The sequence below is a fragment of the Zalophus californianus genome, chromosome 5 (genome assembly GCF_009762305.2).
Source record: "Zalophus californianus isolate mZalCal1 chromosome 5, mZalCal1.pri.v2, whole genome shotgun sequence".
NCBI lineage: Eukaryota > Metazoa > Chordata > Mammalia > Carnivora > Otariidae > Zalophus > Zalophus californianus.
Window position 1 is genome coordinate 147,550,354 of NC_045599.1, and position 72,089 is coordinate 147,622,442.

Genomic DNA, 72,089 nt, shown 5'->3' on the forward strand with positions numbered 1-72,089 from the left:
CTGTGTTTTATGGCTGAATATTTCATTGTGTGTATAAACCACCTTTTTTTATCCATTTATCAATTGAGGGGCACTTGGGTTGTTCCTGTTTTAAGCTATGATGAGTACTGCTGCTATGAACATTTGTGCACCTGTGTAGAGCTAGGCTTTCAGTTATCTTGCATATGTAACTAAGAGTGGCATTGCTCTGTCTCATGGTAACTATATGCATGTTCTCTATGTATGTATGTATGTAGACGGTTTACTCAAGGCTCTGGCGGCTGTCGGCATTCATTGGCTTGTGTCCACACCACTCCTGCCTCTGTCTTCATATGACCTTCTTCTCTTTATGTGTGTGTATCTCTGCCTTATTAAGATATTTGTAATGGAAATTAAGGTTCATACTGATGATTAAGGATAATCTTCTTGTCTTAAAACCATTACCTTAATCACATCTGCATGAATTTTACTGAATAAGTTAGCACTTAATAGGTTGCAGGGATGAGACTTTAGACACATCTTTGGGTGCTGTACTCAGTACACCATAGTGTCTGTCAAGGAATTTGTCCAATTTATCTAGGTTATGCAATTTGTTGGAACACAGTTATTCAAAGTACTTCCTTATAATCTTTTTCGAAATTATTGGTCAGTAGCAATGTCTCTTCTTTTATTCTTGAATTTAGAAATTTGAGTCTTTTTTTCTTCATCAATCTAGCAAAAGATTTGTCCATTTTGTTGATCCTTTCAAAAATGAGCTTTTGTTTTTATTGATTTTTTTCTATTTCCCATCATCTAGTTCATTCCCTTCTATTTTTATCCTTATTATTGCTTGCATTATTCATGCTTACTTCAATTTACTTTGTTGAGTTTTAGTTTGTGTACTTTCAACTCTGGAATTCCATTTGGTTCTTCGACTACTGTCCCTCCCCCCGACTTCTAATATTTCATTGATACTCTCTCTTTGGGAAGACATTGTTCCTACCTTCTTTCCATTCCTTAGACAGAGCTTCATCTAGTTCTCTCAGCACAAAAATAGCTAATTAAAAGTCTTTAGTAAGTGCAACATCTTGGCTTCCTCAGGGACAATTTCTAGTTTCTTTTCATATTTCATAATTTATTGTTGAAAATTGGGCATTTTATTCATTCATTCATTTATTTGAGAGGGAGAGAGTGAGAGCGAGAGTATGAGAGGGTGAGGAGAGGGAAAGGGGCAGAGAGACAGGGAGAGAAAGAATCTGAAGCAGGTTCCACACTGAGCGCAGAGCCCCACCCAGGGCTCCATCTCATGTCCAGGAGATCATGACCCGAGCTGAAATGAAGAGTTGGATGCTTAACCTCCTGAGCCACCCACCAGCACCTGAAAATTGGACATTTTAAATAACATAATGTAGCAACTGTGAGGATCAGATCCTTCCCCTTCCCAAGGATGGGTTTTGGGTATTGCTTTTTGCCTGTTTACTGACTTTCCCAAACTAATAGAAAAGTCCATATCCTTTGTTGTGTAGTAACAACTGAAGTCTCTGCCTAGTAAGTTTGGTGGCCACCAAATTATCCAACAGAAATTTCCTTATATGCCTTGAACCAGTGAGTCTCCCAACGTTTTCTGAAAAGCTCTGTGCACATGGTGGGGGAAGCTGCTCTAACTCCTCCAAAAGACAGCTTACAGCTCTGTCTTGCCCTTCATTCCGGCTTGTGCAGAGCCCCAAGGCAGCCACAGGGAGGAGTTCGTGGCCTTCTGGTTCTTTCATATGCAGGCAGATAGCTGCTCCCATGTACATGGACTTTTGGGTCCCCAGGGATACGTGAGACCTTTTCAGAGTCCCCATGGGCATCTCACTCCACAATTTTTCCTTTTAAATTTTTGGTCATTTTCTTGTTTGCTCCAACTAGATCATCTCAGGCAGCTGCAATGTTTAACAACTATCGCTGATTGTTGTAAAGAGAAAAAAAATCCCAGGGGAAAAGCTGTTCGTACTAATGGAACCCCCGGTCAGGAGTAGGTCAATGAGATGGGGGGATCCAGGGAAATGATAGATCAAATAGTAATAGTTCTATGGGATAGGGTTTGGGGGAACTCCCAGCCTGATCTGCCCTTTTGAGTGGCTTCCAGAAGGCTGTTTTTCATTGCGACCATGCTTGCCAGGCTGTTGGTTTTCAAGGCTGTCATGAAGTTTCATGAAGCTAAGAAGAGGGTGGTAGGGATGCAGCAAGCTAAATCATTATGAATATCACTGCTGTTACTGATATTCGGCTATTTTCCTGACTAAATGCTCCTTGAATTTTTTAAAGAGTTTGCTTAACGTCCAGGGATTTGAAAGTGTTGGCTTCGGCAATTATTGCTCTTGTTGTTTATATGGAGGAGCGGATTTTGAAGAGCCATTGATTGCCATTACAGAAGTGGATCTGACAACTGATTTTTAAAATGCAGGATGCATTAAATTGTTTGAATACCACCTTCCTAATGGATCTCCAGCCCCAGATGAAGAGTAAAGAAGAATCATAGCGGTACAATTGTACATAATGTTTACCTTCTGAACAGTAGCAGGTGAAAAATCTATGGCCTGTATTAGCAGAGGTGCTATCATTTTTTAAAAACCTTGAAAATTTGCAAAAACATACAGCTCAATATTTTTCTTCAGTTCTCACTGTCAAAATAAAAGTTTCTGTGATCATTTCTCCAATGCCTGTTTTCTTTTCTCCTTAGCTGTGAAAAGAATTTTGTCAAAAATATTGTGAAATGTCTGAAATCTGGAGAAAGGAAGCTGACTTGTAATATTTTTATAAAATTTACAGAAAGTAGAAGGAGGCTTTATATCTACAGAGACACCACTGCATTCTCATAGGGGAAATTTTTAAATCACACAAGCCATTATTCTTCTTAAATTCAGTAGTTAGATACTGAAGATATATGCTTTTTGTACTACAAAATATAGGCTTTGTTTAGAAAGCTTTATATATTTGTTTTTGATCAAAATGATAGGTATTTATTTTATTTTTCTTACATGTAACGCATGAAAATCCTTTGTGAGTAAAGCTCTTTCTGAAATAAATTATTATAGGACTGTCAGAAAGATCAACACTAAAGCCAACTTAGGAAAAACTCAGCTAATTTCAGATTTGAATCTAAAGTTAAAACTTGGTTTTATCTCACTCCATTCACTGATCAACCTAAAGAATGTCAGTCATTGCGGGTGCGGGGGCGGGGAGGGGGCGTATTTTACCTTCTCATCTAGATAAATGCACATGATTTCAGTTTTCCTACCAAAATTTACAGGAAAGTGTTACAAGCCCTTCTAAGGCAAAGTGTAGCTCATCTTCTTCCTGGGAACTTAGTATCTCCCATCTTTTTCCAGGAAGTCCAAAAGACTTGCCTCCAAGGCTTTGAAACACAAAAAATGTTAAATACATTGATGTTTGCTATTTTATATTTTTATCTATTTATTTTTTGCTTAATTTTTATTATGTTCAGTTAGCCACCACAGAGTACATCATTAGTTTCCGATGTAGTGTTCAACGATTCATTAGTGGTGTATCACACCCACTGCTCATCACATCACATGCCCTTCTTAATACCCATCACCCGGATGTTTGTTATTTTAACTCATTCTCCAGGGCAGGCTAGAACATCTGGCTTTTTCTCATGTATCTACCTGTCAGAGTGGCTGTGAAGGAGCTCTCCATAAAGCAGAACCTCAGATGGGCAAAATTCTCAGCCACGTACACCCTGGAAGTGAGTGGCAATGAGATGTTTTGTTGTTTGTTTTTGCTTCTTTTGTTTCTTTTTACTTTTTTGAGAGAAAGGATGAACTGGAGGGGGTGGGGGGTGAAAAATGCCCAGTTGAGAGTGAAGGTCAATGGGCATGAGGGAGGAAAGGGCTTTGGACACTGTGAGAAAGTTCTCGAAAGTAAATTTGATTCCACAGAGTGAAGCTTTCCCTGGCTGTGCAGCCACCCATGATGCTGCATCCAGACCTTAAAACCATCTGCACTTGTTATAGGGCTTCACTGCAAAGTGAACTGTGAGGCAGGACATACCGTTTTCTACTTCACACAGGAAATCTTAGAAGCCACGGTGCCTGCAATGGCAGGAGAGCTTTGAAGGTAAGAGGTCTCCTGCTCCTAATGCAATACCTTGATTTGGTCTGCAAAGGGCAGGGTAAGCACATTTTCCAGCAGAGAACTGACGTTGACAACATCTCTCGTGCTGAAAACTTGTCAGTTCACATCACATCAACTCTTGTTTTTTCCTGCTGCTTGTCACATACAATGTCCCAGATTGCTATGTTTGGACACTTAATGTGTAACAGTATGCCAGTGTTGTGTCTTTGTTAGTCCTGCTGAAAGAAGTAGGTTCTAATTCACACAGAGTTTAGTGCTATTTTTGCTGTAGTCATCTTAACTTGGGTCCACTGCGTACTCTGCATGATTTATGGACGACATCTATCATGTCTTGGACGACACTGATAGATCTCAGAGAGGTTAGTAGTTGGTAAAGTAGGGGAGAATATTCCAGAAGGAAGGCTTATATTGGCAGGAGAGGGAAGGGGAGATCTGATAACATAGATGGCTTGATGAAGAGAAAGAACATTGTGCTCAATGTCATTTACATTACTTTTTACCCAAATTAAGGAGTCTCCTGCCGTCTTCCTGAATCAAGGTCTCATAAAATAACACTTTCCTGTACGCAGAATAAAAGTGCACACGAAGACACGTTCTCTCCTTTGCCTGAGGCATCTCTCTCTGGCTCCTGAGCTGTGTGCCCCCTGCTGCTTGCCCCTGAGACCCTCCTGGCTGCCCCTCTGGCCCCAACCAGCCTGTGTCTTTGTGCTAAATCATGGTTGTCTCTGATCTGGCCTGCCACACCATGACAGGGGTGACAAATCTATGTCTTTAGGAAGAACAAACTCTACTAAGACAAAAGGGCAGCTCTCTGAACAGGTCTCCCTGGGAAAGTGTAAGTTATAGAGAAGTGGGAAGTATTGATGCTAAAGATAGAAGATTCTCCAGTACACATGTTTTCCGGTCTTTGGAAGAACAGTAATTCAGCCCTACATGAAAAAAGACTTCAGAAAGACTGTTTTAAACACAAGGGGAATCATTGGTACTTAACAGATGCTCTTTTAAAGTCTGGGATGAAATAAAAGAAAGAACTCTCTAGAAGGAAAGAAGATGCAATGACAGTTGAGGTCCTCCCATGATCCTGTACTAACAAAGGGAAGCATCTTCTCCCTCTCCAGCAGACATCCTGTCGTTCTCAGCCTTGGCTCAAACTAACCCAAACGTAATTTGTATTTACCTTTTTACAAGGTACTGGCAACCCCTGCTGTGTATGCAGTTAGGGAAGATGACGAAAGACAGGCTGTGTGTCCAGTGACCTATCATAACTGAGAGTTCCCCTCGAAGGCAAAATACCACAGAGGTGCCGTTCTGCCCCATGGATCCCCTGGGGAACAGGCCACCTTCCAAGGGGGAGCAAGTGAGGAGCTCCTGTCCCCTCCTGGTGACAACATGTCTGCAGTGTTTACAAATCTCAGGATGTTCCCACGTCTCAGCTGCCAATTGTCCCCAGAGTAGAGAAAACCAGGGATTACCGTCACATGTCCCTGGTTTCCAGCAGGAATTCCAAACTCCAATTTAGCTAACATTTCATTCATGATAATATTCTATTTAATGACACTCCACTTTCAAAAGATTCTTGCTGTGTAGACAAACTATGTTCTCAAGTGTTTCCCTACCTCAGACTCCCATAACATAAAAAGACACCTTGAAATCCAGTCAAAGGGATGCTCACAGTGTAAGTGACTCCTAGCGGAGTTCCACAGAGCAGATGCTCCGTTTCAACTCCCACTTTTATTACTAAAATCCGCATGAGACATGACTGAAAGTTGAGTAACCACATACAGAAATGTCTTCTCATAAATACCTGCAATATTGTTTAGCCAGTTTTGATCTTGATTTTGCTGAACCAAGAGTTATACAGCTGTCTAGTTCCTGAGAGGAATATCCTGGCTAGAATGAAAACGTGGTCAAGCTAATAGAAACAGCCACCATAGAGAGCAGTTTTTAAAAAGAATGTGTCCCAAAGTGATTGAATGCTACTCTTTCTCTGGAAGCCAATAGGATACTGTATTGTGCGGAGTTTATATTTATGGAGTTGTTAAAACATATACTGGCCTTTAAACATTAGGCTTAGGTCCAATTTATGGCCCAAACAAGAAAACACATTCTGTGGTGTGGTTGATCCTGGAAACTCTTTAACCCTGTAGTTCAGGGTTAGGGTTATAGGTTACCAACAGGATTTGGGACACAAAAGACTATGAAATTTAGATAACGGTAACCCATAGGTTCTTCCTAAAAAAAAAAAGTTTCAACTTTTGTGATTAGAGAATCAAGGGGTATCTAAAAATGCAAGTGCTTTTCCAGCCAGAAGTTCTTGGGCATGGAGTGGCAGCTCTAGTGTTGCCTACATCCGAGGTAGCCCTGGCCACCAGGCTGCTCCCTTGGGGGGTGTCCTTCCAATGGACACAGCCTGCCTCTGACTGCCATGCTCCTTCCTGAGCCACACTTCCTTGGGCAAGGAGCTTTGTCTTCATAATTCTTCAGTTCACATCTGCCACAGCGAGATGACAAATTCCCATATGTGGTATGTCATGAGGACTAAACAGGATAACTCAGGGGCTTCCCTTTGGAAAGCCCCAAATTCTCCCCTGGACCATCAGGCCCCATTTTTGCCCCTCTGACTCAGCACCCATTCTCTGGACCAATTTCATGTCTCTCAGTGGAAATGTCTGCCTTTTTAACCGTCCTCTGACCTCTTCCTGACCCATGGGTCTCCTTCCTCCACCAGAAATGTACGTAGCCCTTCAGGAATTGTAGGTATTGCAGAAGGAAATACCAAGATACTTGGTGAAAAACAATTTTCATCTTTCCAACAGTTTTGAATTTCAATTCTTCTAAAACAACACACTAGAAACAAAAGAGGGAATATTGGTTGGAAAATTCAGCACCTACTCTGATAACTTTTTTTTTAACGTCTTCCTCAAAGAATTGGCATTGACCTCTGCTCTAGGATATATGGCCATAAAATGGTCCAGTTGCTTTATCAGTACCTCTCAAACTTCAGTGTAGAATCAAAAGCCTCCATATAAACATTAAATTTCTGTAGTTTACCTGAAATTTACTATCTAATGAAATAACGAACACAGTAGGCTCTGGTGTCTACTGGGTATATGCGCATGTCATGTTCTGTCTACACTGCTGATGGGCTGTGTGAATCTGGACAGGATGCCCGGCCTCTCTGTGCTGTTTTGTTATCTGTAAACTGAGGGCAACAAGGGTATTTGCCCCAGGGCCCATGTGCAGATTAAACTTTTCATTGGACATGGAGGGAGCAGGGGAGACAAGGCAGCCCACATGATGCACGGGGCACTTCTTTAGTCTTGTCAAGATGAGCCCATCCCAGAACTCTGGGCTTCTATTCATGTCCCCTTATTGACCTCTAACTCACAAAACTTTGATGATTTGTTCACCTTCCTGTCTCCTTTCCGTGGCTCAGTTTCAAGAGAGCGGGAACTATGACTTTCTCCCCTTTGTTCAAATGCATGTTGCTGGAGAAATGTTCCCCAAATGGTCATCAAATCTTGAATGAATGGATAGATGGAAAAGTGTCTCCCAATAAAAACTCTCAGTGCTTCCATAACTGACAACAAACTCAGGGACCTAACATGTAAAATCTTCCCCAATCTGCCTTGCAGCCCCGTCAAAAGGCCAGCTTCCTCTAGCAATACCTAGTAGTGCTTAGTCTTGAGCCCAACTGAACTGCTTTGGGCTCCCCAAACATGCTTTGAGTTCTTCTGTTTTTGATGATTCTTTCCCCTCCACGATCACGTAGCTTCATCTAAAGCAGTCACTTAGATTTAGTAAAATACATGTGGACATTTCCCTTAGGAGTGATTATATTTTCAAGATTAAAAAAAGTCTAGATGCAATTTTTAAGATGTTGATTGTTTCCTTTGCTGTGCAGAAGCTTTTTAAGTTTCACCTAGTCCCGGTCGTCTATTTTTGCTTTTGTTGCCTGTGTTTTGGTCTCACATCCATGAAATCATTACTGAGACCAATGTCATGAATGTTTTCCCTTACGTTTTCTTTAAGAGCTTTACAGTTTAATGTCTTGAACAATCAAAATTACAATGACATATCACCTCACAAAGTTAGGATGGCTATTATCAAAAAAACAGAAGACACCAATGTTGGCAAGGATGTGGAGAAGCTGGAACCCTTGTGCACTCTGGGTGGGAATGCAAATGGTGCAACCATTTTGGTAAATCGTATGGAGGTTCCTCAAAAAATTAGAAAGAGAACTACAACACGATCCTGCAACCCTACATCAAAGTACTTATCCAAAAAAATTAAAATCAGGATCTTGAAAAGATGTTAGCACTCCCATGTTCATTACAGCACTACGCATAATAGCCAAGAAGTGGAAACAGCCTAAGTGTCCTTAGATAGATGAGTGGATAAAGAAAATGCAGTTTGTGCGTATGTGAGATAATAGAAAATACACATATTGGTCTCTGCCCCCAGTTCCTGGCACAGAGCTCCTAAAACCCCTGTGAATTCTTCTTTGTTTAGAAGATTTATTTATTTATGTATTTATTTATTTGAGAGAGAGCACGTGCAAGTGGGGGGAGCGGGCAGATGGTATCCTTTATCATATCCCTTAATAAACTGGCAAGAGTAAGCAAGGGAATTCCATGAATTCTGTGAGTGGCTCTGGCAAATTAATTACACCTGAGAGGGGGTCATGGGAACCTCCTATTTGTAGCCAAAACGTACAGAAGCTGTGTGCAACCCAGGGATCTGCTTCTTGCACATCTGAAAGAAGGTGAGGGCAGTCTCTAGGGATCGAGCCCTTAACCTATGGGATCCGACACTATCTTGACAGAGATAGTGTTAAGATTGAGTGAAATTGTGACACCCTGGTGGTGTCACAGAAAATTGCCTGTTGTGAGGGAAAAAAACCTCCATATATTTGGTGACCAGAAGTGAAGTATCTTGGGTGAGCAGTAAAGGAGACACACAGAAAGGAAAGACAGGAGGAAAGAACTGGGTTTCTCCTACTCAGATGGAAAGAAGGTCGTTTTTTTCTAATACAACATACAGTGGATTTTATTCAGCCTTTACAAAAAGAAATTCTGCATGATGTGCTAACATGGATGAACCTTGAGGACATTATGCTAAGTGGAATAAACTAGTTATAGAAAGAGAAATACTGCATGATTCCACTTATATAAGGTATCTAACACAGTCAAATTCATGGAATCAAAGAGGGGAATGGCAGCTGGTAGAGACGGAAGGAGAACAAAGGAGCAGTTAGCAATTAACAGGCATAAAATTTCAGTTAAGTGAGATGAATGTACTGTGGGGTTCTGCCTTACAGCATTGCATCTATAGTCAACAATACCGTATTATACACTTGAAAATTTGTTAAGAGGATAGACCGTATGTTAGAGTTCTTACCACAGTAAAACAAAATAAAAAATAAGATAAAATGTGATTTAAAAAAAGTGATTTGGAAGTCCACCCCAAATGTGAAGATGTTTTAAGAATGTCTACATCAATTTATTTTATTTTACTTGTATTTTCCTTTTTAATTACTGATAAGAACAATATATGACAATGATGTATAAATAAATCAAATGTGTTTTTTTTTTAATTTATTTATTTGAGAGAGAGAGAGAGAGCATGGGGAAGGGCAGAGGGAGAAAGAATCTCCAGTAGACTCCCTGTTGAGTGCGGGGCTCAATCTCAGGACCCTGAGATTATGACCTGAGCCAAAATCAAAAGCCAGTCACTCAACCGACTGAGCCACCCAGGCGCCCCTAAGACATTCTTTTAGTAAAATTAAGATTTAAGCAAAAACAAACAAACAAACAAAGTTGTTGTGATCAAATGCTTGCTCAGATTTCTTTTTTTCCTCCTTGGACCTTGAACAGGACCCTGTATTTAAGTGCAGGCACTGAGGAGTCCATCTTGGTCGTTCCACTGGCATGCCAGAATAGGACTAGAAATGGCAATAGAGGAGAATAAATAAACACCAGAAATTAAAGAATATCTTTACTCTCAAAACAGAACAAATCTCTATTTCCATCCCTACTTTCTCTGTCCAGCTCTTCCTAATCTAATTACTCACCTTCCTGTTTGGAAATAAAATCTGTTTCTCCGATGCTCTTGTCTGGTTGCTATTGTCCAGTCCTGAAAAGTTCACATATATTTGGGTCTAAAAAGTCTCTTTCATCCCCTAAGTCTTTATGGGATCCTGAAAAAAAAAAAAAAAAGAAAAAAGAAAACCCTTCACATCAGGCACTGATTGAGACACTTTGCCATATCCTTACTGAATTAGAGTCCCTTCCTGTAATCCGAGATATTAATCTATAATCAATACCGGAGCTATTCCATGGCTGTATCAAAAGTAAAACAGAGGCAAATTGGCGAAGACATCAGTGAACCCATCAGGACACTTTAGAGAATCTAATAAATTTAGACTGATGATCAGATATTCCTTTTACTTCAATTTAAATAGTTTCCATCAGGAACTGGTACATTTTAAGTAAACTGTTAGAACTTAGAAGACATCCTGCTGCATAGTAGGTGTTCAAAACAAATTATTGAATGAACGAATGAATGAATACGAGTTGAGAGAAAAATTCCCACTCAAAATTTTAAAAGACAACTTTTAGTGACAAATAAAGAACTTTCCAAACATCCTATGTCACCCTTCAGAGTTAAATACATAGAATTTCTTTTTGTTCACTGGAAAATTAAAATAAATAAAATCCTTTATTTCACTTCAGATATTCACCTATAACTTGATTATTTTCATCAGAATTGCCCACTTTCCCAATGCCAGGGCCTGTGGTAACAGAAGCTCTTCATAATATCAAAGAAACTACAGAATTAATTATTGTTTGTCCAAAAAAGACAGCTATTGGGAAAGAAAGGGCTTGTGGCGGCCTTTCTCACTTTAGAAACTCCTGGAACCATTTTAAAGGGAAAACAGCTCATGCTCACAGGCTTGATGAACAAACCTGAGTAACATTTTTTTTTTTTTTAACAATTCATTTATCCACAGGTCAGGTTAAAATGGTTAATTGACTCTGAACAGTGAAGTTATTATACACTAAATACCCAGGATTTTTAAAAGTTCTGAGTAGTTATTGATTACAAATTACTCTAAAGGTCAGAGAGTATAACTCAGACGTGATTAAATTTAAAAAACCAAAAGAAAGTAGTCTATAACACATGTATCACTTACTCCTTTTCTTTCCCAGGCCCCAAAGCAAGCAAACAAAGGATCAACGAATCACAACCCAACAGTGAGGCTGTTTTCAATGTTTGTAGCGTGTGTTATTTAAAATTCAGTTTTGCTTCTATTTATTTATTTTTTTACCTAAAAACATCTGTGTGATTTAAAAAACTGGTTGTTTTTGAGACAATGAACAACTGTTTAGAGAATCTTTCCAAATGTGTAAAAATAGCTACATGACCAAAATGTTATAGGAATTTGAAAAAATAAAAGATCCTGGGCTGCCATTCCTCCCACCTGCAATAAGGAAGCAACTTTGAGCATTATTGCCCATTATTGCCTTTGTTTTGAAGTGCATATGTCAAAGTGCCTTTTCTGCATGCTACTTTCGCCATTTTCCAATTTATTCCTTTCCCTCCTTAATTTTCCAGTGATTTTTTTGCTTTCTGTGGCTAATCTTTTATTTTTTTTTTAAGATTTTATTTACTTATTTGAGAGAGAGCGAGCACACGCAGGAGGGGCAGCAGGCAGAGGGAAAAGGAGAAGCAGACTCCCCAGTGAGCAGGGAGCCCAATGTGAGGCTCCATCCCAGGACCCTGAGATCATGACTTGAGCTAAAAGCAGACACTTAACGACTGAGCCACCCCGGTGCCCCTCTCTGGCTAATCTTAATTGTCTATATTTAGGAAATGTAGAAAACATAGTTGAAGAAAAAAACAGGTGTGGGGACTCTCCTCAATTCTGTTACTTTATTTTTAAAAAAATTTTTAAAGATTTATCTATCTATTTATTTATTTAGAGTCTGTGCACGTGAGCAGGGGAGGGGCAGAGAGAGGGAGAGAGAATCTCAAGTAGACTCCCTGATGAGCATGGAGCCTGACACAAGGTTCGATCTCACAAACCTGAGATCATGACTTGAGTCAAAACTGAGAGTCAGAAGCTCAACACACTCAGCCACCCAGGCACCCCATCATCTCTGTTACTTAAAATTAAAACACCAGGGCGCCTGGGTGGCACAGTGGTTTAAGTGTCCGCCTTCGGCTCAGGTCATGATCCCAGGGTCCCAGGATCGAGCCCCACATCGGGCTCCCTGCTCCGCGGGAAGCCTGCTTCTCCCTCTCCTTCTCCCGCTCGCCCTGCTTGTGTTCCCTCTCTCGCTGTGTCTCTCTCTGTCAAATAAATAAATAAAATCTTAAAAAGAAAAAGAAATGAAAACGCCATAAACAAGCATATAGCGATTGCAAACGTAGAGCCAATTGTGATTCTTGTTTCTCCAGCTTATTCTTGCTCAAGCATTTCTGAGCTCCAAAGGTTGGACAAAAAATGTAAACTTGAAATCCAGAAGATAAAGAAGAGATCAGCCAGATTGGGAAAACGTAGAGAAGTATTAGACGAATATGATGGTAAGCGACATTCATATCAAATGTATCCATCTTTAAATTCTAATTAGTTCTGAATGTATTTCAAGGGTATATTAATCAAAATCTGAACAGATAAGATGTTCTAAAATGTTTTGTGTCACACAATTTAATATGCAAGTTGTAAAATCATTGTCTGTGTTGCTGATTTTCTCAGCAAACAGCTTAGAAGAAACGGTAGTTATTGAGAAGACAAATTCCGTTCTCTGCTTCGTGTTGAGAAGCTGAGTGGCTGTTTTTTGAGAGCCAGATTTAGTGAATTGGTCTCCTGCCGTCACAAAGCACCACAGACTGGGAGCCTTGAACAAAGGAAATGTGTTTTCTCATAACACGGAGGTTGGAACTCTGAGATGGAGGTGTCCACTGGTTTGTTTCTTCTGAGGCCTCTCTAGGTGGCATGGAGACGTCTCTCTTCTCCCTCATCATGTCACCTTCCCCCTGTGCCTCTCTGGGTCCTAATCTCTTCTTGTAAGAACACCTGTCATATTGGATTAGGACCCACCCTCATGGCCTCATCTAATCTAATTACCTCTTTAAAGCCCCTAGTCCCAAATACAGTCTGAGATACTAAGGAGTTAAGACTTCACCATGTGGGGTGGGGTGGGGTGGGGTGGGGACACAGTTCAGCCCATAATATCTAATAACATGTGAATGTCTAAAATTCTCAGTACATTTATTTCCTTTATCTATGTCACTGGTTGTATGGATATCTGAAAAATTAATCCACTCATTTGCATATGATAAAAATAAAACTCAACCTCTCAGTAAATCACTGCTAAAAAAATATGTCCACACAGAACTACAATCTGCCGTGAAGGGGCTATGCCACATTTCCCACGAATTTTCATAAGAATAAAGAGCAGAATCATATGACTTACTGATACCTTCTTAGTTCAGTGAAGGAGACAGGGTAGGCAACAGTAGCATGTGGCTCTCGTTGGGCTCACTAGAAACATCACAAATACGAGGCCAGTGTTTCCCGAACATGGAATGTATATGGAGCGCTCCAAGAATTATTATTTTAACCAAACATAAAGAAATGCTAAATTTCTGTGAAAACATAAACAGAGTACATTACGGCAGGAAATATTTCCCACTGGTTTAATTCGATATAATAATTGAAAAGTCAGAGAATTACTCCACACTCCCCATAATCATTCGCATGGCTGAAGAAGCAGCTGATTCATCCCGTATTTTATGTTACACAGATGATTACGTTTATTTGCTAAGTTTCTTTAGGCTTTATATTTAAATATATATATTTTTTTCATAAAGAGGGAAACACAGAATAGAAGCCTGTGGTTGTGTCTGTAGTTCTGTGTGTTGTTAGAAACGGAAAAAAAAAAAAAAATCATTTCCTCAAAGCTAAGAAGAAAGTACACTATAGATTTTGTCGTCCTTATTTGCCTGAGAAATCAGCTGCAAGTCAGTGCAATAATCCTCTCAGAGATTGATGGTCTGGCTCTCTGAAGAGGGCACCCCTCAGAAATGCACAGATGGGGTACCCTAGAGCCTCTCCACATCCAATTTTTAGGCTCCTGGATTATTATAAACATAAATGAAAGCCAACACAAAATTTCAGCACACACACGTGCACACAGATGCGCACACACACAGATAGAATTATTATGTATCATTTGAAGAAGAGATCAGGTTAATTTTCAGGCTTTTGCACCCATGTTCCCATGACAAGCAGCCTCCTGCCTGTGCCCAGCCCCATGTCCCCACGGGCTCGGTACTCTTAGTGCATGCCCGGGGACAAACTCACTCACTGCAGCAGAACCAGCTCATTACTAGAAAGCTCTGGTTTAATCATGACTGGCACCATTTTCATGTGCCTTTCCCTTCTTTGTTGGATTACTTTCCTTATGGCTGCTATAACAAATTACCACAAACTTGGGAGTGGAAAACGAGATACATTTATTTTCTTACTATTCCAAAGGCCAAAGGTCTGCAGTGGGTCTCACTGGACTAACATCAAGGTGTCTGCTGGGCTGGTTTCAACCTGGAGGTTCTAAGGGAGAATCCACTTCCTCTCTCTTCTGGGCACTCGAGGCTGCCCACATTCCTTGTCCTGTAGCCCCTTCTTCCACCTCCAAAGCCTGTGATAGTGTATCATGTCCCCTTCACTGTCCCATCTCTGTCCCTCTAACTCCCGTTCTGCCTTCCTCTTCAGCTTTCGAAGGCTGATGTGATTATACTAGACCCACGAAGATAATCCAGGACAATTCATATTTACCAATTCTGGGCATTTTGACATGGAGATCTTTAAGGCAGAGAGGGGTGTTGTTCTACCTACGTCACTCATTTTTTTCATTAAAAATAAATATATTGGCCAATGACTATCATGCATATTAAATAACACATTCAAGAAGCAAATAAGGTCTGCAAAGAAATAGATTATGTGAAAAGTAACTGAACTTTTGTACAGTGGGTGGGGTGGCTCCAAACCCAGAGAGAAGGGAATAAAACTGATACCTGATGAAATGGAGATGTGGCCCTGCGGTGTACAGAACTCTTCTGACTCTCTCTCTGTCTCTGTCTCTCTCTCTCTCTGTGAGATCAGGCACAGGAAGAAGTATCTGCTTTCAGTGGCAAATAGTATTTTATAGGAAAAATAAAATACATGGAGATGATGAATAAGCAGAACAGTAACAGATAAGGCAGGAGAATTGCCCACAGACAAATACAGTCAAAGTGAGTTCTACTGAGTTTTTCAAATCTTCTTTGATATAACAAGAAAATTAGGGCTCCAGGACGTAACAGCAAAACTCAAAGTTCATGTGTTGTGATTCATTACAGAATAAATGTAGAAGCAGTGCTATTTATTTCCTTTGAGAAAGAAAACACAAGAAAGTTGGAGGTGGTGGCTTGGCTTCCTCTGACTTTTCTCACATGCTAATCATCCAGTGGTATTCTTATGAAAATACGACAGTGAAAAGCAAAAGAAAATTTCTCAGTGAAACACAAGGGCATGAATTCATTGTGATTAAGGCAGTGCTTTCCTTAAAACCAAATCTTCCTGAGTCATTGGCCCTTCTGCCCAGGACCCTGAGGGCTGATGCTGGAGCTCCTGGCATGCAAAAACCCTGACACCCCCCCAGGTTCTCCTAAGGACGGTAGAAGGTAGCTTGTTGCAGCCTGGGCTAGTCACAGGGGTGGGAGAAGGAGCACTTCCCAAGCCTGCTGAGGGGGTTTTGACTAGTGAAGTCAGAGGTCCTGAGTTCCCTCAGACAGCCTCCCAACTTCTCAGATCTGTTTCCTCCCCTAAATGTTGGGATAATGATAAGATCTGCTCTGTGTCTGCCTGCCCCTAGAGTCAAATGAGACCAGACGAGTCAGAAAAAGTGTGAGACACTGTGTTAAGGTTTCTACAGAAACAAGACCAGTTAGATATATATACATATATAGGAGGAGATTGAGTATAGGAACTGGTTAACATGGTTAAGTAAGCTGAGAAGTCCCATGATCTATCGTCTGGAAGCTGGAGAACCAAGAAAGGTAGCGTCATTCAGTTCAAATCCAAAGGCCTGAGCACAAAGGGAACCAATAGTATGAGTCCCAAGTGGAGCCCATAGGCTTGAGAATCAGGGGGCAGATGGTTTAAGTCCTGGTCAGAGTCTGAAGGCTGAAGAACCAAGAGCACTGATGTCCGGGGGCAGGAGAAGATGAACATTCTCGCTCAACAGAGAGGGTGAATTCACAGTTCCTCCCACCACGTTTACTCTCAGGCTCTCAAGGGATTGGATGACACCGGCCCTTACTGGTAAGGGTGATCTTCTTTACTCAGTCTACTGATTCAAATGTTCATCTCTTCTTGAATCCACCCTCACAGATGCACCCAGAAATCATGTTTCACCAGGGGTCTGGGCATCCCTAAGCCTAGTCAAACTGACACATAATTAACTACCACAGATGCAAAGCATTATAAAAATGTTGCTGTTGATTTGAAAATGATACACACCTTCTTGTAGATAAGACAATTTTGTAGGAGTATCAGGGCTGCCTTCCACCTCATCATTAGCATCCTATTTGTGTGGAACACCAGACACATTTCTTAATGCATTATAATTTTAGATGAGAAAGATTTTCCGTGCAGGGAAATGACATCTCCCACCCTTCAATTTCAATCCCCGCATACATACATATTAGCAGCATGTGCTGTTCCCTAATTACCAAAAAACCAACTTCACATATTCTGGCCTGTGGTAGCAAACCCAAAGAACAATAAAAGGAGATGAATACTTATAAGCAAGAGCAGGGGCTAACTATGCATTACAACATCATTACATATATTTCCTCTAAACGTTACATATTTTGCAGGTAATTAGTAGCTGTGAAAATGTGAAAAATGTCGGCACACATCATACAATACTAAAAAGAGAATGTGTACACACACAAAATCATGATTTCCAGTACCCAGCACTAACTTAAGGAAATAAATATGAAAATGTGGTCATAATTATAAATCAGGAATGCCTTACACCCTCAAATTTCCTAAATCATAAAAATGTGATTAATTTTTCATTTTTCTTGCTGCCTAAAACCTTTAAAAATTTAACCTTGTTTTCTAGAAGATGGATGTCTTGGGCGGTGAACTTGGTTCAGGAAAATGAGTCCCTTGTGTCTCCTGTTTATATTTCATTTACATCTGGGTTGCCACAGACACCCACTCCTTTCAATAAGTGATGAAAATTAAGTATTGAGTCCCCAAAAATCACAGGTTTGAATTTATAGTCTGGGCCTACGCTAATACTCTCCAATGATGCCCAGTGTCCCTTGAATTCTGACTGTGCCCGAAGATAAGTGATTTCTTTTTGATCCTCCTTCCATATCACCCCACAAGAGATGCCTTCAGAAATTAATCCAAACTCTTGTTCAGAGCCCACCACCAAAATGCCAAAAAACAATATCCTTCTGGGCTCCTCAGTCAATCGTTTGGGAACTAAAACAAAACAAAATATATATATATTTTTTTATAAAAAAACAATATAAAAACATGTCTAGGAGGAAATTCTTCAAGTCTGGGACTAACTTTCTATTTGGCATTAAATTTGTTTTGTTCAGGTTGTCATAGAATATGTTTTTGAATCTCACGGTGCTCTGATATGAGCCTTGTTAAATTTCTGATTCCTTTTTCAACCATGACTTATCACTGGTGTCTCCTCCCCCTTGGTGGGGAGTGGAGGGTGTGGGGTTTAGGAAGGGCCCTTGAAATGGTGTTTCCCAGAGTGGGGCTCATCTAGTACCTGTTGAACTCAAGTGTTGGGAGTGCAGGGGATCAGATGGGCAGATGATGATGAAGTCATCAGAACATGGAGAGAGATATGTGCCTCACAAGAGAATGAAATTTTGGGTCTATCTTCACAAGCAAAGCTGGCCTTGCTTATGATTTTTGCTTCCCCATCTACTATGGTCCATGTCTAGGCTGGCACACGGGTGTATTACAAATAAGGTAACTGTCCAGCATCTATGATCCAAGAGCCATTTTGCCATAATTCAGTGAATCATTGACAAGAAAACTGATGCCTTGTTTGTCATTGGTTTGTTTGTTTTCATTCTTCACAATCTTAGCAAACATACATTTTAGGATTAAATTGTGAAAGGGCGGTAATGCCTCTAAAGGTAGTGCACACCTACAATACAGTTCATGACACGACCCCACAGAGGCTGTCTGGCAGCCATGCTCATCCATGAGTCAAAGCCAGTAGCACAGATGGTGGCTTGAAGTCCACAGGTACAATTCATCTTTCTGTGTCAAAGAGGGAATGCAGCTCTCCCTCCCTCAAAAGAATAGGTCATTTGCCCAAAGCATTAGCGTAAAGAGCTGATGGTGAAGTTGTTATAGATGGATGAAGTAAGGGGTTTTCAGTTTAAAACTGAACTCCATTTGACAAGTTCATGTTTCTGTCTTAGTGTGGTTTCTTCAGAATGAGAAGCTTGGCTGAGGTTTGAGGTATACGTTGGAATTACGGGTCAACACCTATGAAAGGAGTGGAGAAGTAGCAGGATTGGGTGGAAGGAGAGATGGAATGGCATAGCCGATCAAGGAAGGCTCGGTTAATCTGGTGAGGAACTCTGGTGCAAGTAGGGCTTATCAGACCAAAATGGCGGCCATTATACACCTGCCTTGTTCAGTCTCCAGGGCTACCCAAAAGGCAGATACAGACTGGGCTTGCTCTCTGTCACTGAGGCATATCCTGAAGGAGCTGACTCCAGGTCACTCCGCCATGCACAGTCTTTGCAGTGAGGCAGCAAGCCGTACATCGAAGGGAGAACTAGGAAGTTCTATCAGTCAGGGTTCTCCAAAGAAACAAAAGCAATAGGATACATATTTATGCTAGGACACACACACACACACACACACACACACACACACACACACACACACAATCTTAAGTGTGGATTGGCCTACTGGAGACCCAGGAGAACCCACGGTGCAGATAAATCTGGAGATGCTTGTCTTTTTTGTTATATTCAGGACTTCAGCTGTGTGAGTGAGACCTGAGATTATCACGTTATGGAGAACAATTTGCTTTCCCCGAAGTTTACCTATTTATATGTCAATCTCCTCCAAAAACACACTCCAAATGGACATATAAAATTATCAAAAAGATGCATCTCTCTGTTGATGACATTGTCCCCATACTCTCTTCCTGAGCACTCACATGTCATTCTAAAATTTTTCTGACCAGAGGCCAACCCAGATCTGAGATGGGCTTTTTATGTTATCTGCAAAGACACTGCCCTTCTCCTTACAGTCTCAAGCATTACGTTGTCCCTGACTCCAACAGATCAGCTGGGGCCACCAGGCACTTTTTCTTGAGTGTGTACACTAAAGCCCAATAAATGACCTGAGAAAACAGTAAGAAATGAAGAACTCCTTAATTTTAGAAAAAGGAGATGAAAAGGCTAATCTGATCTCTATTCCAAGTGGCAGATAAATAAAGAATTAATGCGTTCTATTACATATAATAGTCAACTTCAGTTTCCCATTTGGATGACTTAGGTCTGTATGTCATCTGAATGTGTCCATTTGGGGAAGTCAAGAACCCTGAGAAGCCAATCATAAGTAAAGAGAGATCCTGAACAAGTGTATTAAAGCATTGATAATTGAAGGAGATCCATTCTTGAGTAACTCTGATGTAGGAAATGGTGGGGAAAATAGTGAGGCAAAAGGATAGAAAAATAGGTCAAAGAAATAAAGTGTCCCCAGATAGACCCACAGTTGGTTTGACAATAGTTTGTTAACAAAGGTTTTAAAGATATTCGATGGGGAAAGGTTTTTTTAATTAGTGGCAAAAAAAAGTGACCTCAGGAGTCCCACCCTGTTTAGAGCTTCTTTACTTTCTGCTGCTTCAGTTACTTAAATACAGCTTACCGCCCCCCACCCCCGCGCCCCGGGAGGGGGCAGATGGATGATGCTTCTGCTGATACAGCATCAGAAAGTCAACAGTAGCCTTACACTACGTCACAGCTCTGGCGTCATTCACATCATGTGACCTCATCATACAGGTATCTTACCATCTCACCTCACCACCAGAAGAATGGCGTGCAATACAGTAAGATATTTTCAGGGAGACAGAAACCACATGTGCAAAACTTTTATTGCAGTATATTGTTATCATTGTTCTATTTTATTATTAGATATTGTTGAATCTCCTAGTGTGCCTAATTTATAAATTAACTTTTATCATAGGTATTTATATATAGGAAAAAAAGCATAGTGTATATGGGGTTCAGTATGGTCCATGATTTCAGGCATTCATTGGGGGTTCTGAAACATATCCCCCACAAATAAAGGGGACACTGCTATAACTATATGGACAAGTTTTACCTCACATGATATACATGAGAATTAACTCAAGTTGGATCAGATACCTAACGGTAAGAACTAGAAATTAAAAGCTTTTTGAAGAGAATATAAAAGAATGTCTTTGCAACATGGAACTAGGCAAAAGTTTCTTAGAAAGTCTACAAAAAACACTAATTATAAGCTTTTTTAAATTTTCTTTTAAAGATTTTATTTATTTGACAGAGAGAGACACAGCGAGAGAGGGAGCCCAAGCAGGGGGAGCGGGAGAGGGAGACGCAGGCTTCCCGCCGGGCAGGGAGCCCGATGCGGGGCTCGATCCCAGGGCCCTGGGACCATGACCTGAGCCGAAGGCAGACAGATGCTTAACCGACTGAGCCAATCTAACCACCCAGGTGCCCCTTATAAGCTTTTTTTTTTTTAAAAAGACAAATTTTTTTAAAAGACAAAGCTCATCAAAACTTAACACTGGTCATTGTTCATTTTGCTAGCTGTCCGGTCCCTAAGTGTTCATGGGTCCTGCTCCGTGTGACTCTCCTCCATGAGGTTTCTCCTCCTGTTGCTTCACCTCCCCCTGTCACCTCTCAGACCTGGTTCCTTGCTGAGCTATTCATTGAATTAATATTCTGATCCAGGAAAAGTCTTTGGAAAGAGACGGACAATTGTACAAATCACAGATAAATGAATTTTCAACTTTACATCTAAGGGCAATGTGACTTTAGATGGTCGCCCAAAGGAAGATACCATTACATCTCATTTAGCCACCTCATGAAATACCGAGACATTTCCTGTAGGTCTCAGAAAATACAAATTGTTCATCCTGACAATGTGGATATTACACTTACACTCTGTCCTAGAAAGGATGGCAGCACAGACTCCAAATCATCATGTAGTTGAGTCAAGATTGTGAAAATTATTCATGAACTTATACCTGGTGTCTAATAGGCATCTGGAATGCATGCTGCTGGTGCTTTGTTTTCGATCATATTCTGAAGGCAGGATCCCAGCCCAGGGAGGTCAATATCAGGTCATGGCCAGATCTCCCTGCACAGTCTCACAAAGCTTCAGCCTGCCTCAGTGTCTTCTGTCCAGGTAGAGCTCCCAGAAACCCAGACAAAACAAGCCAGTAATGAGCACCATCAAGACAGGGGTCAAACATTTGGTCAAAACGCCAAACTTGTGAGCTTCAGCATATAGGTGACTAGACAAAGCACATTGATTGGTATGACAGCTAGCAAAATGAGCAATGACCTGCTATTTCCACAGTCAGGATGAAAAATCACTTAATTACATATGCAATGGGATTAAGAATTCAGGTGATGTGTGTGGGGGGTGTAAATTGAAACTCACAAACCAACTTTATTTCGTTTTGCTAGAAATGAAGTAAGTCTGCTCCTCATTGACAAAAACTGAGATTTTGTTGTCATTTTGAATTAAAACATTATCAGTAAAATCAAGGGAAAGATAATTTTTGCCTGCCCTCTTTTCTGTCTGTCAGTAGGTTCAGCATTTGAAGAAAGAGATATCTCCTCAGAGAAACACCTATTTCTCCAGGGCAATATTTTCAGACGAGAGGGAAAAAGTTCTGGGATCTCAGCTTATCAGTTCGTGGAGCCCCAAACATTGCTCGGAGTATCCACAGCAAATGGGAGGCAAAGTGAAGACACCTGCTGGGTTTGACATAAGTGCCAGACCCCAACCCTGTGCCTTGTGGAGCCTCCACCGTCCTCACACTGAGAGACTGAATGAATACATAGCCAGACAACAGACAGAACATACATGAAGACAGAATTCTGAGCCACGATCGGCTGCCAAGAGCCCAGGAAACCAACCCGTTATCTGTGTAAACAGCCCAGGAAGCCTTTTGCTCTCTGTAAGTCAGACTTCTAGGGTGTCAGACCACCATCTCTAGTAATAATCCAGGAAGACAAACAATAACCCCCCTAACAATAGGCCCCACGTGGCCAGGACTTGATTAATAGCTCACGGCTTCGCTAATTCTTGTCCCTACTTTCAACTTAGGACCAACCAGAAGAAGCCAGATATGTACCCCTCACCTGTCACACGGGATGCCCTACTTCTAGTTAACGCTTCCCTAGCTTCAGCCTCCAGTCAGGGCCCACCTGCAGCCTCTCCTGTTGTCCACTATAAAACATTCTGCCAAACGCAAGTGATGGTGACGGACGCCCTTGCTATAGCAAGCTCTGAATAAGGAGCCCCTGTGTGTTCTCATTAAGTGGTCTTTGTTCCCACAGCTCTGTCCCTGGCTGCCCAGAACTCCTTGCTTCACTCAGGAGAACCCACCAAAGTCCAGTCATCTTGTAACTTGCTAACACCTCTGGCCACATACACGTCTGGTCCATTGAAGTTTGTCTGTCCTATGTCCCACTTCTTGGGACTTGAATGGGAACCAGATGGACTCACTGAAGGTGAATATGAGGTGGCTAACTCTCTAGAGAAATTGTAAAGACCCAGGGCCACAAACTAGCAGTCAGACAGCTGACAGTAATGTTGACCCCAGTGTGGATGGGCTGATGGAGAAGACATGAGAACAGGTGCCCCAGATCAGCCCCTTCACCCATATTGCTCAGTCTCCTCACCCTTGATCTAAGCTCCAGACTGATGAAGGTGCATTACCTGTGCCTCCACCACCAACTCATTTTTTTTATTTTATCTCACCACTGAGAAAGTGCAGGGTTTCCAAGATCGAATTAAATTCATCTAAGTAATACAGTTATTATGAAATGTCTAAGGAAATATTCAACTTTTGAAAATTAAAATAATATTTTTACTTATAAACATAGAAAATATTAAAATTAAGATATTATTAGTGACAGTGAAGTAAAAGGGAAATGCATATATATGTGTGTGTATATATATATATATATAGTTATAAAAATTTCTAATGTCACCAGGAAACATGTTTAGTTGCCTAATTGTTTTTCACACTTTTTGGTCCAGGGTTTTGTTCGTGAAGCTAAATCTAAGAATCTATTTTTGTAAAATGTAAAATATTTATACACAAAGAAATTAACAGAAGGTAAAATGTCGCAGTGATGGGAAAATGGTTTGTTGTTGGTAAGTGAAAATTAGTGCACAGAGCAATTTATGTAACACACACAGGACACATACACGAACACTACATACACACACTCTTTGATCAATAGCAATGTAAGCAATATTGCTGCAGCATATGGACTCATTCACCCCTCACAGTTACCCAGTGAGGTAGGTGTTACCACCCCCTTTTTACATACTAATAGAAGTTAGGCAACTTCCTGGAGAGTATGCTTTAGCATGTGTTCCTTAATACTGTCTGTATTCATTCATGCTAATCTATTTAAGACTATAGTTTAAGATAAAAGTCTACATTAATAAATCAGAATCCCCTTAGGGGCGCCTGGGTGGCTCAGTCTTTAAGCGTCTCCCTTCAGCTCAGGTCATGATCCCGGGGTCCTGGGATCGAGCCCCACATCGGGGTCCCTGGTCCATGGGAAGCCTGCTTCTCCCTCTCCCACTCCCCCTGCTTCTGTTCCCTCTCTCACTGTGTCTCTGTCAAATAAATAAAATCTTTAAAAAAAATTAAAAAATAATAAAAGAAAAGAATCTCCTTAAAAATATTTCCCTCAATTACAGTTGTAAATGACTTCAGGATGGTTTTACCCAGCAACAATTACATAGTTATTTAGTTTTATAATGAACACTACTTTTTTTCCTAGCAAGAGTTTTTAAGGAATTGTATTGATAAAAGAAATCCTCCAAAGTCATTATTGACCTCTATATTATTTTGGTAAACTAGGAAACATATTTTATTTAAACACTGCTTTAATGTTTATTTCTAATCACCAGGTAAGTACATTGTGTGTTTTGTATGAAGTTAAATGCTTTCGTTTTGACTAAGATCCCAATTCCTCTTTCTTGTCTTCTTTTCACATCTTATGTGTATCTAATTTAATTTAGTGGTTTATCAAATGGTTAAAGTAACTCAAAGAAAAGCAGAACTCTTCAAAATACTGATAGATTTTATATATGTCAGAGCTATTTATTAGCGATAACAAAAAATACTTTACACAAGTTACATGTTGCTGCGACCTTTTACACTGATTTTGTGCTTACTCCAAAGGAGCATGAAATATCAAATAATGATGTCAGGGGTCATGCTGAATGGTGAGACCCAAAGTGTAAGCACTGTGGCCCCTCCTCTGTGTTTCTGCAACATGTAAAACTTGTTCTAAGCTTGGAAAGTCATGTTCAGGGTTGGGAACAAAGCGGATCTGTGCATACGCTCTGATGGAAACCGGTAACAAATTGATATTGTGCTCTCCTCATAGGTTGCAAAATGAGAATCCAAATGATTCCCCTGACATCATCATCTGAGAAGGCTGCCATCATCCAATGCCACGGGTGACCAGCCAAAATTTAACCGAACCAGTCCATGTGCTTGGGGCGGAGGGTGTTTGGCTACGGAGTTATGGGGACAGTATTGTCACCCTCTTTGGGAAGTGTATGTAGCTTGACAGCTTCCCTGTGCCCACCCGGGGTAGGGGGGTTGGCATTGTGCAGCCATCATAAATCCTCTAGGATTTTGGGGAAAAGTTGGCTTGGTGCTTAGAAGATTAATGATGCCACGATTTGGTTCTGTCTGGTCAACATTAAATACAGTTTGCTTTTTTAAAAGTATAACTTTCACTATAGACATAAAAATATTCACTTAACCACAATTCAGTTTTCTCACAGAGTTCTCAGAATAAATTTTCTTCTATTATTGGTCTCTAGGAAATGACATGTCACATTCTCAAATTTCAGCATACTTCGTATTCTGGGTTACCTCAAATAAATACCAGATCGTATTTAAAAATGACACTCTCAGTTTAAATATATATACTCTTTCTATAATCATAAAAAGTCACTGTATTCTGGGTCTCATATTTCTCTTTTATAATGGAAAGAGAATAAGAAGATAATATCTAAGTCCTTCCTTGAGGTTTTCCAGATCTGGCTCTGTGAAAAAAGGAAAGGGGAAGAGAGAGAGAGAGAGAGAGAGGAGGGAAGGAAGGAAGGAAGGAAGTTAGTTCAGTACCCAGTAGTCACAGAATATTTCTAATTATTAAACTTTAATTTGCTCAATGAAAGACATAGAAGTTGATTCCACATCCTTCCCAATTTTTTCAGAGTTCTTAATTTAATGCATTTACATAAAATGAGGTGAGAAATGCTGGCTAAAATCTCTTATTCTTGAAGGAAATTTTATGGTTAATTTATAGGACCCCAGAGCAGATGTTAATATTAAATAAATGAGAGCATATGGTGGAAAGACTGATTCATTGTGATCTACTTGTCATAACATCACTGTGAGATTTAAAAAAAAAAAATCCATGCAATAATTTAAAGCAATACTCTCAATAGTGCCAGAATCTCTTAAGCCTTACACTGTTTGATTTATCCTCGAATTCTCTTTCCAATTAAACATACTGATAGTTGGAATTTTAAAAAGCCTCAGAGAATAGGAGATGCTCTTGTCTTTAACATAATTTTAAATCAGACATCCCTGATTTACCAGTTACCACTAATGCTCTCCTAAGATCAAACACAGCGCACTTTTGACTGAAAGAGAAGCGATTTCACGAAGCTGTTGTGCAAAACTCAAGAACAATTACCACCAAGAAATATAGACTTGAGACCAGGCAGCCATAAAGTACACGGAAGATTTCTCTCTTTTGGAGACCTACAGGAGATTTCAGAGTAGCAGAGACGGAAGCAATGATTTAGGATTCCCACCCTTCATCTTCCCGCCTCCAGAAATGGTTCCTTAATAAACACAAGAGCTAAAACTACAGTTTGCATAATGGTCTGTTGTTAGGCTTTATCATTATAAATCTATATCTTTTTGAAATATCCTACAGTCTGGGAAGAGGTTTACAATACAGTCATTATTTTACAGTGTCTACCACCGCAGGAAATCAAGGCTACCTTTTAGGGATTCCATCTGCTATCATATCATTTAGCAGTGCCAAAACACCCACATAGTTACTGTACATGCTCTTCCTCAAGAAATCTGCCACATTGTGTTTGCATTTGCATCCTCAGAAATAAACCCGGTGTCTACTAGGAAGCTGGTGATCTCTGCATAATGGCGGGTTTTGAAGATGAGGTGTATTCATTTCCTTGGGCTGCCGGAACAAAGTACCAGACTCTGGATGCCCTAAGTGACAGAAGGTTATTGTCTTAACAGTTCTTGAAGCTAGACATCCAAAGTCAAGGTGTCAGCAGGGCTACGCTCCCTCTGAAAACCTGTCGGAAAGAATCCTTCCTTGACTCTTTTGCATCTGCTGGTGGCGACTGTCAATCCTTGAATTTCCTTAGCTTGTGGTTTTATCAAGAGTCTCTTCCTTTGTTATCACAGGTCTGTGTGTGTCTGTGTGTGAATTTTCCTCTTATAAGCACACCAGTCTTATTGTATTAGGGCCCTCATCTTAACTTGATTACATCTGAAAAGATCCTATTTCCAAATAAGGACACAATCACAGGTTCTGGGGTTCAGTGCTTCGATATCTTCTGGGAGCACAGAACTCCTCCCATAACACAAAGCACTGTGTCCCACATGTTTGTTGTATCTCCTTTGTACCAAGGAATATACTGAACACCTACCTGCATCACAGAAGGGTGCTGGGTGATTGCTGGTTCTGTACACTCTTACTATGTTGCAAATCTTGGTTCACTAAAATGCAAAGAAAACAGAGTATGTCCTTCATGCTCCAGCTCATCATCAAGCCTGGGCTTACCATTTGCATGTTTAGGCAGAGTGACGGCTGTAGCTCCTGCCTCAGTTTCTTAGGAAGACATGTATAGAAGATCATCATCTTCCCCAAAACAAAATTGGGACAATTGTACAGAAAAACCACATTGTGCCATTTCCATTGTAAGACGTTGTCCATGACATGTGCTTTGAATGTTAAATAATTGGACTATCTGTTTAATTTTGCTGATGCAGAAAATAATATAAATTGGGACATCCCCCACAAATTTGGAATGTGCTTGTCCCCACACCTAGGGGACGCAGGTTTGTAGGTGGTGCTGCTCCAAAAGGGACAGCCTCCCACGGCACCTCTCCAAAGGGTGCTTGGAGAACAAGAGACAAAGGAGGGGATGCCAGTGGGCAGAGGCCCCACCTCCGACCCCTCTTCCGCCAGTGCCACGAGTCTTGCTTTTCTGACGCAGCAGGATGTGGACATTGCTCAGGACCCACCACCGTCACCTGGGTCTGTGGGGTGCATCTCTTTCTCCTCCTTCTCAGTGACAGACACCAGAAATAGTGCCTGGGTTCATGAGGGCTGTTGCCTCTGGGAAGGGTAGGAGAGGGGGGAAACTGGGAAAGGTTCCAAAGCACCCAACAAAATGTAGACTTGCTTCTGTCTTCAAGGGGAGGTGATTTGACAAGGTGGAACTAGAAGCCTGCTTAAATTAGGCTCCTCCTCTCCCACAGAGCCTGGGAGCCCGGGGCAGAGGACTACATTTCAAGGATGTGGTTGCCAACTCCCAGAGAAAAGCATTCCTGCATTGAAAAACTGGCAGAAGACTTTTTAAAAAGTTTAGATCTCAAAGAGTCAGAGAAATAATTTGCAATTGCAAGTCTTCCAATGTAAATGCTTTAAGAAAAGGGAGGTCAGACCTGGAATCAGGAAAAAGAACATCTAACTTGAGTCAAGTTGAAAGAAAAGTTAAGACCATTTTAGTCACCAGTGTTGATAAAGGAAAATAAAAATTATATATATATATATCTCCAACCTGGAGCCATTTGTCCCCCACCACAACAGACTAAGACTTCATTACAGTATCAACCTATCCCAGACGTGTGACTGGACCTGAAACAATCCTTTCTTTTCTTTTGCTAATAGCTTCTTCTTGCCCCATATCACCATTAACCCAAGAATTTTCTGAACAGGAATTGCAATAAGGAAATTCCAGGCTCTTTTCCTGATCCTGCTCTAGGGTGACCAAGGCAAGATGGTGAGGTTTGTGATGGTTTGCGTATAAGCCTGTCCCAGGAGAAGACAGTAATATTCTTCTAGTCCCTTCAAGCTTCTGGAGAGATTTTTGGTGTGGTTTCAGTGATAAGACTCAGACAGAAATCAATTAGCAAACGATGCAGATCAATTTTAAAATAATACAAGATAACCCACTGCTAATTTTGTGGATGTAGCAAAAGCCAAAGGATTTTAGAATAATCAGGAGCCAAGGTGCATGAGAACATTTGCAAGGCTCCACAAATCAGGCAAAGTCATGAATTTCATTAGTATGAAGAATTTAAGATGTGTAAATGCATGAATTACTAAGATGGCCTATAGTATCAGCGTTGCCCTGAAAATAGGAAGCATTTATTGATTTGCATTCTTGGAAAGCTTCAGCTCCTGGGTCTTGTATCTATGTGGCCCCTGTTTTCTTTCAGTAAAAAAGTTGCTCTGCTTGCATGTAGACAGAATGGTAGAAAACTCTATCCAAGTGTCTGGCTCATTGTGTCATGGGGAAGGGGGCCAGTCTGTCTGAGTAGGATTCACCCTCCAGTCCTTGTGCCTGCTCTTAAGGAGACTCAATCACATCTGTCACCATCAGTTTATAAAACATAAATAATACGCTAAGGCCCACCAAGTACACTGTGTACTGAATTTTCCATAAGAAGTCTAGGGCTTCGTGGATCACCACAACAAAAACTAATGATGTATTGTATGGTGACTAACATAATACAATAAAATTTAAAACAAAACAAAACAAAACAAAAGTCTAGGGCTGATACCGATTGCATTAGTCTAAGACAGGGGCCATGACAGCACTCTACAAAACCGCCAGGTTAGGAGAAGGAGGATCCAATCCCAGGTCTGCAAGCTTATTAGGCAGACAGCTTCTCAGGGCCTCAGGTGCTCACCTATAAAAAGGCATTTACAATACCTATTGAATATAGTTGTATTACTAACACATAGTTGTATTATCATCAAATAGTTGTGTTATCATGCTAATGTAGAACCTGGGGCTCAGAAGAATTAAAGGATTTGCAGGAGGTCTTGGAACTTTAGGAGCAGGCCTGAGGCCAGAGTCCAGTTGTTCCCTCCCACAGGTGGGTGACCACAAACACCCAGTGTTATTGGATGGTTCAGTCAACGGGACAGCATGTTGTTAAGGAGGATACAAAGTTTATAGAACACTTATGTGACTCAAATATAAAATAAAATTTGTAGATCTATGCTGAGAGCTGCTCGGTGCTAGGTGAGGAAATAAAATTCACAAGTATTTGTAGTTAAGAGCAGGTTTTAACCCCATTCAGACTTCTGTAGCTGGCTTCTCTTTACTCCTGCAGGTTTGATCTATGTTCAAGGGTTTTACTTGCTTTCCAATGGCTGCAGTAAATTTATTGAAATGTTTGAGCTAAAAATTTCTTCCAAGAAGACCATTTATGTCTAGAAAAAGAACTTAGGAACACTATATAACCTCAGTAAGCTATTGCAAGAATCCTAAAGATCAAAATTCTCAAAATCCAGCGGAAAAGAAATTGTTCTCTTGGGCTGACTTCTGTGCAAATCTCCTAGGTGCTGAGTTCCCCAAATAGTTTATGGTAGATTTGGTATGTCTTCCTTCATTCAGAATATCATAAAGAGGAGGGAAGAACCACCCTAACTCCGCTTCCAGTAGATACACTCTATTAATATTTTCTTAGGCACATTCACACGTATTTGCTTAAGTAGGTCTATATTAAACATGCTTGTTCTTTCCATCTATCTTGTATTGACCCCAATGAATATAAAAGTAGACTTCTATTTAGTTACTTCAATGTATTGATAGCCATTCCTAGTGCTAAACTAATTGAATAATATGTAGAATGTCTCTCTATATAAATGAATACCCTTAGCATATACATGCTTTGTTGAAATAAATAATTAATTATAGACATAAACAGTAAAATGCAAGGAATTAGTAGCTACTGACAAATAAAATTAGGCTTGAGTATGATATATATATATATATATTACATATATATATTTAAGATATATTTAAAGACTTATTTATTTATTATAGAGAGGGAGAGACCACAGGGAGGGGCAGAAGGAGAAGGAGAGAGAAAATCTCAAGCAGACCCTCCTCTGAGCCTGGAGCCTGCATGGAGCTTGATCCAATGACCCTGAGATCATGACCTGAGCCGAAATCAAGAGCCAGATACTCAACTGACTGAGCCACCCAGGTCCTCCTTGTGTGTGATGTCTTTTGAATCACATAAGGGAAAGCAGTAACACAGAATGAGAATCCACATATTAGGCACAGGACTACTGCTATACCTACACTATGTATTTTAGCGAGTGGGCAACGCACGTCAGACGTAAAAGTCGTACGAAGTAGAAGCACTGTGGCTGTTGTCAGAGGCCCTGTGTGAGATTCTGGCAGATACAGGTTTTACATTTCATCCTGGAAAAGCAGGAGTTCAAATTGCTTTCTCTAGAAATTGACATGGAATGAGTGAAACATAAATTAGCAGTGGAAGCAAAATATACAGAACATTTTGCACAAACAAGACACTCAATAGATGGTGGATGAAACCAGCACTACAGTTAGAGATTTCTATCAAACAATACCGCAGAGATGGAAGAAACAGATGCCAACTATAAAATGAGGGATTTTGATAGAAATCCAATTTTATGGCCATGACCATCAGTAGCCTCAGTACAGACCATAATATTTCAAGTGGAAAGGACAGAATATGAAATATGGTATTTTCAAATGTAGTAAGAACTGAAAACACTACTTGGAAACTATTTCTGGGATTCCATTTAGCTTTACTTTCATTGACAAAGAATTTTATCAAGCCTCTCAGTGCATTTTTCTATTAACAATTTACTTTTTTAGATCAGTTTAAGTTTCACAGAAAAACTGGGGAGAATATATACAAATTTCCCATATACCCTTTCTCTCACACATGCATAAACTCCCTCATTAAAAACACTCCCCATCAGAGAGGCACCTAAGGTGGCTCAATTGGTTGAGTGTGGGAGTCTTGATTTTGGTTTGGGTAGTGATCTCTGGTGTCACAGGATCGAGCCCCGTGTCAGGGTCCATGCTGGGTGTGGAGCCTGCTTGGGATTCTCTCTCTCTCTCTCTCCCTTCTGCCCCTTCCCCCCTCCCCCAGCACTGGCTTGTAAGCCTATGCTCTCTCTCTCAAACAAAACAAAACAAAACAAAACAAAAAAACATCCTGCCAGAATAGTACATTTGTTAAAATTGATGAACCTACACTGACACATCATAATCAATCCAAGTCCGTAGTTTACATTACGGTTCACTCCTCGTGCTGTATATTCCATCAGTTTGGACACATGTATAATGACATGTAACTATCGTAATTGTATCACACGGAGTATTTTCACTACACTAAAAATCCTCTGTGCTCTTCTTATTCCTCCTTTCCCCCGACTCCAACCCCTGGCAACCGCTGATATCTTTCCTGTCTCCATAGTTTTAACTTTTCCAGAGTGTTACCTAGTTGGAATCATACAGTAAGCAGCCTTTTCAGATTGGCTTCTTTCACGTAATAACATGCATTTAAGGTTTCTTTATGTCTTATCATGGCTTGACAGCTCATTTCTTTTCAGTGCTGAATAATATTCCATTGTCTGGTTGTACCACAGTGTTATTATCCACTCACCTACTGAAGAACATCTTGGTTGCTTCTTTGTTTGGGCAATTATGATTAAAGCTACTATAAACATCCAAGTAGAGGTATTTGTATGGACACAAGTTTTCAACTCTTTTGGCTAAATACCAAGAAGTGTGATTTTTGAATCATAAGAGTACATTGAGTTTTGTAAGAAACTGTCAAAATGTTTCCAAAGTTGTGGTACCCTTTTACATTTCTACCAGTAATTAATGAGAGTTCCCAGTACTCCATATCCTCACCAGCATTTGGTGATGTCAGTGTTCTAGATTTTGGCCATTCTAATAGGTATGTGGTAGCATCTTATTGTTCTACTTTTCATTTCACTGATGACATATAATGAGGAACATTTTTTCCAAGTGCTTATTTGCCATCTGCATCTTCTTTGGTGAGGTGTCTGTAAAGGTCTTTGGTCCATTTTTTAAATTGAGTTTTTTTTTTATTGTTGAGTTTTAGGAGTTCTTTGTGTATTTTGGATAATAGTCCTTTATCACATGTGTCTTTTGCAAATATTTTTCCCAATCTGTGGCTTGTCTTCTCATTCTCTTGGCATTGTTTTTAATTTTAATGAAGTCCAGATTATCAGTTTTGTCTTTCATGGCTCATGCCTTTGGTGTTGCATCTATAAAGTCCTCACAGTACTCATGGTCACCTCTGTTGTCTTCTGTGTTCTCTTCTGGGAGTTTTATTTGCATTTTACATTTAAGACTGTGATTTATTTTGAATTATTTTTTTGTGAAGGGTGTGAGGTCTGTGTCTAGGTTGACTTTTCTGTACATGGATGTAGTTTCTTCTAGCACCATTTATTGAAAAGACCATTTTTGCTCATTGTTTTTCTTTTTTCTTTTTTTTTTAAAGATTTTATTTATTTATTTGACAAAGAGAAACACAGCGAGAGAGGGAACACGAGCAGGGGGAGTGGCAGAGGGAGAAGCAGGCTTCCCGCGGAGCAGGGAGCCCGATGCGGGGCTCGATCCCAGGACCCCGGGACCATGACCTGAGCCGAGGGCAGACGCTTAACGACTGAGCCACCCAGGCGCCCCGGTTTTTCTTTTTTCTTTTGTCAAAGATAAGTTGATTAAATTTATGGGGATGTACTTCTGGGTTCCCTATTCTGTTCCAGTGATCTATTTGTCTACTCTTTCACCAATATCACGTGTCTTGATTACCGTAGCTCTATAGTAAGGCTTGAAGTTGGGCAGTGTCAATTCTCCAATTTTGTTCTTCTCCTTCAATATTATATTATCTATTCTGAGTCCTTTGCCTCTCCACATAAATTTTAGAATCTATTTGCTGGTATCTTTTTGTTGCTGGTATTTTGATTGGGATTGCATTGAATCTATAGATCAAACTGGGAAGAACCGACACCCTGACAAGTTTGAGTGTGAGTATGGGTTCATAGCATTCCCTTCCCCTTCCCTCCCCTTCGTCACTCTCAATGAACCTGCTGTAGAGAAAGAGGATGATAATTCATGCAGTATTTTTCATTGTAAAGTGGGGTTTTTTTGCCCAAATCTCTTTTCTACAGCTGTTTTGAGGTATATAATTGATATACAAAGAGACCTGCACATAGTTAATGTATACATTTTGAAGAGTTTGGACACATGCATACACCCATGATACATTTATTACCTTGATTGTAGTGATGGTGCATGCACGCGTCCAAACTTATCACATGGTAGCCTTTAGCCAGTTTTATGACCAGTTGTCTATTCAACGTCTGCTTTCTCATCCTGAACCCTTCTAAATTTGCCATTCTGACAGCGCAGCTCTTTCTGTATTGACAATTTCCATCCTCATTCTGCTCATTTACCTGTTCAGTGGCTCCAAAGCCCTAGAGCAGCTACTGTGCTCAGCCGTGGCAACTCCTACCATTTTGTCTGCTAAAAGGATTTTAAAATGTTCATTTTGATTTATTTTAATGCCCTTTGTGATTTCTCTTACCCCTGGTAGCTTCTGCTTTTTTCTCTCAAAGCTCTCAAGTGTCATTCATTGGTTAGCATCTGAACTGGTGGGGTGAGCAAGGTAGACCTTCCAAGCTCAGGTGTGACTCAAGAACTAATGCCATCCTCTTTGAAGCTGGTAACATAGAATCAGAAGTCATTCCCACAAGGAAAATTAGTAGAAATGTATGTATGGGAAAATATTGATAAAATAAAATGTAAGGCTAGGCGGTGATATCTATAAAAATATATTGTTTGATATTTGGCACCAACTATAATTGTCATTGACTACTTAGAAAGGTAATGGAAAAATTATGGTCCTTCAAATTAAGAACATCAGAAACATCATCTTTCATTCATGGGGAAAGGTCAAGAGGAACCAGGGAATTCATTGAAATTTTAGCACTGATAATGATTTTTTAAAAAAAGTCTCTGTGTGTAGCAAGCTTGGGTTTTACTTGACTCCCTTGAGATATACCCAGTGCCTATAATATATCTGAAGAGGTTTTTATTCCAGTATTCAGCAGGTACTTATTAACACTCACTAGGAGCTAGATGCTATTCAAAGAACTTTGTTATAGGAAAAGCTTCCTTTCATGATGCTTACATCTTATGAAGGGTAGCAAGAAGAAAATAAGCAAGTGCATAAACACAAAGGTATTAGATCAGAGCTCTAGAGGATCTAGAATTAGCACTGCATTGGCAGGTAATCTGATATAGGTAGCTATTTATTTTTGAAAATGAAATATTTGAAAAATGTTAATTTCTATTAATAAGCTGATTGAATTCATTTTAACTAGAGTGGAGAAATCATTCTCTCTTCTTAATTAGAAGGTTGGTGATCAAAATGAACTCCAAGGCAAGCAGTTTATAAATTTAAGAGAATAAATAGACTTCTCCCTGATAAAGGTTTTTGCAAAGTTGCTCCATAACATTGATGTTATAAGTCAGCAGTTCTAGTCTTCAGAGCAGTTTTTAGATATACTAAAATTAAACTTACAGGGGCCCCTGGGTGACTCGGTTAAGCATCCGACCCTTGATTTCAGTTCAGGTCACTATCTCAGAGTCATGAGATCCAGCCTGTGTTGGCTCCGTGCTGAGTATGGAATCTACTTAAGATTCTCTCTCTCCTTTTCCCTCTGCCCCTGCCCCCTGCTCGTGCTCTTTGTCTCTCTCAAAAAAAAAAAGTTTAAAATTAACCTTACAATATTATAGGAAATTACTTTAACTTTTTTGCAAAAGATATAGACAGAACTTCAACATTATAAAAACAAGAAGGGCATCTGGGTGGCTCATTCGGTTAAGTGTCTGCCTCTGGCTTAGGTCATGATCCCAGGGTCCTGGGATCGAGTCCCACATCGGGCTCCCTGCTCTGCGGGGAGTCTGCTTCTCCCTCTCCCTCTGCTGCTCCCCCTGCTTGTGCTCTCTCTCTTTCAAAATATATAAATAAAATCTTTAAATAATAAGGACATATGGATGATGAACAAAGAAAATATGGTATATGTGTGTGTGTGTGTGTGTGTGTATATACACACAATGGAATATTATTCAGCTATAAAAATAATGAAATTTGCCATTTATGACAACATGGATGGATCTTAAGGACATTATGCTATATGATATAAGACAGAGAAAGATAACTATCAATATGATTTAAATCTAAAAAAAAAAATCTAAAAAATCATAGATACAGAGAACAGATGGGTGGTTTCCAGAAGTAAGGGAGTGAAGAGGTGGGTGAAATGGGTGAAGGTGGTCAAAAGGTACAAACTTCTAGTTATAAAATAAATAAGTCATGGCAACATAAATTACAGCATGATGACTCTAGTTAATTATACTATATTGTATATTTAAAAGTTGCTAAGGGAGTAGATCTTTCAAGTTCTCATCATAAGAAAAAAATTTTTTAACCATGTGTGGTGACAGATGTGAACTAGACTTATTGCGGTGATCATTTTGCAGTATGTACAAATAATGAATCATGTTCTATGCCTGAAACTAGTATATGATACCTCAATTTAAAAGACAATACCACTTTTAAACCAAAAAGTCTATAATGAAAACAGGACGTAGGTTTGGTCTTTTGTTTTTAAGTAAAATAAGTTTTACAAAATTAATTAATAACAACACCAAAAAAAAAAAACCAAGATATGGAAAAACTAGGGACTAAATGAATTTTGCTATGAGAACTGTTAGTGACTGTATGTCTTTACCTAGCTATGTAAATTTAATGGTTAACTCAGCATTTTGTATTCCAAAAGCTCTTTTATTGGTTTCTCTTTTTCCAGTTCCCATTGTCATTGTGAAGTGTTTCCTAAATAAAAAAAAAATTATATAATTTACATATGCAAATAATACAGTAACATGTGCCCAACCCAATAGATGAAAAACCCCCCACCCCAGAAGCCCTTTTGTCTCTCCCCAGTCTTATCCCCCTTCCTGCCTCTGGAGGGAGCAACCGTCCTGAATTTTTGTGTGTGTGTCTTTGTTGTTGTTTAACTGTCAGGACCTGGTAGGTTATATAATATATGTATCTGTGTAGGTTTATATAGCAAAATAATATTTGACGGTTTTTTAATTTTACACACATATTCTTTTGGGATTTGCTTCATTCATTCTATATTATATTTGTGAGATTATTCATGTTGATGTGTGTAGCTATAATCATTCCTCTGTAGAATTTCATACATGAGGAAATAAACAACATTTGTTTTTTTCTATTTTACTGATAATTTAGGTCATTGGTCATTTTTCTTTGTTTTTGCCTCCCCTATGCCCATGTGAACTTGGGCACTGGTCCCTGTGCAGGGGCGCAAAGTTGGCCAGGATATCTACCTAGGAAGATGGCCGGTTGTAGGCTTTGCTCCCCTTCAACCTAACCGGGTAACACCAAACCCTTTAACAGGTGGTTGTATCGCTAACCTCTGCATTTCCACACAACCCACATTGGGGGTCTCCACCTCCCTTCCATCACTCAGAGTTGCTTTAGTTTGTTTCTGTTTATTGGTAATGAAATGGCATCTTGTTATAAACTGGTTTTGGCTAATATTTAAAGAGGGCTAGTGTTTAGTCAAATGTATTTAGTCCACCTATTTCTTGAAATTGAACCTTGAGAGTTTCTATGCCTAATTTCTCTCAAGATTTTTTAAAAAATTAACTGCTATCTGTTTCCAGTTTCAATTAGAGTTTTAACCAAAGCTGGATAAAAAAATATTGAGTTCTTATCATTTGTTTCTGGACTGCTCAGAACAATGAAGGAAACAGGGTGCTGTGGGAGAGAACACCAGTTGACTACTTTACATGGAGAAGCAGGGGCTTCCCTCTCTGAGAAGGTCCCGTTTCACTTGAGAGCCACATTAGGAAGAGCTGACCTTCAGATTTCTGAAGGGCATCCTGGGAATGAGAAACACTCAGAGCAAAACCCTAAGGCAGCAGTAAACTTGTGGCTTTGAGGTTCTCAGTGGAGGCCACTGGGGTGGGAGCTTCATGAGCAAAAGTGAAAAGTGGCTGGAATTTGAGAAACTTGCACCTAATGCAAGAATTTCTCGGTCAGTCTTTCTTTCCTCACTTTGACTATTCCTTTCAGAAACTTCCAACTCATGCAATTATATTGTTTTTCATTTACTGACTCATCTATGATCTGCTGCCTTCATTCCACTGTGAGCAGGGACTGGGTCTGCCACCTTGACCACAGTGTCTCTCCCCAGAGCTATGTCAGTCCTGGCAAACAGCAGTTGCTCGATAATTATTCCCCGAAAGAAGGAATGTGCTGGTACCTGTCTTCCTCATTTGTTCAGTTGTGAAGAGTTTTGGGTGGGTTCCTTCTAGGAGCCTTGGTTTTCCAAAGATGGATGTGGTTCTGCTGTCGTCAGCAGGGGGCTCCAAAAGACGCTCCTGTGAGCTTCCCATTGGAAGTGTCACTGGGAATGGTGATGAGCCGGCAAGGACAGGAGGAATGGGACCAGCTTCAGGTGCGAAGACCACGGAATGAGCTGAGTCTGGGGAATCGTGCGGAAGGTCAGCCCCAAGCCCTGGCGGCTGAGATGCATCCTTGGAGTCTCTGGTCACCGTGCTCTGGGCTCACAGAGGTCTTCCCCAAGGTAGACAGCCTTCAGGTGGAAAGTCTTTGCTGGTTATCTCTTTGTCAAGGACAATGGTGAAGGAAAGGTAAAATGTGCTAGTCGGGGAAGCCACAAAGAGGAGGCCTAGAGAAAGAAATTTGTACTAACTATTCAATGCTACTGTGTTTCTACACATGAGCGACTCATTGACCCATTCTCAGCCTTAATGTTCTTTTCTGGGAAATAGGACAGTGGACAGATTTTGTGAAAGTCTCTTTCCACTTGAGCCTTCTAGAACTGAAGGGAGGTGGTCTGAATGGAACTTTGGTATGCTAAAAAGCCGACATACCTGCCTTTAGGTATTCGGGTTTAAGTGGTCTCTGGGATGTTGGTGTTCATACAAAATAGAAAGGTAGAAGAAGGGGGGCAGAAAGGATGGTCCCGTATGATAGAGAAAGGAAGCTGCATGGTCTGTTTTATTGGTTTTAATGCTAAAGATCTGTGGACAAATGGAGGACACATATTGGATCTAACCAATATGATGGGGTGAATCTGATAAAAACAGCACTTTTCTTCTGTTTCTCAAGATAAAGAAAGCGTTACATGGTAGAGATTTGACACATTTTGATAGTGGAAATTCAATGCTCCTGACCAGGAAGATTATTTTCTATATATTTAATGTGATCTTACATTCTCAGATAATAAATTTAAATTACATATTACACTTTGCTAAGAAAGGAAATCTATTTGCCTGTCAGTGATACACATTCTTGGTATTTGCCAGACAGCTTCTTGTGGACAAATGATAATGGATTCAGACAGGCAAGATCGCATTAAATAATTCCACCACTTAATTGCAATGAATTTATAGTAGATTTGACTCAAGGAGCACATTAGCAGGAACATTAAATTATGATGCAAAGCTCCATTTTACTTCATACTTGTATTTTTAAAAACCTTCAGTTTTAGAGATCTCAAAATAACATCAGCTTAGCTGGTTTGGGGATAAACAGAAATAATGAATATGCCTGCTCTTAATTTTTCTACTCCAATGTATATTAGGTTAAATTTCCATTTGACCTACTCTATCAATAAATGCATAAATCTAGAGATACCTCCCACGAGAAGCCATTAAGTTGGATTGTTTTCTAATGTGAAACATAGATTTGCGGTGAAGGGGACAAGAAGGGAAGGGACATGTGTATGTTTTGTCCTCAAAGAGGCTGATAGATAAATGTGAGAGCTTCCCAGATGAACTTGGGCCTGCCAAGTTCATGTCCACTAGTGTTAAAGCCAGGTCAGAGAGTCACACCGGACTTCATTTTAGCCTGTTTTGTTGTTGTTGTCGTATTTGTGGATTACTGCTAGTATTCGTTCTTGTTTTTCATAATAACTTTAATTTGGTGTTCCTTCACAGTGTAAGAGCATGGGGTTTATGCATGTGAACGCATGTGTAAGTACCCAACTGAGAGATGGTGTGTTGTGGGGGCGTGTCTGGAATTTTGTACACAAGACCGTATGTGTGTGGCTAGGTGTGTTTACCATTTATTTAGAAGATTCAGATCTTCCATCATAAAATCTATGCAATTGTGTAAATTTTTATTTTTAACCACAAGTTGCACCTCCAAATCCCTTGGTCTTTGCAGAAAATATACAACCTCAAAAAGCAGATGGGACTCAGCCCCTGGTGCCCCTTAGGCTGGTCCTGGTTCATAGTTAGTAGATTACAAACTGACTTTTGTTCAAATGCATTTATTAAAAATCATAATCAGTCTAATTCACTGTGTAACAATAATTTAATCCCATATAAGCAACCCAGTTAAAGACATAGCTATAGGAGCTGGAGAGAAGCCACAGGGAATCCTTTGGAAGATGGAAAACAAATACTGGTATATCTGATTTTTTAAAAATAATTCTCATAAAATGTTTCTCACAGTCATTGGTCATTCTATACCAGCAAAGCAGAGACAATTATAATTAATTTATTTTCAAGGCTAGTTTTGAGTAATGCACATGTGTGGGTTTTGCTTCATTGACTTCCAAGAAGTAATGATTCTCTTACCATCCACTCAGTGTCAAGAGAGGGACTTCGTCCTGCAAAGTTAGAGTTCAGTAGACCAGATGGAGACACCCTAAGTACACCTGGTGACAAATGCATGTCAGAGTAGAAGGATAAAATGACATTTCCAGTTTGTCACTGACTAGTCATAGGTATTGGGGTAAGCCTTTCCTTCAGTTTTATCATCTATTAAATGGAGATAGTTATGCCAATTTTTCTAGAATTTGCATTAATCAGATGGATATCAACTATTAGCAAGCCTGTATGAACGTGTGGATGGTTGGGGGAGCAGACTGTGAAAGTTCAGAGCCTGTAGTGGGAATGGACCCCAGAGCAGCAAGTGTATAGACAGGGCAACAGGTGGTGAATCGAGGATGATGGACAGTGATAGGTCAAACGAGAAAATCTCTGGGAGAAAGAGAAAGAGTTACGTGAGAAAGACACCACCCCTCCCCCGTCCCCAACCCAGCCACCACACACTCATGCTATAGGTAATGGTGCAGGTTGTCATAAATACCTGTCAGGGCAGGAACATAGTGGCCAGGCAGTTGAAAAGTTTCCATCAATTTGCAGCCAATTACACTGTAACAAAATGGGACTGCTTAATGATAGATTTTACTTGCCGATATTAAGAAATTTAAAAGTGGCAGACCGGGGTGCCTGGGTGGCTCAGTTGGCTTCAGCTCAGTTTGTGAGACTGAGCCCCACGTTGGGCTCTGTGCTCAGCATGGAGTCTGCTTGAGATTCTCTCTTCCTCTCCCTCTGCCCCTCCCCCTGCTCTAGCGCACGCACATTCTCTCTCTCGCTCTAAAATAAATGAATAAGTAAAATCTTTTTTAAAAAGTGGCATACTCACTTAAATTAATCATCTATAACTGACATAAATGTAACTTAAGACAAATTAAGATGAACCTCACTTAGACCACAATTTCTTCTCGTGCAAGGAGCGTGGGGTTGTGTTAAGTTTGTCCCTCCCTGGCCACAGAGATGGGCTGGGCTTTTCTAATCTGCACTGTGGTTCTCCTGATCTTTCCTGATGGAGTCGTCATTGCACTCACTGCTTTAGAAGTGTTGGGGCTCACAGGTGCCCCTGGGATTCCCTCAGTCGTTGCTTATTTCCCAGTGGGAGCGGCTCCTTTGTTACCATGGTTTTTTTCTCTTCTTGTTTTCTTACGTGGTTCTTCATTGATGAAACATTTAATGAGGGGCTGTGATCTGCAGACATAGAGTAAGGCTGTGCATATTTAAAGGCAAATAAAAAAGGTTTCTGCCTCAAGGTGCTCACAGTCAATCAGCTAAGGCAGACAGAGCAGTAAACAGGTTTTCAGTTCATGTGATGACAGATGGGTTCAGGGGAGCTTCAATTAACTGGAAGATGACCCCATCCAAGGCTTAGGTGGACAAGCCCGGAGGTCTGTGACCCTTGAGCTGCCTGCCTGAAAGAAGAGGAGATGTTGCCTAAGTGAAGGGGGGAGAGTGATCAGGCAGAGGGAGCAGCCCTTGTTCAGAGCAAAGGAGATGCTTCATGTCCTAGAAAGTGGAGGTTCTGTGCTCTCAATCTCTCTCTCTTACACACACACACACACACACCAAGGAAATTCTATCGCTTTTGTGGAAAGAACCAGCATAACCCTCACACTCAGTGGCTGGCAAACTGCCCCTCAAGGGAAACAACAACAGTAACAATAACAACAACACGGATTTGTGAGTTTGTCAGTCTCTGTGGTGTAAACACTTCCCCCCGTGGCTGACTTCAAGCCACCAGTGATGTCACAGCCTGCTTACAAGCTTCGATCGGTAACAATCAGTGCTGAGCTCTTCCTGATCAGCCCAGCCCACTGCTCTCCCCAGGCCAACAGCCTCTCCCTCAGAGAGAGAAGCCCCTTCTCTGTAGCACGTTTTGGCATCTTCTCTTTGAGATATCCCTCAGTGGTCTCCGGTGTTGTTCCTTCGGTCCTTGAGTTCCCAGCTGGTGGGTGGTTGCACGCCGTGGAGGCTGCCGGGAGGCTCCGCAGAGCTGGCAAGGACAGAGGGGGCACGGCTGCAGCACTTGGACACACACACTGAGAAACCCTCTCGCCTGCTTGACCAGGGGGATGGATATGCTAACTGGGGGAACGGTGAGGATGCCAAGAAGAAGTGCAGACACGGGAGAGTAAAACATGGAGGAGGGGAGAGCAGACAGAGCAGAAAGTGGACCCCACTTTCTGGCCATGGACTCTCTCCCAAGGGGGCAGGAACTAGGGGCATGGGCCTGGGAAGCAGCAAGGAAACGCTTCCCAGAGAAAATGTGTGCTGAAGAGTTTGCAGACAAACACAAGGCTAGCTTCCAAGAAACTATACGCAGGCAAGGCCAGATTATCAGTTTGATTAATTAATCCCTAAGAACATAATTACTGTAGATCTTCTTCCTGGGAACAAGATATCTGAACTGAGATTTGTGTCTGCAAAAAAACAATATTAAGTGGGAGTTTTCTGAGATAATTAGGATCTAAAACTTTGGGAAAAAGTGAGTGGGGATTCAATATCTATGCCTGAAATCCTCACTCCCTCAAGTGCTGAAACACTGATTACAGGAAAGGTTTAGAAGGGGAAGAATGAACCAGTTTCAGCATAAAAATGGGGTTCAGCTGGGAAGAGTGGAAAATAGAACTTTCTCAAAACAGAGCATGGAAGTGACATTGTACATGCTTTCCATGTAGAAACAGAGTGTCAGAGCCCTTACAGCCCACGGCCAAGGACATGCTGGAGAAACAGGTTAGGAAGCCATTCATGCACCATGACTATTTGGGAACAGTGTTATGGGGGAGGAGCATAAGGCCCTAATAAGTGACTTTTGAAGTGACAGTTGGCACTAACCCCCAACCAAGCAGGACATGAGCAACTTGAAACGACTCACGGTGAATGCATAGCTGGGGTGGTTTAAAATGGACCTAAGTAGCCAACTGGAACCAACTGAGCTTCATGTGCCTCCAAACCAGGGACACTACCTGGGGAGTGGGGTAGATAAAGTACATAGATTCCAGGTGGCCAAAGTGGGGAGGGGAGCAGAGCAGAAGGAGACAAGCTAGAGATGGGCAGGTGTGATAGGAAACAGCAGGGAGAAGCAGGCTCCTGAGCAGGAACAGGGAATGTGGGGCCTGGTTCCTGCAGCTCTGCAGGGAAAGGGCATTTCCTGGGCTCAGAGAGAGAGAGAGAGTGGGGAAGTAAGGGGCCCAGAGATATTGATGAAGGTAGAGACAGGACAAAGAGGGAAGAAAACACAGTATATATGTGTATTGGTAAGGATTTCCCAGAGAAATAGGTTAGATAGATAGATAGGTAGGTAGGTAGGTGATAGATAGATAGATAGATAGGAAGATAGATTTAAGGACTGACTCACTCTTTTGTGTCAGATATGACTGGGGAAGCCTGCAGGCTGGAGACTCAGAAAAAAGTTTCAGGTGAAGTCCAAGGGCCTTCACCTGATAGAATTCCTTCTTGCTTGGGAAAGTCATTCTTTATTCTGTTAAGGTCTTTACCTTATTAGACAAGGCCCACCACAACATGGAGAGTAATCTACTCAAAGCCCAATGATTCAGATGTTAATCTCAGAAAGGAAGAAAGAAAGAAGAAAGAAGAAAGAAAGAAAGAAAGAAAGAAAGAAAGAAAGACCTTCACAGAAACATCCAGAATATTGTTGGACCAAAAATCTGGCACTGCGGCCCAGCCACATAGACATATTAACCATAACAATATGGCTCCCATTCAGGTCTTCGTAGTGAAGAAGCAGAAGGTAAAGGCAACTTGAGACCTGGGAAATGTGAGAGATAAAATAAAAGGAAGTCATTTCAAGGTAATAGGGATGGATGATTCAGATCCCAGAAAATATGTAAGAGTGAAACACAGAGTAATTACTTACTATGAATGCAAGATTGCAGAGAACTAAAGAAAAGACTTAAGGTTTTGAAAGAAAGATTTTTAAATATTTTTTAAAGTTTTAATTATTTATTTAAGAGAGAGAGAGCACAAGCAGGGGGAGCGGCAGAGGGAGAGAGAGAATCTGAAACAGACTCTCTGCTGATCATGGAGTCCTCAATCCCACAACCCTGAGATCTGACCTGAGCCAAAATCAAGAGCTAGCTGCTCAATCGACTGAGCATCCCTGAAAGAAATATTTTTAAATATAATATTTATAATGAAGAAGTGGAAAGGAATTGAATTTATGGATTTGTCAGTTTGGGAAGATTTGATAGATTTGGGAGAAATTTAATTACAAAATGAGTCCAAAAAGTGCTTAATTTTGAAGGTATGTTAAGGAGGCCAAGGGCAGGCACCTTTCTTCCCCTTCTGAGCTTGGCACCAGCTGAAGACATCATCATGTATGCATACCGTCCCAGGAGCTGTAGAACATTCTCTTGAGGAAGGTGTGCCCACTGTTCAAAGGAAGGAACTGAGACACCAGGTTGACCCACTGCCTGATTTCTTTCCAAGGGCTCATGCTGGAGCAAGCTGAATGTAGAATATGGATCATGCAAATGCACTTTGGAGAATCCAGTAGTTTTGCTTTGGAGTAGCTTTGTCATAAAATGCCCAGAATTCATTTCTTGGCACACGTGAGTTTTACTCTGATTCACACTTCAGAGGCCAGCCCTTTAATTTTTTACTAACCACTATAAAGATGACTTGACCACATACCGTAAGAAATATTCATGGGAAATCCAGAACAGATAATTCCATTCATTCTGTGCCTGCTTATTGAGAACACCTTTCATGCCCATCATTCAATTTGATTTAGATAAATACATTTTGTGGACCCGTTTCCATGGAAATATGGACATTTGAACTTGCACAAATTTCCTTTTCTTTGAGTTTGGAAATGATATCTAGTGCCTGTCTGATAGAAATGTTTGCAATTTGGCAATTTTACTCTGCTTTGGTTTTCATGAAAATGTATGACCCAATTGTTTTTGGATTAAAACTGGTAATTATAGGTTTTACCCACAAAGATAAATTTAGACGAAGAGGAAATTTCAAATCCAGAATAATAAGAAATAAAAATAGCTATAGGAATTTTTAAAATTAAATTAAGAAAAGCTCAAATTGAGAAAAAAATTGACTGAGAAAACATGTTCTGAGAAAAAAAAATGTCCTGAAAAAAAAATTTGACTTTCTCTCTTTGCCTCTTGATTTCTGTTCGAGAATCATGCACTCTAATGCGCTCTGCATTTTGCCTACTGTGGTACTTTGTTTTCACAGTTAAGTAAAAAATAAACTAACAGTGCTGTTTGATCATTGATTATGGTTGAAATGGCCATCAAGCCATAGGCATGAAAATCACTGGGTGACCAGTGTGTCATTTGCCTAATGGCTTTTTCATGTAGCATAATGTTTTCAAAGTTCATCCATGCCATAAGGTGTAGAGGACTTCATTTCTTTTTACAGCAGAAAGATAATCTTTTCTATGAATATATCACATTGAATTTTTCCACCTATCATTTGATGGACATTTGGTTTCTTCTACTTTTGGCTTTTATGAATAATCCGGCTGTTAATTTATCTGTACAAATTTTTGTGTGGACATGTATTTCATTTCTCTTGGGTATACACTTAGAAGTGAAACTTCCAGGTCATATGGTAGCTGTTTAGGTGTTTTGAGGGACTTCCCGACTATATTGCCAAGAAGCTTCAATATTTTGCATTTCCCCCATCCCTGTGGGAGGGGCCCAGGTTTCCACATCCTCACCAATACTTGTTATTAGCTATGTTTTTTGTTTTGTTTTGTTTTGGTTTGGGGTTTTTTTGGCACCCAAGTGGGAGTGATGTAATAATTGTGATTTTGTTCACATTTCTTTGATGACTAATAATATCAAGCATTTTTCATGTGCTTATTGGCCATTTGTATATCTTCCTTGAAGAAATAACTATGTAGATTCCTTACTTATTTTCCCATGTGTCATTTGTCTCTTTTACTGAGTCATGAGAGTTCTTTATATATTCTGGATCAAGTCGTTACCAGATATATGTTTTGCAAATATTTCCCCCCATTCTTTATACTGTTTATTTACTTTCTTAAAATGGCATCACTTGTTGCACAAAGTTTTTAATTTTGATGAAGTCTAATTTAGGCATTCTTTTTCTTCTGTTTCTTGTGGGTTTGGTATTATATCTAAGACTGACTGATGTAAGGTCACAATTATTTACTCCTATACTTTTTCTAGGAGTTTAGATTTTCTAGGAATTTAGATTTCACATTTTGGTCTTTGATTCATTTTGGTTAAATCTTGTGTGTGGTGTGAGGTAGGAGTCCAAATTTGAGACAATGATCTCCTTCCTTCGTATAACTTGTGTTGCCTTCAACTGTTGTGTCAGTGCTCTTGGCTTTCAAATATATCAAGCCAGAAACAAAATACTACTCAAAATATTAGACTAGAAACAAACCGTGAGAAGATGACAAAGGAGGCTATTTCTTTTTAAATTTAGGGTTGCCAGTAGAAGTGATAAAATAAACATAAATACAACTCAGCACAGCATTTGGATGCCCAAAGCACATACTCTCAGTAAATCTCTTCTTGTCACTGCTTGAGGATTTCCGTGTTTGACATGACTGTGTGAGACCACACAGCCAGCCTCACACCTGACCACTGCCTTTGAGGATTTTCCCATAGTCATCTTGTTATTTTTTACTTCAGTCTCTGCCAGTGGAGTGATCGTGCAAATTTGAGTAAGAAAAAAATGTGAAAAAAATGCTTATCTTTCTTTGTCCATAACTTGTCCTGGTAAGCTCCATACCCAAATGGCTTAATCTGTGCCCAAATGGCTTAAATCTTCATCTTATCAACCACTTAATTAGTTCATTAATTAGTTCAGACAGAAAGTGCTCAGTCTCTCTGAGGGCGGCCCCTCTCCATTTGTCTATCTCACAGAGGCCCAGGATCTAGGACAGAGGATATTTGACTGGAGGAGAAGCTTCCTTGCTTGGAGGAGAAGCTTCCTTGCTTGGAGAAGCTTGGAGGAGAAGCTTCCTTGCTTGGAGGAGAAGCTTCCTTGCTTGGAGAAGCTTGGAGGAGAAGCTTCCTTGCTTGGAGGAGAAGCTTCCTTGCTTGGAGAAGCTTGGAGGAGAAGCTTCCTTGCTTGGAGGAGAAGCTTCCTTGCTTGGAGAAGCTTGGAGGAGAAGCTTCCTTGCTTGGCCTTTCAAGGTATGGGAGAACTGATACCTTCTCCTCCCCTGCTCCTTTCCACAACTCTTTGGCCAGAGAAGGATAGACTTCTTTTTTATTTCCAGTCTCATAAGTGGGAGGAGGGTTATAATTTTGAATTAGAGGGAAGTTCTATAGATTCGATTATCCAAGTTCATGCCTTAAAATTTCAAAAGAGGAGTTTCACAGAAATATGGAAAATTCTCTTCTAAAACAACATTGCTTAATTGTAATACTGCTGCCTAAGCACATCGAATGGAAACTGAAATTTAATTCATCATTTTTTCTTTCTTGTATTTTGCATCAAATCCTTCCACAGAGCAGATTTTTTTTTTTTTTTTCCAGGAGAATCAGTACTCAGACTTGCAATGGAGAAAAGCAGTTTACTAAGTTTTCAAATCTTACCCTGTTACCCTAATGCCACTATCCCCACATGGGAAACATCCCCTGCCTCCCTCCCAGACAGTTTCCCTGGTGTCTGGGCTGAGTTAGAGTAACAACCTGGACCCACTGTTGTGTTTAAACACAGTGCCAGGTGCTGGGCTAAGATAATCACATTCATCCTCACAACCTTCCTGTAATAAAGGTATTGTTAATTTCACCTTACAGAGGAAGGGACTGAGCACAGATACTAAGCGAGGCAGAAATAACAAATGATAGAGCAGAGATTTCAATCTAGATGCATCAGACCCAAACCTATTATCACAGCACCTGGCTAAATTGTTTCTTCATTGAGTTGTGCTTGCCTATTTTTATGTGGGCGGTCATTACTATATTGTGAGTGCCCTGGGCCCAGGGGGTCTGCTGTATTTACTCTATAACTCCACTGCCCAGCAGCGTGACTATCCCACAATAAATGCCTAATAAATGTATGCTGAGCTAATGAAGCAAAATCAATCGGTGATGATGAAGAGTGGAGACCATATTGCCCAGCCTGGATGGAAACAGGATGGTCTGAGGCCAGTGATGCAGAAAAGCTCATGTGTAGTTCTACAGAAGCTACAAAAACATGGGGGCATGACTGAAAAGGCCCGTCAATGGGGCGGACAATAATTAGAGCTTAGACGAGGAAGACAGTGGAGAACTAGAGCATAAGAGTTACTCAAGATGGAGAAACTTTTGAAGTGTGAACAAAATTAAGTTAAAAAATACTAAGAGAAGAAAGACACCAAAGACTAAAGAATCGAATGAACAAAAAAGCACCTGGCATATTTTTAGGGCCCCAAATTAATCAATGAGCCTGAAGCAGAGATTTGGTGGAAGGAAGAGTCAGGAAAGAGAGAGAAACATGAGGGCTGGCGCCATGTTGTAAATGGTCCTAAATCCCTTGACATTAAACCTGCTGATCAGAGTGGATCAAGTGGATTGTAGCAGGTGGGACAGACTGGATTAAGAAGGGGAGGGGGATGGGTGAGGGGGATGGGAGGAGAGCTGGAGGAATAACAGTGAAGTGGGGGCTAGTTAAGGAAAACCTACAACGATCAGGATGGGGGCTAAGTGTTAGCGTGGGGTGAGGGACCAAAGTTACAGAAGGGAAAGAGAGCGTCACGAATTCTCTGGATGCGGAGACCGGATGTTCAGGGAAATGCTGAATCAAATTTTAGCTCCCATGAAGGCAAACCCTGGTCATGTGCCAATTCTTGACACCCACAGAGGAAATGACAATGCGGCGGCAGATGGGGGCTGGTAGGAGCAGCTGGGTTTGACTTCTGACACATGACGTGAGGAGGGGGTGAGGGTCTGGCCATTCGCCCTGCAGGACTGAACTGGACCCCGCTGGGGTCAGGAATGTGCCAGAACCCATGATGCTGTGCACAAGGATGAACTGCCCCAGGGGGAGAAAAGAAACAGGAGGGGGTTCTTGTGTCTACCACAGAGGTGTGCAACTATGCAAAGCAATGGTTCAAAAGATATTTATAGAATAATTACGTAAATGCAGTTATTTCTAAATTCAAAGTCTTTCAATGTATTAGGTTTGAATAAACATCAGTTGGGACTAGTGGGTTTCCCCCTTTTATACATTTATGGTCATAAACTCCATAAGGACCAGTCATATCACTTGTAATTTCTAGCTTCCACCACGGTCATTCCTCTGGAACTTTCCATGCCATGCAAGGCAGCTTTCCAAAAGGTAGGAGGGAAAAACAACTAGGAGGCCCTGGGGGAAAAAAAAGGTCTATTTTAAAAACTTGAGCTGCAGTGGAATTTGACAACTGAACTTTATAGAAAAACAATGAGTCAACTTTATCTGGTAAAGTTATTACCTGTAAAGGTTGATTCAGCCACAGTCCTTTATCAAAATGGCAGTCTGGTAAGGTTGCAATATTGAAAATAAATTAGGTGAAGTGCGTGCTCTTTGAAAGGACACGGCAGAGACAACACCTGAGAGCCCGAGGTGCGGCTGGGCCTGGCCCAGCTCTTGGCTTTTCCCAGATCTTCTGCAGAGGGGCCTCCCCTCCTGGGCAGGAACTCCCCTGCAGGCTGGAGGGACAGGGCATGCCGGCTGAGTCGAGGGCTGAGGACACTGCGGGCTGGGGACACTGCGGGCCAGGGATCCCGTGGGCTGTGGGCATCTCAGCGTCCAGAGAAGAGGGTTCAGAAGGATGCGGGGACTGAACCACTGGAATCAAGACACACATCAGCCCCTCCGCGCCTTTCTCTGTGTAATTAAAATGCATAAAATGGACCTGGCAGCCATTCCCACCGCTGAGAGCCCTACAAATCCCCTTTCCATCCAGTTCTGGGGACCCGGTCTCAGGGTGACGTGCTGCAGCCACAGCTGAGTCAGAAAGAGACTGGCCTTCTGCCAAGGCCACACCTGGCCTAGGGAAAGAAGCAGCTGCTGAGTTGACTGGATCTCAATGTCAACTTTGCAAGTGTGCACACGTGGTAAAAATAATGCTATCTACGAAGGTTTAAGTCCCCCTTCTATATGTCTGCTCTCCTATTTAGCCAGCCAAGGCCCGGTATATTTCAAACCAATAAAGAAACTTCAGGTTTGTATTCAGAGCTGGAGGTCCGTGTCTACACCTGCCAGTAGGCCGCCCAGAGTGGAGGCTCCGGGGGTTTCAGCAAAGCGCAATACCCAATGTTCCCCAAAGGGGGCGCAGTCCTCCAGAGCCGCGCTAAGATGCCGCAGCAGGGCTTCGGGATCTGTTTTATACATACATTTATGTAAATCTTAGACACCAATTTACTTCTTTGGTCCTATTAAAAAAGAGAAAGAAAAAGTCTTGTTGAGTGACCACTACATTCACAGAAATTGAGTAGAGATTTATAATTCAGCCAATGAGATGAGTCATGTGAAGGTTGACAAGAAAATAATCAGATGTGGACTGACCCGCACATATGAAAGTCCTTACTGTTATTAGCATTGACCTGTTCATTCATGGAACAAATAGAGGTTTGGTATAAATTAACTTGTAAGAGCAGGTATTGGTTAGTATGGGGGCAATTATATGCATATTAGGGAAACCTGATAAGAGTGAAACTTTCAGCCATGCTCTATATTACCATACTGATAAGATAATAGAATTAAAACACTAAGCACAATTCCTGAAACATAATTAGCACAGAATAATTGTTAATGTTCGGTTTGTAATCTGCTTCAACCTCCTATCCATGCCAATATGGAAATTTAAGAAAATGTTCTAGGAGAGGAGATAGATTATTAGAGGCAATGACAAAAGAAAAAATTCAGTTAAGGTCAATAAGTCCTTGGGAAAAAAGCCCCCTAGAAAAATGTCACAAATTTTAAACAATAAAATATCAGTTCCTTCTTACTGGGTAGGCAATTTTTTTTTAATTGCAGCATGCATAATGAATTAGGGAGCATATAAGGATGTGGGTGCACTCATACACAGTGTGAGGCAAACTGTCTAAATTACCTGTGGGCCCATTTACCACCATACACCCAAATTCTCAAACAGTATGTGTATCTTTCATCCTGCCATTCAAGCACTAATAATTTATGCTAATAAAATTACTAGGAAGCTTTAAAGATATTATGCGAATCCACACTCCTGAACAGAAGAGCAGTTATGGGATTTACTGTCCTAAAGGAGGGATTGTGTTTATTTATTTTTTATGTTTTTAAAGATTTTATTTATTTATTTGAGAGAGAAAGAGAGAGCAGGGGAGTGGCAGAGGGAGAGGGAGAAGCAGGCTCCCCATTGAGAAGGGAGCCCAATGTAGGGCTCCACCCCAGGACCCCAACATCATGACCTGAGTGGAAGGAAGATGCTTAACCGACTGAGACACCCAGGTGCCCCAGGGATTGTGTTTAGATGACAAGAAACACACATGCTCCATGTACCTGGAGGGATAGGCCCAGGTAAGGGGAGGTGGTGGGGAACAGGGCAACTGAAGGTGTTCACTTCAGATGGTTTCTGGCTTCTCTCTGGGTTGAGAGTGAGGGGAACAGAGGAGATTGGAAACATTTGGACATAGATTCCCAGGGAAGGAGAAGAGAGAAACTGAATAGCTATGCAGAGTAATTTTATGCATTGGTGGTGATGGTTTTGGTGAGCAAGCATGGTGGGGGGCATCCCAGGGGTCAGGGGTTTCCTTATGGAACACCTCTTTAAATAAAGACAACTCGAAGCAGAAGGGCTTGTTTCCCATATGCACAATCCTTTGTGAAACTGAAACAATTCAGAGGAATTGTATTCATTTCTACAAATTGGCAAAACAGGAGGCACCATTTCCATTGAATGGTGGCCCATCATGCCAAGGCTTTCTGTCTCTGCAGTATGATGTGCCTGCACTGGAAATGAGGTGAAACCTGGAGCAGGCTGGAGGATTCTCATTTGTGCTCATGTACAAACATTATGAGGAGCAGCAGGTTAACAAGCTTATATTTTTCCTGTCGGTCTCAGATCACCTGAGTTGTCCAGGGACTGGCTGGAAAGGCAATAACATGAGATGAAGAAGAAAATTGCAAGTGTATGTCTAAGCAAGTTTAAGTCATGTGAATGTTTTGTTCCAAGGGTCAGAGCCTGGGAAGAACGAGGCTCTGAAATCTGGATCCCATATGGAACAGTTAATTTCTCAGAATACTCAGTAGTCCAAGTGCTGACAGAGAAAGGGTCTTCTCCAAGGTTGGGGTTTGTCAGGCAGGAACTGCCAAAGGACAAGGGCCATTGGGAAAGAAATGGATGCAGCATGGGCTTGTAGAGAAAGGTAGAGGGACCCCAAGGCCTAAGCCCTCCACGGTGGTAAAGGATTAGGCCATGGGGAGTAATGGAGCATGTGGGCAATCTGCCATATTACATGCATCCTGTCCTGTATCTAGCTTAGAACTAAGCCCTGAGAGAGCCCAGGTGGATGCCACAGTCCTACTGGAACTCAGAACTAGCGACAGAGAGACAGCTGGGCACCATATTTGTCCATCTCACAGATGTGTTCCGCTGTGAACGATCCAGGGGAATTTTCAACAGAAGAAAAATATCATGTTACTAATATATCATTTCAAGAACTTATACCTCTGGTTCTTATTAAGGTAGTGCGATGGATCAGCTTTCTCTAACTCAGGGGCCCTGGGGAGGCATTTCTGGGAAGGACAGCTTGCATCCAGGCTGCCTTCTGGAGACACGCACCAGAATTTGTATCTCTGAGAAGTTCATTGATCCATATGAGGTTCCGATTTCAGAGCCCTGTTAGTGCCAGCCTCTGACCCATGACAGCCATGACTAACTTGCTCAGAACTGTGCTTGGAATGTATTTCTCTATCTCATTCCACTTCATTTCCTGTCAGCCCCTGCCCAATTCAGGGGATCTGAGACCAATAGAAAAATACAAGCTTGTTCATGTGCTGCTTGGCATAATGTTCCTACATGAGCACAAATGAGAGTCAATCCTACAGCCTGATTTCCCGTGTGAGCCCATCATATTGCACAAGCAGAAAGGCCCTGGCATGAGGGGTTTAAGGACTGAATTTTGCCCCCCGTCAGAGGTTGAAGCCTCACCCTTAACCTGATCATATTTGGAAACAGAGCATTAGAGATGTAATTAAGGCTAAATAAGGACATGAGGTGAAGCCACTAAGACTAGTGTCATTATAAGAGGAACAGACACCAGGAGTTTGTGCTCAGAGTAAGGGCCGCATGAGGGCACAGCAAGTGGAGAAAGTGGCCGTCTATTAGCCAAGAGGAAAGACCTCAGGAGAAATCTCGAACCTGGACTTCCAGCCTCCAGAACTATGAGAAAATAAATGTCTGTTGTTTAAGCCACCTGTGTGTGGGATTCTGTCATGGTTACCCCGAGCCGAGTAAGACCAGAGACCATGATTGACATGGCATGGGGTATGCCCATGTCATCAAACATGATTTTTCTCCTTTTGTTAATTTACATAAATTGTAAAAATGCTCAATTTTTCCAATTTCGTAAAGGATTTGTGCACATCTAAAATGAGCCATCCTGGCCTAGCATTGTCTTTTCTTAAAGGGATTTTCATAAGAGGATGCACACACTTAACCCTGGGATGACTCACCCATCCTGAGTCATATGACGCTTGCTCTTTGTGAAGATTGAAAGTACCCCTGCGTTCATGTTTCTCCAAGGCGCTGGTGAAAGAATGCGTTATCCAGAGGATGGTGAGAAGAGGCAGTCTTTATTTCAGTAAAACACTCTCATGATCTCACAACGCCAATGGCACTAAACCCTCAGGGTTTTGGTCCAGGCCCAGAACCCAGAAGTCTCCATGGACCACTTGGGGTCCATCTCTCTGTGCCCTGAGGGTGGGGAGGGGGGATGATGCCTCTCAGGTCTAGGCTGGCTCTAGTCAACAGGAGGTTTAGGTTCAGAGCGGCCCCGTGTGGTGATCACTAGAGACTAGGTTCCCATCCTTGGTGGGATTCCAGAGGATTAGCCTAGAAAATGTTACAGTAACTTTTTTAAAAACGATTTTTTTCTGAAGATTAAAAAGCAAACCACTATGGGTTGTGTTTCACAATGCCTACTCTGCAATAACTACCAGTATCAATAGGCGGAGGCATTACTGCATGTTGACTGATTATCTAGGTTAACAGACTATGAAGATTGATTGATTGATTGATTTTTAGTCATCTCTCCACCCAACATGGGGCTTGAACTCACAACCCGAGATCAAGAGCCACTCGCTCTCCTGACTGAGCTGACCAGGTGCCCCTATAAATATTTACATTACTATTGTTAATGTAGCCAAGGGGATATGGAAAATTGGTGGGAAACTGGTGACAATTTATTGGAAGGATCCCATACCTCGGTTCCAAGGCCAGTTCAGTCACACACTGACCCATATCCCTATAGCATCCCAGACCTAACCAATTGTCCAGCAGTGTGATCGCCTTCCAGAAAGTACTGCGACCTGCCACCAAATGGGGCTCCAGAGGTCTTCATTCTTCTTAGCTGGATCACAGGGAAAATTCGATAGTACTATAGCAAAAGTTGTCTCATACTAGCTTCAAACAACTCACGGAAACAAAACCCTTTATTACCAAATTCCACAGCTATTTTTCCCAAATGTGATTTGGTCCTTCTGTGTACCTGTTGTATAAAGAAGCAAATAAAGCAACATAAACTCATGAAGTCTTATTTTAACTTACATTGTAACTCTCTTTTATGTTTCATGTCAGATGTTATCTGTAGTCTTTGAAATCACTTTTATAAGGAAACAATTTAATATGAAACCATCGGCATTCTCTGTCCAACCTCTCACACTTTCCTACATAATGACATTAGTTGAATTCCTTCCTCCATGAAGCCATAATGTTCCCCAGAACATTTCTAGCAGTTTCACCAGCCCTCAAAACCCAAGTGTTTTGGACTATATTTTAGGTTAATTGAATGACACAGTATACACAATTATTTGCATAAATTAGAGAATGTGAATCTCTAACAAGCAAAGAAACTGATGGGGATTTTGAGATCACATCCCAGCTTTGCAGCTTTTCCCACCAAAGGGGACTCTTGCAGGGATGGGGACTATGCCCTGTTACTTTATGGGCTAACAGTAATTGTGTACAATTATCTCTGGGGGCAGCTTGCTCCTGGACAGGGCGGTGTGGGGAGCTACTAAAGAATATATCTTCGATGGGATAGCAAAATGGGACTCCTAATACTGAACTCCTGAATTAGGTAGAATTTCCCACCCAGTCATGAGCAGAACTGAGCCTCCACATGGTTGTGGTTTGCGGGAGAAGGGGAGAAGGGCCTGTCTCCTTAAGCATTTCAACCAAGCAGCCTTGTCTTAGGTGAACCTGCTTACAAAGCCCTCTGGGGGCCACCAGTGTTTATTCGGGTTCCCTGTGGGCCAATGCTTTTGCCCCTGTAGTTCACAGTTAGGCAACAACTTGCATTTCTACCTTGCTTATGGCCACCCTCAAGACATACCCAAGTGCCATTTTGATTTTAATGAGAATAAGTGGTCTATGCTTGGCCCCACACCTTTGTTGCAGCCTGTGAACCATGGTTCTAACCCAAATACATTGAGCCAGACCCTATAGAGACCCTTTGAAATAAAATATTATGTAGCCTATGGCTTTGGATCTCTTTCCCAGAGGTTCTAAACCAACATGGTCAACAGATCTACATGGCCTGGTGCCACCAAGAATCTTAATCCCAAGCATGGTTAATACTCCTGCTCTATGAGACACGTGGAAATGTGCAGAAATATTTTGGTTGTTATAATGCCTGAGTGGGACACAAGGTACTACTATAGAAAGGTGCTGGGCTTACCAAAAATCCTACAATGTGAACGACAGCAATCTACAGTGAAGAATGTACCTTCCAAAATGCCAACAGCACCCCCCCTGATTCCCATGATATCCTAACAGGCCTACAAATTGAAATCCCCCATCTCCTGAACAAGTCACAATTAGAACTAATGCCTTCTCCCTCTGCATATCATATAAGGGTAGCATTTTCTAGAAGGTAACATAAAACAGCTATCAAGAATACTAGCCCCTCAGCATGGAGAATGAGAACCACTCAAGGCTGAGCATCTCCAATTATGTCTGCAGTGTACTATACTCTCCCAAAAGAGAAAATAACCAAACTGATTCCCTGCCCCCGTACTCTTAGTGGATTTATGAAACCACCTACTCTAAATTAAATACTGTGGCAACAGAGCCAATACTGCTTCACACTGAAATGGAAGGGTAATCAAAACAGCTAGGAAATGCCTGCTTAGGAAAGTTCAAAATAAAATTAAGTTTTTAAAAAATTGCCAAATAACTGAAAAATCAGGAGTTCAAGGCTAGATAATAAACCTTGTAATCTGATGGTTTCCAAGATTTATAAAGGGTCTTTTTTCTCTTTCCTTCCTTCCTTCCTTCCTCCCTCCCTCCCTCCCTCCCTCCTTCCTCCCTCCCTCCCTCCCTCCCTCCTTCCTCCCTCCCTCCCTCCCTCCCTCCCTCCTTCCTTCCTCCTCTCCCCCCCACCCCTTTCCCTTTTTAAAAATTCTACAGTTTGGGACAGGTCTTTTGTACCTATTTAGATTAAAATCTCTTACTTAATTCAGTGTTTGTTTCCTTTTGGTTTAGTGGCATTTGGCACAGACTATAACTACTATTAGTTCTCTGTTTGTTCCATCTTACTTGATCTTAATGTCAATTCTGACCAAAGACAGTCAATAATTGCCCTACCAAAATATGCTCATTAAGAATTGTATCAAGCATTAGTGTTAGCAGCATCCGAACACAACATGTCCAGATGAGAAGGCCATTTTCCCAATTGTTTCAAAGTCCAAATTAGCGAAAGAAACTCCTGTTCCTTCTGACTCACAGCCCTGTTGGCAGCTGCTGGATTCTCTTCAGACAACACCCAGGACCACCTGAGCAATAGAGCAGTCAGTCCCAAATGGCCGATGGTCTCATCAAAGGAATGTGTGACCAGAAGAAGGATCTGTCAAGTGGACACTGGTGACCAAATGCATGGTTCCACTTTCCAGAGACATAAGACTGAGAAGGAGACCCAGCTCCTTTGTGAATCTGATTAGAAGATGGCCTTTTGGACTCTAATTTAGGAACCGATTTCATCTGTTTTCCCTCATAAACTTCTAGAAAGGATCTAGAGCTAGCTTTTAGATTGACGTTCAAACAGGAAAAATCGTGTCCTGGTACTTCCTGTGTCCATTCTTTCTTCTCTGACCCCCACCCCGGACATACCCTCCGTGAAGGGTCTGGCTATTCTCCAGCACTGATCTTATTTATTAAAAATGCCATCTCAGAGGGATGGGAAATACCCAACCCCAGTAAAATTTGCTAAACAGTCCTGGGTCCTACTCTGAACTTTGTAAATAATCCACACCAACATGGCCTTTTGTAAATGATAAGATCACAGAGCTGAGACAGTAAGGATTCAGGGAATGGGGAAAGGAGAGATTGGGAGGCGGGTGGCATGGCCTGCCAGGGCTGGGATCATACCCACGAGGTGGCTGCTGGGCACAAGGCCAGCCCTGACACAGAAGTGTGACATTCACAGGAGCACAGACTCCAAGTCCATCACCTCCACGTCTGAAGCAGCTATGAGGCCAAGCAGGAAATGGATTCCATGTGCTCTCATCCAGAATGTGTTACAGCTTTCCGCCTGACATTTTCTTTACTCCAAGATGGTGTTGGCTGGCAGGGGTCTAATTCTTGGCAGCCAGTTTTATGGGGGTAACGGCAACCTAGAGTTTCTGCAAAATACATCACTGCAGCTCAAGAAAAGAAGAAGAAGAAAAAAAAACATATGAGCATGTGGGATATTTAAATTTGAATTTGAATTTAATTTTGAATTTGTATGTTTCAATTCCCTAGACCTAGATTTGTAATATTTTTTATTTTCATCAAGCAGGAAGGCTCCAGGTTTTGTGGAACCTAGCCCTCACTGTCTCAGGACAGTTATGATGCATGTTTAGCTCCATGTGAAATTCCCAAATTTGAGAAAAATTAGAGTCAATCTTAGCTGTGATTCACAATTTACTTGGTGTGTGCATTCAAGTACACTGGGGGGATGTTTGAAATGCTCTAAATTATACACATGCTTTGTATCTCTCTCTTCCTCATCCAATGTGAGAAATTGTTTATGTTAGAGGTTGAGAATGTGATATATATGTGTGTGTGTGTTTGTGTGTGTGTGTGTGTAAGAACATACAAATACATCAGCATAAAGCATACATTATTTTATGATGATTAAAGTTATAAAGACAGCCATCTCAAGAATCAGGACAGCAGACGTTGTTTAAAGTGGTCACCAGCCGAGAGCATGATGGAGGCTGATGGGATCCGATGAATCTCCAGACAGTTAAACACACACACAAACACTTTTTAATTAAGATTCTGAATTATGGTTTGAATTTCAATGTATTAAGTGTATGTTTTAAACGTTGGCTTGCTTTTCAGAAGGCTGTGATTTCTTAGGGGCCTAGTTTTGCAACTTCTGCTTTTGAGTGTTTCTGAGCCAGGTCAAAGTCCTAGTTGAGTCAACTTTTCTCTTACTTTAATTGCTGATCATTTTATGATTACTAATGTCAGAAGACCACCTGGGTTTTCAGATTAGTATCCAAGTGTCAGGATTTCCCAGTTTCATGACTTTCTCTGCATGCATTGATTACCTGGGAAATGATCTTGCTGGCCATACCTTCCTGCTTTTTTAGAACATTACAACTTATCAGGGTGCCTGAGTGGCTCACTCGGCTGTCCGACTCTTGATTTCAGCTCAGGTCATGATCTCAGGCCCTTGAGATTGAGCTCTGCCTCAGGCTGTGCGCTCAGCCCGGAGTCTGCTTAAGATTCTCCCTCTCTCTCTCCTTCTTTTTTTTTTTTAATTTTTTATTGTTATGTTAATCACCATACATTACATCATTAGTTCTTGATGTAGCGTTCCATGATTCATTGTTTGTGCATAACACCCAGTGCTCCACGCAGAACATGCCCTCCTTAATACCCATCACCAGGCTAACCCATCCCCCCACCCCCCTCCCCTCTAAAACCCTCAGTTTGTTTTTCAGAGTCCATCCTCTCTCATGGTTCGTCTCCCCCTCCGACTTACTCCCCTTCATTCTTCCCCTCCTGCTATCTTCTTCTTTTTCTTTTTTCTTAACATATATTGCATTATTTGTTTCAGAAGTACAGATCTGTGATTCAACAGTCTTGCACAATTCACAGTGCTCACCACAGCACATACCCTCCCCAATGTCTATCACCCAGCCACCCCATCCCTCCCACCCCACCACTCAGCAACACTGTTTGTTTCCTGAGATTAAGAATTCCTCCTATCAGTGAGGTCATATGATACATGTCTTTCTCTGATTGACTTATTTCACTCAGCATAACACCCTCCAGTTCCATCCACGTCGTTGCAAATGGCAAGATCTCATTCCTTTTGATGGCTGCATAATATTCCATTGTGTATATATACCACTTCTTCTTTATCCATTCATCTGTCGATGGACATCTTGGCTCTTTCCACAGTTTGGCTATTGTGGACATTACTGCTATAAACATTGGGGTGCACGTACCCCTTCGGATCCCTACATTTGTATCTTTGGGGTAAATACCCAGTAGTGCAATTGCTGGATCGTATGGTAGCTCTAATTTCAACTGTTTGAGGAACCTCCATACTGTTTTCCAGAGTGGCTGCACCAGCTTGCATTCCCACCAAGAGTGTAGGAGGGTTCCCCTTTCTCCACATCCCCGCCAACGTCTGTCGTTTCCTGACTTGTTAATTTTAGGCATTCTGACTGGTGTGAGGTGGTATCTCATGGAGGTTTTGATTTGGATTTCCCTGATGCCGAGTGATGTGGAGCACTTTTTCATGTGTCTGTTGGCCATTTGGATGTCTTCTTTGGAAAAATGTCTGTTCATGTCTTCTGCCCATTTCTTGATTGGATTATTTGTTCTTTGGGTGTTGAGTTTCATAAGTTCTTTATAGACTTTGGATACTAGCCCTTTATCTGATATGTCATTTGCAAATATTTTCTCCCATTCTGTCGGTGGTCTTTTGGTTTTGTGGACTGTTTCTTTTGCTGTGCAAAAGCTTTTTATCTTGATGAAATCCCAATAGTTCATTTTTGCCCTTGCTTCCCTTGCTTTTGGCGATGTTTCTAGGAAGAAGTACCTGCGGCTGAGGTCGAAGAGGTTGCTACCTGTGTTCTCCTTTAGGATTTGGATGGACTCCTGTCTCACATTTAGGTCTTTCAACCATTTGGAGTCTATTTTTGTGTGTGGTGTAAGGAAATGGTCCAGTTTCATTCTTCTGCATGTGGCTGTCCAATTTTCCCAACACCATTTGTTGACGAGACTGTCTTTTGTCCATTGGACATTCTTTCCTGCTTTGTCAAAGATGAGTTGACCATAGAGTTGGGGGTCCATTTCTGGGCTCTCGATTCTGTTCCATTGATCTATGTGTCTGTTTTTGTGCCAGTACCATACTGTCTTGATGATGACAGCTTTGTAATAAAGCCGGAAGTCCGGAATTGTGATGCCGCCAGATTTGCTTTTCTTTTTCAATATTCCTCTGGCTATTCGGGGTCTCTTCTGGTTCCATACAAATTTTAGGATGATTTGTTCCATTTCTTTGAAAAAAGTGGATGGTATTTTGATGGGGATTGCATTGAATGTGTAGATTGCTCTAGGCAGCATTGACATCTTCACAATGTTTGTTCTTCCAATCCATGAGCATGGAACGTTTTTCCATTTCTTTGTGTCTTCCTCAATTTCTTTCATGAGTATTTTATAGTTTTCTGAGTACAGATCTTTGCCTCTTTCGTTAAATTTATTCCTAGGTATCTTATGGTTTTGGGTGCAATTGTAAATGGGATCGACTCCTTGATTTGTCTATCCTCTGTCTTGTTGTTGGTGTATACGAATGCCACTGATTTCTGTGCATTCATTTTATATCCTGCTACTTTCCTGAATTCCTGTATGAGTTCTAGCAGTTTTGGGGTGGAGTCTTTTGGGTTTTCCACATACAGTATCATATCATCTGCAAAGAGTGAGAGTTTGACTTCCTCTTTGCCGATTTGGATGCCTTTGATTTCTTTTTGTTGTCTGATTGCTGTGGCTAGGACTTCTAATACTATGTTGAATAGCAGTGGTGAGAGTGGACATCCCTGCCGCGTACCAGACCTTAGGGGAAAAGCTCTCAGCTTTTCCCCATTGAGAATGATATTGGCTGTAGGTTTTTCATAGATGGCTTTTATGATATTGAGGTATGTACCCTCTATCCCTATACTCTGAAGAGTTTTGATCAAGAAAGGATGCTGTACTTTGTCAAATGCTTTTTCTGCATCGATTGAGAGGATCCTATGATTCTTGTTCTTTCTTTTGTTCATGTATTGTATCACGTTGATTGATTTGCGGATGTTGAACCAGCCTTGCAGCCCAGGGATAAATCCCACTTGGTCATGGTGAATAATCCTTTTAATGTACCGTTGGATCCTATTGGCTAGTATTTTGGTGAGAATTTTTGCATCCATGTTCATCAAGGATATTGGTCTGTAATTCTCCTTTTTGATGGGGTCTTTGTCTGGTTTGGGGATCAAGGTAATGGTGGCCTCATAAAATGAGTTTGGACGTTTTCCTTCCATTTCTATTTTTTGGAACAGTTTCAGGAGAATAGGTATTAATTCTTCTTTAAATGTTTGGTAGAATTCCCCTGGGAAGCCATCTGGCCCTGGGCTTTTGTTTGTTGGGAGATTTTTGATGACTGCTTCAATTTCCTTAGTGGTTATAGGTCTGTTCAGGTTTTCTATTTCTTCCTGGTTCAATTTTGGTAGTTGATACATCTCTAGGAATGCACCCATTTCTTCCAGGTTATCTAATTTGCTGGCATAGAGTTGCTCATAATATGTTCTTATAATTGTTTGTATTTCTTTGGTGTTGGTTGTGATCTCTCCTCTTTCATTCATGATTTTGTTGATTTCGGTCATTTCTCTTTTCTTTTGATAAGTCTGGCCAGGGGTTTATCAATCTTGTTAATTCTTTCAAAGAACCAGCTCCTAGTTTCGTGGATCTGTTCTACTGTTCTTTTGGATTCTAGTTCATGGATTTCTGCTCTGATCTTTATTATTTCTCTTCTCCTGCGGGTTTAGGCTTTATTTGCTGTTCTTTCTCCAGCTCCTTTAGGTGTAGGGTTAGGTTGTGTATTTGAGACCTTTCTCGTTTCTTGAGAAAGGCTTGAATGGCTATATACTTTCCTCTCAGGACTGCCTTTGCTGTATCCCAAAGATTTTGAACAGTTGTGTTTTCATTTTCATTGGTTTCCATGAATTTTTTTAATTCTTCTTTAATTTCCTGGTTGACCCATTCATTCTTTAGTAGGATGCTCTTTAGCCTCCATGTATTTGAGTTCTTTCCGACTTTCCTCTTGTGATTGAGTTCTAGTTTCAAAGCATTGTGGTCTGAAAATATGCAGGGAATAATTCCAATCTTTTGGTACCGGTTGAGACCTGATTTGTGACCTAGGATGTGATCAATTCTGGAGAATGTTCCATGGGCACTAGAGAAGAATGTGTATTCCGTTGCTTTGGGATGGGATGTTCTGAATATGTCTGTGAAGTCCATTTGGTCCAGTGTGTCATTTAAAGACTTTATTTCCTTGTTGATCTTTTGCTTCGATGATCTGTCCATTTCAGTCAGGGGGGTGTTAAAGTCCCCCACTATCATTGGATTGCTGTCAATGTGTTTCTTCGCTTTTGTTATTAATTGCTTATATAATTGGCTGCTCCCATGTTCGGGGCATAGATATTTACAATTGTTAGATCTTCTTGTTGGATAGACCCTTTAAGTAGGATATAGTGTCCTTCCTCATATCTTATTACAGTCTTTGGTTTAAAATCTAATTTGTCTGATATAAGGATTGCCACCCCAGCTTTCTTTTGGTCTCCGTTAGCATCGTAAATGGTTTTCTACCCCCTCACTTTCAATCTGGGAGTGTCTTTGGGTCTAAAATGAGTCTCTTGCAGACAGCATATGGATGGGTCTTGTTTTTTAATCCAATCTGATAGCCTGTGTCTTTTGATTGGGGCATTTAGCCCATTTACATTCAGGGTAACTATTGAAAGGTATGAATTTAGTGCCACTGTATTGCCTGTAAGGTGACTGTTACTGTCTATTGTCTCTGTTCCTTTCTGATCTGTGCTGCTTTTAGGCTCTCTCTTTGCTTAGAGGACCCCTTTCAATATTTCTTGGAGGGCTGGTTTCGTGTTTGCAAATTCCTTTAGTTTTTGTTTGTCCTGGAAGCTTTTTATCTCTCCTCCAATTTTCAGTGAGAGCCTAGCTGGATATAGTATTCTTGGCTGCATATTTTTCTCGTTTAGTGCTCTAAAGATATCATGCCAGTCTTTCTGGCCTGCTAGGTCTCTGTGGATAGGTCTGTTGCCAATCTAATATTTCTACCATTGTAGGTTACATATCTCTTCTCCCGAGCTGCTTTCAGGATTTTCTCTTTGTCTCTGAGACTCGAAAGTTTTACTATTAGATGTCGGGGTGTTGACCTATTTTTATTGATTTGGAGAGGGGTTCTCTGTGCCTCCTGGATTTTGATGCCTGTTTCCTTCCTCACGTTAGGGATGTTCTCTGCTATTATTTGCTCCAATATACCTTCTGCCCCTCTCTCTCTTTCTTCTTCTTCTGGGATCCCAATTATTCTAATGTTTCATCTTATAGTATCGCTTATCTCTCGAATTCTGCCCTCGTGATCCTGTAGTTGTTTTTCTCTCTTTTTCTTAGCCTCTTTATTTTCCATCATTTGGTCTTCTATTTTGCTGATTCTCTCTTCTGCCTCATTTATCCTAGCAGTTAGTGCCCCCATTTTTGATTGCACCTCATTAATAGCCTTTTTGATTTTGACTTGGTTAGGTTTTAGTTCTTTTATTTCTCCAGAAAGGGTTTCTCTAATAACTTCCACGCTTTTTTCAAGCCCAGCTAGTATCTTTAAAGTCATGATTCTGAACTCTAGGTCCGACATCGTACTAATGTCCATATTGAGTAGGTCCCTGGCTGACGATACTATCTCTTGTTCTTTTGCTGAGGTGATTTTTTTCGTCTTGTCATTTTGTCCAGAGGAGAATAGACGAATGAGAGAACAAAATGCTAACAGGTTAACAACGTCCCCAGCAAATATACTCTATACAAATCAGGAAAGACCTGAAACCAGGGGAAAAGAAAGGGAAAGAAAGAGAAAAGAAAGAAAGAAAAAAAAAAAAAAAAGAAAAAGTTTAAAAAAAACAGAACAATACAAAAAAACCCGAATATGATCAAATATGATCAGGCTAGTGCATAGATCAGTGCCACACACTAGATTTTGGGCGTATTTTGGTCTGTTAGAAAAAAGTGCCTCCTAAAATTTTAAAGGAAGAGAGACTTATATATGTACAAAATAAGGGTTGATACAATGAAGGAATGGAAGATGACTGTAAAGATGAAAATTATAAAAGATTTTATAAAAGGAATTGATAAGATAAGAAGTTGTTTGAAGAAAGAAAGAAGAAGATTTAAAAAAAAAAAAGGGAGAGAATGTGATCAGGCAGGAGACTAGAACAAAGCCATACACTAGTGATTTAGGGTATATTTTGATCTGTTAGAAGAAACTGTATCTCAAAATTTTAAAGAGAGAACAACTTACATATATATGCCAAAAATAAGGGTCACTACTATGAAGGGATAAAATATGACTCTAAAAATGAAAAATAAAAAATGGTTTTTTTTAAAAAAAGGGATTGATAAGATATTGGTTGAAAAATGTTAAAAGAGAAATTAAAAAAACAGTTAAAAAAATTAACTTTGAAAAACTAATGAATCATGGTAAAAAAAGCCATGAATTCTATGTGCAGTATTCCCCTAGCGCTGGAGTTCTCCCGTTCTCCTTGATCGGTAAACTTGGTCTTGGCTTGCTGGCTGTTCGTGCTGATCTTCTGGGGGAGGGGCCTGTCGCCGTGGTTCCCAAATGTCTTTGCCGGAGGCGGAATTGCCCCGCCCTTGTCGGTCCGGGCTAAGCAAGCTGCTCGGGTTTGCTCTCGGGAGCTTTTGTTCCCTGCAAGCCCTCGGTACAGCTTTGGAGGACGACAGTGAAAATGGCAGCCTCCTAATCTCCGCCCTGAGGAGCCGAGAACTCGGGCCCCGCTCCTCAGTGCGCCCCCAGAGAAAAGCAGTCACTCCCGTGTCCCCGGTCTCCGGCCGCACTCCGTGCTCACCCGGCCTGTGACCGAGCGTTTGTATCTCTGGCACCCGACCCCGTGTGGAGTCTGCAAACCCAGCAGATCCCTGCGGTGCGCTCCCGCGCCGCTCCTCCCGGGGGAGGAAGGGGAGTCTCCCCGGCTCTGCCGCTTGTTGGGTCCCTGCTGGAGGAGCAGTGGCCCGACTGGGCCGCGGATCACAGTTTAGGGCCACCCCGAGCTGAGAGCCCGCGCCTCGGCTCCATCTCTGCAGCCGGCTTCCCCGCTCCGATCCCTGGGAGCTCTGCCGCACTCAGGCAGCCCCGGTCTCTCTGTGACCCCGAGGGTCCTGAGACCACACTGTCCCGCGAGGGTTCCACCCCCCGCTTAGCCACTGGAGCGACGTCCCTCCGCGGAGCCGACTTCTAAAAGGTCCGATTTTGTGCCCCGCGGCTCTAGCACTTGCCAGAAGCGGCCGACGGAGGCCCCCTCCCCCGCCGTCTCTCCTCCCGAATATTGCCTCGGATTCGCTTCTCCGCACGTCCTACCTTCCAGTAAGTGGTCGCTTCTCTGTTCAGAGAGTTGTCGCTACTCTCTTCTTCGGTCTCCTGTTGAGTTCGTAGGTGTTCAGAATGGTTTGATCCCTATTCTGCTGAGTTCCTGAGACCAGACGAAATCCAGGTCTCCTACTCCTTTGCCGTCTTGCTCCGCTTCCTCTCTCTCCTTCTGCCTCTCCCCCTGCTCTCATGCTCTCTCTCTCTCTAAAATAAATAAATAAAATCTTTTTTTAAAAAAAGAATATTCCCGTTTATCAAGATAAATTGCACTCTTTAGCAAACCACCTAAACTTGGCCTAGAAATTTTATTCAAAAACAGAATTCTTTCCTCTCTTATGCAATTCATCAGACTCTAAGCCTGAGGCTTCTGCTGGAAAATGCTCAGTACTTTGTATTTAACATTTCTTAAAAACAGACCATTGAGGCTGTGCCAAACACGGTACCACTTGCTAGGGAACAGGTTTGCTCTCCCCCAGCTATTTGTGCAAGCCCTGTTTCTTTGCATAAAATGTCCTACCTAACCTACCTTCACGTTGTTCAGTTAAGTATTTCCTGCTGCTTTCATCTATGATGATAGTTAATTTTACAGATGTAAAGAGAATCATCTTCACTCTACCTGGCTGTCTGTGGCACCATATTATCTTTTACTGTTTGGACTCAAGCACACAGCAGAAAGGAGAATTTAAACGCAGAGGGAAACATGGGCTTCTCTTCTGCCGGCAAAGTAGCTGTGTTTCTAAGAGGAAGTGGCTGAATCTAGAAGAGGATAAGGCTTTCAAAGTCTGTTGGGGGCAGAAGCCAATGCAGTGCCTGTGAAGGGACAAATCTTCCCCCAGGGAACCTGACCCTGAGCCACATCTGCTGGCTATGTGTACTAGTTGAGGATGCTGTTCCAGGTCCCTGCCTTCTCCCCTACACTGCTGCTAATTAATGAACTTCTGTCCATAAGGTGTTCATCTGGGTCGAGTGGGCCCTGTCAGTCACTTGGGAGCCCAGGCATCCATTGCTTTCCCAACAGGAAGCCCCACTGAAGTCCCAAGCAGCATGGGGGGGGGGGGTTATGTACCACCAGAGAAGCCTTTCCCTTATTGTTCTACAGAAAACCATTGTCCAAGATGCACCCTAAAGCAAAGAATCTTGGGTCCAGAGACTCTGGGTAACTATGAATATTGTGTCCTGCCCCTCAGAAGTTGATTCAGTCTTCTGACTAAAATCATAACAAATAATTTGTTTTAATAATTTCCCAAATATGCTTACTATTTTGGGGGCTGACAATGCCTATGAATGCCCTGGTAAAGTAAGATTTTATAGAACTAATGTGGGGAAATAGCTTGTAAACGGAAACTCCTGACCAAATGTATTTATAAAACCAGTCTATTGGATAAAATATGATTTAAAATATAATCTAGGCTTCTAGATATGGAGGAAATTTTACTCATTCTTTTAACCTAGAGAATATCAGATTACATTATAAGGAGCAACCCTACATTTACTAGTATCTGATGTGTTTTAGAACTCAGTGAAGTGGTCCTTTCTTCTACATTTTCCCCTGATATAATAGTCCTAGAACACATCTTTGCTCAAGGTTACGAGAACAAGGTTGGATAACTGATCTGTGTTTTGGCAGTCATTCAAAATCTATTGGTGATTTTTCACTACCCATGGTTTGTTGATAGTTTAAATTGAGTGAGTCCCTAAAACATGAGAATCATATTATTAGTACCTACTTCAACAGAAGGTCAGGTAGCTACCCATCACCATCTCACCCTACCCCCAAAACATGTATACTAATGCATCCAGACACATAAAGCCACATCAGAAACAAACCATAGAGAATTAAATTGAAAAGATAAAATCTGATATACTGTAAAGGCTAAAATTACTGTGGAATTTCTGATGTCTTGAAGAAGCCAGACACAGTACACATTTTGGAGGACCCCTGTCTAGCCGATGAAGAGAGAACATGCTTGAGATGAGTTTGGTGCTTATAGTCAAAGAAGCCCAGATTTCTGCTCACTACCCATTGATCAGAGTAGTCATTCAGAATCCAACCTAATAGTCAAACTCTGGTGTGGCCGATCAGATTATTTGTCTCTATTCACTACTATCCCATGACAGTAGGGTTATTTGTAGAAGTAACAGTGGATAGTGGAGTTGGCCATGTGGCTTACATTAACCAAGGAACAGTTAGTGGATCTGACTGAATGAGGCTTTAAACATACCTGTGAAGGTTGGCTTGGCTCTTGTGCACCTGTGTCCACTCTGGCAGCCCCTGCCCCATTCAACCTGTGCTCTGGAATGAAGACAGGGAAAGCATACCTGAAACTTTCTGGAAGTTTGGAGGACATGACACAGTCAAACAGCCCTGATCAATGTAACCACAGCTTACCTGCAGACCCATGACCCTTGTAAACTACTGAAATTTTCAGGAGGTTTCTTACATGGAAAAAAAAAAAAGACTAATACAATGGTTAACTTATTTTTGAAGCTTAAGAAAAACCTGAAATTTAATAGCACCACAAGGGGCAAGATGAGTAGGAGCAGCTGTTGAGTTCCAATAGGATGATGGATTTCTGAGATTTGGGATGCATGTGCACATCCATGTTTACCCACCGTGGAGAATGGGCACCCTCCCCCCAGGGGGTCCTCACTTTCCAAAGAAGATGTCCCGGCCATTTCAAGCTCAAGTAACTGTAAAGAGGCCTGAAATTAAACAACATAGAATATCTGCCCTCCATTATGTGCCAGAGAACATAACCTTGAACTCATTGCCACGTGATAGTCTATAAAACTGAGCTATCCCTCATCGTCATTACTATCAAGACCCTTCCTGGGGCACCTGGGTGGCTCAGTCGTTAAGCGTCTGCCTTTGGCTCAGGTCATGATCCCAGGGTCCTGGGATCGAGCCCCGCATCGGGCTCCCTGCTTGCCAGGAAGCCTGCTTCTCCCTCTCCCACTCCCCTTTCTTGTGTTCCCTCTCTCGCTGTGTCTCTCTCTGTCAAATAAATAAATAAAATCTTAAAAATAAAGACCCTTCATGCCACCACTTCCCTCACAAGACCTGCTACAGATTAATACAAAACAAAACACACATGATGCGAAATTGTTAAACCACCATGCAAGATACCCATTGTTATTCTCAACAGATGAGTAAACTGAGACTCAGAAATACAAAGTGTCCTGGACAATTTATCCAAGGGGGTGGCAAAGCTGACATCTGAAGAGATCTGAGGGTGAACGTTAGCTCCAGGAGGCCACCAGATCTGTGAGTCTCTAATGCATTGGCTAGGCTCTTTTCGGTGACACTGATATGGAAATGCCCTTTGCCTTTATCCCAGAAGAAAGGGTGAAGGAGAAATAATCACAGGAATTGTGTCAGGTACTTGTGGTGTAAACACTGACAGTTGGGTTTTCTTTCTTTATAAGGCAAGTCAAGGGCTTGACTTAAGCTTTGATTGGGAAGACATCCACTTTAAAGAGGGCTATCTTGAGTAAGTACCGCCAGAAACAGGACTGGATAAGGAGCCAGGCCACCCCCTCCTCCCCGCTCCCAGGCTCCTTTGTGTTAGAGGTCTTTGTTGACTTCAGTAAATGACCGTTTGGGTCACTTGTATTTCTCTTCCCCCAACTTTAACCACCCACCCCCCCTCTACGTTTTCTGGGATCCAACTGTCAGTGTGGATCCTGACTCATGGCCCTGAGATCAAGACCTGAGCTGAGATCCAGAGTCGGATGCTTAACTGACTGAGCCACCCGGGTGCACCCCGCCCCCTGTTATGTTTTAAATTCACCAATAAAGAACAAGCCCATGAAACCCTAGGCCCCCACCCTCAACCCCCCAAAACCAGAGCCCAGGCCCTCTCCCCCAACCCCCATGACCTCTCTGTGTGGCTCCAGGTGTGCCATGCAATTTCTAGGACTTGAAAGTAATAAACCTTTGTCATCTGGCAATCCTAAGAACCATTAGGGCCAGTCCAGCCACTACAATGGTTATGGACAGGTTGAGCCTGGCACTCAACAGGATTTATTGCGGAGATATCATTGAGCACTTTATTCATGACTTTGAACTCTTGGGAGAAAAGAGTCTCAGGATTAAGTATCAGAAATAGACATGCTTCTATTACATAAATTATATTTCTTTCTTAGGGCCATTATAAAATAGGTCTCTTTTCCCTCTCTGTTTAAGCGGCTAAGAAGTTCAGAATACTATTCTCAACCCACCTTTAATGAACTGTGTTTGTGCCATGGTTACATAAGATGTTAACATTAGGGAAAATTGGATGAAACTTATACTGGAACTCTCTGTGTGATCTTTACAGATTTTCTTCAAATCTAAAATTATTTTAAAGTAAAAAGCTTATTTTCTAAAAAGTTCAGATTTCACATTAAAAAAACCCAAAAACCTAAAAATACACGTGCACAGACACACACCTCAACCTGATAACATTGATGTGGAGAACAAAGGCAAAAGGAAATTGTAGATAAAATTAAATTTCCATATAATCTGCAGCCCACTGACAAATACTTGAGACAAGCAGAGTGTGAGTTTCCTCCAGGAACTCCCAACTCTTAATGTTAGTGCTTTGCTAGAGGGAAATACAACCTTAGCTTGACAATGGCAAGGCCTCCAGGATCTTGTAAGTCTGCTTTTACATATGAAAACCTTCTGGAAACTTCCCTCTGTCTTTACCTCCTCCCTCTCCAAAATCTACAATCAGTTGCTCCTTACAATCCCAAGTGCAGCCCTCTCTGCCCAGGTACTATAATAAAAACACCCATTTCACACCGAAGACGTCTCAAGAATTCTTTCTTGATCATTCACTCCACTCCCCAAACCCAACATTTCCACATCAACATGACGACGATGGATCACCCCTTGTGTCCAGGCTGGATCACCCACAAACTTCAGATCTGACCACGCTCCCCGGAGCAACAGCGCCCCCGCGTGCAGTTTTGTTCTCACCACTTACTCCTTCCTGGGCCATGCAGAACTCTTCTGAACTTCTAGAAGCACAATGGACAACCGTAGAAAATCCCCCGTGTTCTTCACTCCTCTGGTGCAGTCCTCATGTCTTCCTGCAGTCTAAGCTCACCCTGAATCAGAGCCAAACCCGCGTGATCAGGAAGCTCTCTGGGAGTTGTTGCGAGTCAGGGAAGCCTTTTATATTGCTTGCTCTCTTAAAGCACTTGCTTTGGGGTAAACCAGACACTGTTCTGTAAGGACACTCACACAGCCCCCTGAGAGACCTTTGTGGAGAGCAGTGGAGGTCCCTGGCCAGTAGCCAGTGGCCATTGCACAGCAGGGTCAGTGAGACATCTCAAAAGAGGATTCTCCAGCCCCAGCCACACCTTCAGAGAACTTTACCCCCAGCCAGCATCTGATTGGAGCCTCACAAAAGACTTTCAGTCACAAGTTCGCTACCAGGCTGCTCCTGAATTCTTGACCAACAGAGACCATGAGATAATAAATGATATGAATCTGGGGCAGTCTGTTACACAAAAAGAGGTAACTGGTACAGATTTTGGTACCAACAAATGAAGGGATGTGATAAGAAAAATTCCAGAACAACTGGGCTTGTCAGTGGGACTGGCAGTGAAGCTGGAAGTACGTTGGGAAGAGCTTTAATGAAATCCAAAACTGCTTTGAAGAGCCTGTTAGCAGAGCCTGATGACCTTCAAGAAGTTGGCTAGCAGGTGTTTCACATAATTTGAGGAAAATATGTGATTTTTCTATACATTAAAATAAGTCAATTGCATGGTGCCTGAGAGAGTTCATGTCAAGAGTATATTATTTTTTAGCATGAATTTGATTATACACCCGTAATATCATTAGGTGTTCCTGCTTTCTTACATTATAGCAAAGATTTTCTGGCACTGTATTTTCTGTTAACAAACTTGAATCCATGAGACAATACAAATAAAATCCGGTACTCTAGCTTATCCAATTTGAATCTACTTAGCATATC